Genomic DNA, 72,089 nt, shown 5'->3' on the forward strand with positions numbered 1-72,089 from the left:
ACACACACAGAGAATCGCACACATGAACACACAAGCAAATGCACACATTCTCTTGCAAAAAGTGGTCAATACACAACTTCATACTCCACCCTCAAACAGTCACTCAAAACCTATTTTTGGTTTTGTGTGGCTCTCTACTCCTCTCTGCTCTACTCTGATCTACTCCTCTCTGCTCTACTCTACTCCTCTCTGCTCTACTTATCTCTGCTCTATTCTGATCTACTCCTCTCTGCTCTACTCCTCTCTACTCTGCTCTACTCATCTCTACTCTACTCATCTCTGCTCTACTCTGCTCATCTCTGCTCTACTCCTCTCTGCTCTACTCTGCTCTACTCATCTCTGCTCTACTATGATCTACTCCTCTCTGCTCTACTCTGCTCATCTCTGCTCTACTCATCCCTGCTCTACTCTGCTCTACCCATCTCATCTCTGCTCTACTCATCTATACTCTACTCTACTCATCTCTACTCATCTCTACTCCGCTCTGCTCTACTCATCTCATCTCTGCTCTACTCCTCTCTGTTCTACTCATCTCTGCTCTACTGATCTCTACTCATCTCATCTATATTCATCTCTTCTCTACTCTGCTCTACTCATCTCATCTCTGCTCTACTTATCTCTACTCTACTCTGCTCTACTCATCTCATCTCTGCTCTACTCATCTCTGCTCTACCCATCTGTACTCTACTCATCTCTGCTCTACTCATCTCTACTCTACTCATCTCTACTCTGCTCTACTCAACTCTGCTCTACTCATCTCTACTCTGCTCTACTCATCTCTACTCTGCTCTACTCATCTCTACTCTACTCTTTCTGCTCTACTCTACTCATCTCTGCTCTACTCATCTCTGCTCTACTCTACTCATCTCTGCTCTTCTCATCTCATATCTGTTCTACTCATCTCTGCTCTACTGATCTCATCTCTACTCATCTCTTCTCTCATCTCTTCTCTACTCTGCTCACCCAAAACCTATTTTTGGTTTCGTGTGGCTCTCTACTCCTCTCTGCTCTACTCTGATCTACTCCTCTCTGCTTTACTCTACTCCTCTCTGCTCTACTTATCTCTGCTCTATTCTGATCTACTCCTCTCTGCTCTACTCCTCTCTACTCTGCTCTACTCATCTCTACTCTACTCCTCTCTGCTCTACTCATCTCATCTATATTCATCTCTTCTCTACTCTGCTCTACTCATCTCATCTCTGCTCTACTTATCTCTACTCTACTCTGCTCTACTCATCTCATCTCTGCTCTACTCATCTCTGCTCTACCCATCTGTACTCTACTCATCTCTGCTCTACTCATCTCTACTCTACTCATCTCTACTCTGCTCTACTCAACTCTGCTCTACTCATCTCTACTCTGCTCTACTCATCTCTACTCTGCTCTACTCATCTCTACTCTACTCTTTCTGCTCTACTCTACTCATCTCTGCTCTACTCATCTCTGCTCTACTCTACTCATCTCTGCTCTTCTCATCTCATATCTGTTCTACTCATCTCTGCTCTACTGATCTCATCTCTACTCATCTCTTCTCTCATCTCTTCTCTACTCTGCTCACCCAAAACCTATTTTTGGTTTCGTGTGGCTCTCTACTCCTCTCTGCTCTACTCTGATCTACTCCTCTCTGCTTTACTCTACTCCTCTCTGCTCTACTTATCTCTGCTCTATTCTGATCTACTCCTCTCTGCTCTACTCCTCTCTACTCTGCTCTACTCATCTCTACTCTACTCCTCTCTGCTCTACTCATCTCTGCTCTACTCCTCTCTGCTCTACTCATCTCTACTCCTCTCTGCTCTACTCTGATCTACTCCTCTCTGCTCTACTCTGCTCATCTCTGCTCTACTCATCCCTGCTCTACTCTGCTCTACCCATCTCATCTCTGCTCATCTCTGCTCTACTCATCTATACTCTACTCATCTCATCTCTACTCATCTCTACTCCGCTCTGCTCTACTCATCTCATCTCTGCTCTACTCCTCTCTGTTCTACTCATCTCTGCTCTACTGATCTCTACTCATCTCATCTCTATTCATCTCTGCTCTACTTATCTCTACTCTACTCTGCTCTACTCGTCTCTGCTCTACCCATCTATACTCTACTCATCTCTGCTCTACTCATCTCTACTCTACTCATCTCTACTCTGCTCTACTCAACTCTGCTCTACTCATCTCTACTCTGCTCTACTCATCTCTACTCTGCTCTACTCATCTCTACTCTACTCATCTCTGCTCTACTCTACTCATCTCTGCTCTTCTCATCTCATCTCTGTTCTACTCATCTCTGCTCTGCTGATCTCTACTCATCTAATCTCTACTCATCTCTTCTCTACTCTGCTCTACTCATCTCATCTCTGCTCTACTCATCTCTACTCATCTCTTCTCTACTCATCTCGACTCTACTCATCTCTACTCTACTCATCTCTACTCTTCTCTTCTCTACTCATCTCGACTCTACTCATCTCGACTAATTTCTACTCTGCTCTACTCAACTCATCTCTACTCTACTCATCTCTGCTCTACTCTACTCATCTCTGCTCTACTCCTATCTACTCATCTCTACTCTACTCATCTCTGCTCTACTCATCTCTACTCTGCTCTACTCATCTCTGCTCTACTCTACTCATCTCATCTCTGCTCTACTCTACTCATCTCTACTCGACTCTACTCATCTCGACTCTACTCATCTCGACTCTACTCATCTCTACTCTACTCATCTCTACTCTTCTCTTCTCTACTCATCTCGACTCTACTCATCTCGACTAATTTCTACTCTGCTCTACTCAACTCATCTCTACTCTACTCATCTCTGCTCTACTCTACTCATCTCTGCTCTACTCCTATCTACTCATCTCTACTCTACTCATCTCTGCTCTACTCATCTCTACTCTGCTCTACTCATCTCTGCTCTACTCTACTCATCTCATCTCTGCTCTACTCTACTCATCTCTGCTCTACTCATCTCATCTCTGCTCTACTCATCTCATCTCTGCTCTACTGATCTCTACTCATCTCATCTCTACTCATCTCTTCTCTACTCTGCTCTGCTCTACTCGACTCTACTCATCTCGACTCTACTCATCTCGACTCTACTCATCTCGACTCTACTCATCTCGACTCTACTCATCTCTACTCTACTCATCTCTGCTCTACTCATCTCGACTCTACTCATCTCGACTCTACTCTACTCATCTCTACTCTGCTCTACTCAACTCTGCTCTACTCATCTCTACTCTGCTCTACTCATCTCTACTCTGCTCTACTCATCTCTACTCTACTCTTTCTGCTCTACTCTACTCATCTCTGCTCTACTCATCTCTGCTCTACTCTACTCATCTCTGCTCTTCTCATCTCATATCTGTTCTACTCATCTCTGCTCTACTGATCTCATCTCTACTCATCTCTTCTCTCATCTCTTCTCTACTCTGCTCACCCAAAACCTATTTTTGGTTTCGTGTGGCTCTCTACTCCTCTCTGCTCTACTCTGATCTACTCCTCTCTGCTTTACTCTACTCCTCTCTACTCTACTTATCTCTGCTCTATTCTGATCTACTCCTCTCTGCTCTACTCCTCTCTACTCTGCTCTACTCATCTCTACTCTACTCCTCTCTGCTCTACTCATCTCTGCTCTACTCCTCTCTGCTCTACTCATCTCTACTCCTCTCTGCTCTACTCTGATCTACTCCTCTCTGCTCTACTCTGCTCATCTCTGCTCTACTCATCTATACTCTACTCATCTCATCTCTACTCATCTCTACTCCGCTCTGCTCTACTCATCTCATCTCTGCTCTACTCCTCTCTGTTCTACTCATCTCTGCTCTACTGATCTCTACTCATCTCATCTCTATTCATCTCTGCTCTACTTATCTCTACTCTACTCTGCTCTACTCGTCTCTGCTCTACCCATCTATACTCTACTCATCTCTGCTCTACTCATCTCTACTCTACTCATCTCTACTCTGCTCTACTCAACTCTGCTCTACTCATCTCTACTCTGCTCTACTCATCTCTACTCTGCTCTACTCATCTCTACTCTACTCATCTCTGCTCTACTCTACTCATCTCTGCTCTACTCTACTCATCTCTGCTCTTCTCATCTCATCTCTGTTCTACTCATCTCTGCTCTACTGATCTCTACTCATCTAATCTCTACTCATCTCTTCTCTACTCTGCTCTACTCATCTCATCTCTGCTCTACTCATCTCTACTCATCTCTTCTCTACTCATCTCGACTCTACTCATCTCTACTCTACTCATCTCTACTCTACTCATCTCTACTCATCTCGACTCTACTCATCTCGACTAATTTCTACTCTGCTCTACTCAACTCATCTCTACTCTACTCATCTCTGCTCTACTCTACTCATCTCTGCTCTACTCCTATCTACTCATCTCTACTCTACTCATCTCTGCTCTACTCATCTCTACTCTGCTCTACTCATCTCTGCTCTACTCTACTCATCTCATCTCTGCTCTACTCATCTCTGCTCTACTCATCTCATCTCTGCTCTACTCATCTCATCTCTGCTCTACTGATCTCTACTCATCTCATCTCTACTCATCTCTTCTCTACTCTGCTCTGCTCTACTCGACTCTACTCATCTCGACTCTACTCATCTCGACTCTACTCATCTCGACTCTACTCATCTCGACTCTACTCATCTCGACTCTGCTCTACTCAACTCTGCTCTACTCATCTCTACTCTACTCATCTCTGCTCTACTCCTATCTACTCATCTCTACTCTACTCATCTCTGCTCTACTCATCTCGACTCTACTCATCTCGACTCTACTCTACTCATCTCTACTCTGCTCTACTCAACTCTGCTCTACTCATCTCTACTCTACTCATCTCTACTCTGCTCTACTCATCTCTACTCATCTCTTCTCTACTCATCTCGACTACTCATCTCTGCTCTGCTCTACTCATCTCTGCTCTGCTCATCTCTGCTCTGCTCATCTCTGCTCTGCTCTACTCATCTCTGCTCTACCCATCTCTACTCTACTCATCTCGACTTAACTAATCTCTACTCTACTCATCTCTACTCTGCTCTACTCATCTCTGCTCTGCTCATCTCTGCTCTGCTCATCTCTGCTCTGCTCTACTCATCTCTGCTCTACCCATCTCTACTCTACTCATCTCGACTTAACTAATCTCTACTCTGCTCTACTCATCTCTGCTCTACTCCTATCTACTCATCTCTGCTCATCTCTACTCTGCTCTACTCATCTCTACTCTGCTCTACTCATCTCTACTCTACTCATCTCTGCTCTACTCTACTCATCTCTGCTCTACTCATCTCTGCTCTACTCATCTCATCTCTGTTCTACTCATCTCTGCTCTACTCATCTCATCGCTGTTCTACTCATCTCTGCTCTACTCATCTCTGCTCTACTCATCTCTGCTCTTCTCATCTCTACTCATCTTTGCTCTAATCATCTCGACTCTACTCATCTCTGCTCTACTCATCTCTGCTCTGCTCTACTCATCTCTACTCTGCTCTACTCATATCTACTCATCTCTTCTCTACTCATCTCTACTCTACTCATCTCTGCTCTACTCAACTCATCTCTGCTCTACTCATCTCTACTGACTCATCTCTACTCATCTTTGCTCTAATCATCTCGACTCTACTCATCTCTGCTCTACTCATCTCTGCTCTACTCATCTCTGCTCTGCTCTACTCATCTCTACTCATCTCAACTCTACTCATCTCAACTCTACTCATCTCAACTCTACTCATCTCAACTCTACTCATCTCGACTCATCTCGACTCTACTCATCTCGACTCATCTCGACTCTACTCATCTCTACTCTCTGCTCTACTCATCTCTACTCTGCTCTACTCATCTCTGCTCTACTCATCTCTGCTCTACTCATCTCTACTCATCTTTGCTCTAATCATCTTGACTCTACTCATCTCTGCTCTACTCATCTCTACTCCACTCATCTCTGCTCTACTCTGCTCTACTCATCTCTTCTCTACTCATCTCGACTCTACTCATCTCTGCTCTACTCATCTCTGCTCTGCTCTACTCATCTCTGCTCTACTCATCTCTACTCCTCTCTGTTCTACTTATCTCTACTCATCTCTATTCTGCTCTACTCATCTCTGCTCTACTCATCTCTACTCCTCTCTGTTCTACTCATCTCTATTCTGCTCTACTCATCTCTGCTCTACCCATCTCTCCTCTACTCATCTCAACTCATCTCTACTCTACTCTACTCTGCTCTACTCATCTCTACTCATCTCTACTCTACTCTTCTCATCTCGACTCTACTCATCTCTACTCTGCTCTACTCTACTCATCTCTGCTCTACTCATCTCTACTAATCTTTGCTCTAATCATCTCGACTCTACTCATCTCTGCTCTACTCATCTCTACTCTACTCATCTTTACTCTGCTCTACTCATGTCTACTCTGCTCTACTCATCTCTACTCTGCTCTACTCATCTCTACTCTGCTCTACTCTGCTCTACTCATCTCTACTCATCTCTGCTCTAATCATCTCTGCTCTACTCATCTCTGCTCTACTCATCTCGACTCTACTCATCTCGACTCTACTCATCTCGACTCTACTCATCTCTGCTCTACTCATCTTTGCTCTACTCATCTTTGCTCTAATCATCTCGACTCTACTCATCTCTGCTCTACTCATCTCTACTCTACTCATCTCAACTCTACTCATCTCATCTCTACTCATCTCGACTCTACTCATCTCGACTCTGCTCATCTCGACTATGCTCTACTCAACTCTGCTCTACTCATCTCTACTCTACTCATCTCTGCTCTACTCTTATCTAATCATCTCTACTCTACTCATCTCGACTCTACTCATCTCGACTCTACTCTACTAAACCTCTACTCTGCTCTACTCAACTCTGCTCTACTCATCTCTACTCTACTCATCTCTGCTCTACTCCTATCTACTCATCTCTACTCTACTCATCTCTGCTCTACTCATCTCTTCTCTACTCATCTCGACTACTCATCTCTGCTCTACTCATCTCTGCTCTACTCATCTCTGCTCTACTCATCTCTGCTCTGCTCATCTCTGCTCTGCTCTACTAATCTCTGCTCTACCCATCTCTACTCTACTCATCTCGACTTAACTAATCTCTACTCTGCTCTACTCATCTCTGCTCTACTCAAATCATATATGCTCTACTCATCTCTACTCATCTCTACTGTACTCATCTCTGCTCTACTCATCTCTGCTCTACTCATCTCTACTCATCTTTGCTCTAATCATCTTGACTCTACTCATCTCTGCTCTACTCTACTCATCTCTGCTCTACTCTGCTCTACTCATCTCTTCTCTACTCATCTCGACTCTACTCATCTCTGCTCTACTCATCTCTGCTCTACTCATCTCTGCTCTGCTCTACTCATCTCTGCTCTACTCATCTCTATTCTGCTCTACTCATCTCTGCTCTACTCATCTCTACTCCTCTCTGTTCTACTTATCTCTACTCATCTCTATTCTGCTCTACTCATCTCTGCTCTACCTATCTCTCCTCTACTCATCTCTACTCTACTCTACTCATCTCTACTCTGCTCTACTCATCTCTACTCTTCTCTTCTCTACTCTACTCATCTCTACTCTACTCTACTCTTCTCATCTCGACTCTACTCATCTCTACTCTGCTCTACTCTACTCATCTCTGCTCTACTCATCTCTAATCATCTCAACTCTACTCATCTCTGCTCTACTCATCTCTACTCTGCTCTACTCATCTCTACTCTGCTCTACTCATCTCTACTTTGCTCTACTCTGCTCTACTCATCTCTACTCATCTCTACTCTGCTCTACTCATCTCTACTCATCTCTACTCTGCTCTACTCTGCTCTACTCATCTCTGCTCTAATCATCTCTGCTCTACTCATCTCTGCTCTACTCATCTCTGCTCTACTCATCTTTGCTCTAATCATCTCGACTCTACTCATCTCTGCTCTACTCATCTCTACTCTACTCATCTCTGCTCTACTCATCTCTACTCTGCTCTACTCATCTCTACTCATCTCTTCTCTACTCATCTCAACTCTACTCATCTCAACTCTACTAATCTCGACTCATCTCGACTCATCTCGACTCTACTCATCTCGACTCTACTCATCTCTACTCCGCTCTACTCAACTCTGCTCTACTCATCTCTGCTCTACTCAAATCATCTATGCTCTACTCATCTCTACTCATCTCTACTGTACTCATCTCTGCTCTACTCATCTCTGCTCTACTCATCTCTACTCATCTTTGCTCTAATCATCTTGACTCTACTCATCTCTGCTCTACTCATCTCTACTCTACTCATCTCTGCTCTACTCATCTCTACTCTGCTCTACTCTGCTCTACTCATCTCTTCTCTACTCATCTCGACTCTACTCATCTCTGCTCTACTCATCTCTGCTCTACTCATCTCTGCTCTACTCCTCTCTGTTCTACTTATCTCTACTCATCTCTATTCTGCTCTACTCATCTCTGCTCTACTCATCTCTACTCCTCTCTGTTCTACTCATCTCTATTCTGCTCTACTCATCTCTGCTCTACCCATCTCTCCTCTACTCATCTCAACTCATCTCTACTCTACTCTACTCTACTCTACTCTGCTCTACTCATCTCTACTCTTCTCTTCTCTACTCTACTCATCTCTACTCTACTCTTCTCATCTCGACTCTACTCATCTCTGCTCTACTCATCTCTGCTCTGCTCTACTCATCTCTGCTCTACTCATCTCTACTCCTCTCTGTTCTACTTATCTCTACTCATCTCTATTCTGCTCTACTCATCTCTGCTCTACTCATCTCTACTCCTCTCTGTTCTACTTATCTCTACTCATCTCTATTCTGCTCTACTCATCTCTGCTCTACCTATCTCTCCTCTACTCATCTCTACTCTACTCTACTCATCTCTACTCTGCTCTACTCATCTCTACTCTTCTCTTCTCTACTCTACTCATCTCTACTCTACTCTTCTCATCTCGACTCTACTCTGCTCTACTCTACTCATCTCTGCTCTACTCATCTCTACTAATCTTTGCTCTAATCATCTCGACTCTACTCATCTCTGCTCTACTCATCTCTACTCTGCTCTACTCATCTCTACTCATCTCTACTCTGCTCTACTCTGCTCTACTCATCTCTACTCATCTCTGCTCTAATCATCTCTGCTCTACTCATCTCTGCTCTACTCATCTCTGCTCTACTCATCTCTGCTCTACTCATCTCTACTCTGCTCTACTCATCTCTACTCATCTCTTCTCTACTCATCTCGACTACTCATCTCTGCTCTACTCATCTCTGCTCTACTCATCTCTGCTCTACTCATCTCTGCTCTGCTCATCTCTGCTCTGCTCTACTCATCTCTGCTCTACCCATCTCTACTCTACTCATCTCGACTTAACTAATCTCTACTCTGCTCTACTCATCTCTGCTCTACTCAAATCATATATGCTCTACTCATCTCTACTGTACTCATCTCTGCTCTACTCATCTCTGCTCTACTCATCTCTACTCATCTTTGCTCTAATCATCTTGACTCTACTCATCTCTGCTCTACTCATCTCTACTCTACTCATCTCTGCTCTACTCTGCTCTACTCATCTCTTCTCTACTCATCTCGACTCTACTCATCTCTGCTCTACTCATCTCTGCTCTACTCATCTCTGCTCTGCTCTACTCATCTCTGCTCTACTCATCTCTACTCATCTCTATTCTGCTCTACTCATCTCTGCTCTACTCATCTCTACTCCTCTCTGTTCTACTTATCTCTACTCATCTCTATTCTGCTCTACTCATCTCTGCTCTACCTATCTCTCCTCTACTCATCTCTACTCTACTCTACTCATCTCTACTCTGCTCTACTCATCTCTACTCTTCTCTACTCTACTCTACTCATCTCTACTCTACTCTTCTCATCTCGACTCTACTCATCTCTACTCTGCTCTACTCTACTCATCTCTGCTCTACTCATCTCTACTAATCTTTGCTCTAATCATCTCGACTCTACTCATCTCTGCTCTACTCATCTCTACTCTGCTCTACTCATCTCTACTCTGCTCTACTCATCTCTACTTTGCTCTACTCTGCTCTACTCATCTCTACTCATCTCTACTCTGCTCTACTCATCTCTACTCATCTCTGCTCTAATCATCTCTGCTCTACTCATCTCTGCTCTACTCATCTCGACTCTACTCATCTCGACTCTACTCATCTCTGCTCTACTCATCTTTGCTCTAATCATCTCGACTCTACTCATCTCTGCTCTACTCATCTCTACTCTACTCATCTCTGCTCTACTCATCTCTACTCTGCTCTACTCATCTCTACTCATCTCTTCTCTACTCATCTCAACTCTACTCATCTCAACTCTACTAATCTCGACTCATCTCGACTCATCTCGACTCTACTCATCTCGACTCTACTCATCTCTACTCTGCTCTACTCAACTCTGCTCTACTCATCTCTGCTCTACTCAAATCATCTATGCTCTACTCATCTCTACTCATCTCTACTGTACTCATCTCTGCTCTACTCATCTCTGCTCTACTCATCTCTACTCATCTTTGCTCTAATCATCTTGACTCTACTCATCTCTTCTCTACTCATCTCGACTCTACTCATCTCTGCTCTACTCATCTCTGCTCTACTCATCTCTGCTCTACTCATCTCTGCTCTACTCATCTCTACTCCTCTCTGTTCTACTTATCTCTACTCATCTCTATTCTGCTCTACTTATCTCTGCTCTACTCATCTCTACTCCTCTCTGTTCTACTTATCTCTACTCATCTCTATTCTGCTCTACTCATCTCTACTCCTCTCTGTTCTACTTATCTCTACTCATCTCTATTCTGCTCTACTCATCTCTGCTCTATTCATCTCTCCTCTACTCATCTCTACTCATCTCTACTCTACTCATCTCTATTCTGCTCTACTCATCTCTGCTCTACTCATCTCTACTCCTCTCTGTTCTACTTATCTCTACTCATCTCTATTCTGCTCTACTCATCTCTGCTCTATTCATCTCGCCTCTACTCATCTCTACTCTACTCATCTCTACTCTGCTCTACTCATCTCTTCTCTTCTCTACTCATCTCTACTCTACTCTTCTCATCTCTACTCTGCTCTACTCATCTCTACTCTACTCATCTCTGCTCTACTCATCTCTACTAATCTTTGCTCTAATCATCTCGACTCTACTCATCTCTGCTCTACTCTTCTCTTCTCTACTCTACTCATCTCTACTCATCTCTACTCTGCTCTACTCATCTCTACTCTGCTCTAATTTGCTCTACTCTGCTCTACTCATCTCTACTCTGCTCTACTCTGCTCTACTCATCTCTGCTCTAATCATCTCTGCTCTACTCATCTCTGCTCTACTCATCTCTACTCATCTCTACTTTGCTCTACTCATCTCTACTCTGCTCTACTCATCTCTACTCTGCTCTACTTTGCTCTACTCTGCTCTACTCATCTCTACTCTGCTCTACTCTGCTCTACTCATCTCTACTCATCTCTGCTCTAATCATCTCTGCTCTACTCATCTCTGCTCTACTCATCTCTGCTCTACTCATCTCTGCTCTACTCATCTCTACTCTACTCATCTCTACTCAACTAATCTCTACTCAACTAATCTCTGTTCTACTCATCTCTGCTCTACTCATCTCTACTCATCTCTACTTTGCTCTACTCATCTCTACTCATCTCTACTCTGCTCTACTCTGCTCTACTCTGCTCTACTCGTCTCTACTCATCTCTACTCTGATCTACTCATCTCTACTCTACTCATCTCTGCTCTACTCATTTCTACTTATCTCTACTCATCTCTGCTCTACTCATCTCTACTCTACTAATCTCTACTCTGCTCTACTCATCTCTGCTCTACTCATCTCTACTCATCTCTACTCATCTCTACTCATTTCTACTCTACTCATCTCTGCTCTACTCATCTCTACTCTGCTCTACTCATCTCTACTCTATTCTGCTCTACTCTACTCATCTCTACTCATCTCTACTCATCTTTGCTCTAATCATCTCTACTCATCTCATCTCTACTCATCTCATCTCTACTCCTATCTACTCATCTCTACTCTACTCATCTCTGCTCTACTCTACTCATCTCTACTCATCTCGACTACTCATCTCTGCTCTACTCATCTCTGCTCTACTCATCTCTGCTCAACTCATCTCTGCTCTACTTTGCTCCTCTCTGCTCCTCTCTGTTCTGCTCTTACATTTTTTTTCATCCGGGCAATTCAGTTAAGAAGTAATTTTATTTACAATGATGGTCTTCACCGGCTAAACCCGAACGGCGCTGGGCCAATTTTGCGTCGCCCTATTGGACTCTTAATCACGACCGGTTGTGATACAGCCTGGATTTGAACCAGGGTGTCTGTAGTGGCGCACCTAGCACTGAGATGCAGCCAAGTTCTACTCTGCTCCTCTCTGTTCTACTCTGCTCCACTCTGTTCTACTCTGCTCCTCTCTGTTCTACTCTGCTCCTCTCTGTTCTACTCTGCTCCTCTCTGTTCTACTCTGCTCCACACTGTTCTACTCTGCTCCACACTGTTCTACTCTGCTCCACTCTGTTCTACTCTGCTCCTCTCTGTTCTACTCTGCTCCACACTGTTCTACTCTGCTCCACACTGTTCTACTCTGCTCCACACTGTTCTACTCTGCTCCTCTCTGTTCTACTCTGCTCCTCTCTGTTCTACTCTGCTCCTCTCTGTTCTACTCTGCTCCTCTCTGTTCTACTCTGCTCCTCTCTGCTCCTCTCTGTTCTACTCTGCTCCTCTCTGCTCCTCTCTGCTCCTCTCTGCTCCTCTCTGTTCCTCTCTGTTCAACTCTGCTCCTCTCTGTTCAACTCTGCTCATCTCTGCTCCTCTCTGTTCTACTCTGCTCCTCTCTGTTCTACTCTGCTCCTCTCTGTTCTACTCTGCTCCTCTCTGCTCCTCTCTGTTCTACTCTGCTCCTCTCTGCTCCTCTCTGTTCCTCTCTGCTCCTCTCTGTTCTACTCTGCTCCTCTCTACTCTGCTCCTCTCTGCTCCTCTCTGCTCCACTCTGCTCCTCTCTGCTCCTCTCTGCTCCACTCTGCTCCTCTCTGCTCCTCTCTGTTATACTCTGCTCCTCTCTGCTCCACTCTGCTCCTCTCTGTTCTACTCTGCTCCTCTCTGCTCCACTCTGCTCCTCTCTTCTCCTCTCTGCTCCTCTGCTTCTGTGACATGCAGGTTGTTAGGCTGTTATCTGACTCCTTGGCTGCAGGGTCCCTCTGTTTATTGTCTCCTCTCTTTTCCAGGAGAACTTCAAAGGACAATGCTGTTGGCATGCCATGCACACACACACACACACACACTCACTCGCACACGTGCACACACACACACACACAAACACACACACACACACTCACTCGCACACGTACACACACATTTCTGAACCACAGTTGCTAGATTAGGAAGGAAAGTTAACTACTGGTAAGACAACGTGGACACTATTGAGCCTTACCATATTATATAATATAACGTACTGAGTGTACAAAGGATTAGGAACACCCTCCTAATATTGAGTTGCAAACCCCCCTTTCCCTACAGAACAGCCTCAATTCGTCAGGGCATGGACTCTACAAGGTGTTGAAAGCGTTCCACAGGGACGTTGGCCCATGTTGACTCCAATGTTTCCCACAGTTGTGTCAAGTTGGCTGGATGTCCTTTGGGTGGTGGACCATTCTTGATACACAGGGGAAACTGTTGAGCGTGAACAACCCAGCAGTGTTGCAGTTCTTGACTCAAACCGGTGTGCCCGGCACCTACTACCTATACCCTGTTCAAAGACACTTCATTGTTTTGTCTTTCTTGCCCCATTCACCCTCTGAATGGCACACATACACAATCCATGTCTCAATTGTCTCAAGACTTAAACATCCTCATTTAACATGTCTCCTCCCCTTTCAGATACACTGATTGTAGTGGATTTAACAAGTGAATTAAATAAGGGATCCTAGCTTTCACCTGATCAGTCTATATCACGGAAAGAGCAGGTGTTCCTAATGTTTTGTCCACTCAGTGTATAAATATGTACTAAATCAATGAACACTTTCTTTGCATTCCTTTTCATTTAAATATCCTGCCTACAAGACACCAACCCAGACAGTGTCAAAATAAGTCTGTCAAAGATTGCAGAATAGCCTGTGTGACCTTTATCCAAGTTCCTCCATAACAACAAACCTCTTCCTCGTTATTATGGGGTCAACAAAGTCAGAGGAAGTCAGCCGGGCGGATTGGAGAGAAGAACATGAAACTGGAGTAAAAAAAAGCCCTGCTATGCGCCTGGTGCCTGGTGTGCTGGCCAGCGGCCCCCTTTCGTCTGCTGGCACTGTCGGGGTTAACTCCCCTAGTGCTGGGAGGCATCCTGGGGTCAGGGCTTAGTTGGAGAAGGGGGCGAGCAGGGAGCCGCATTCTTTCTGTGTGTGTGTGTGTGTGTGAGTGTGAGTGTGTAGAATGAGAGAGCGAGAGAGAGTCCGCGAGAGAGAGAGAGCGAGAGGGAGGGAGAGGGAGAGGGAGAGGGAGAGAGAGAAAGAGAGAGAGAGAGAGCGGGAGAGAGTGCGCGAGAGAGAGCGAGAGAGAGAGCGAGAGAGAGAGAGAAAGAGAGAGAGGAGAGAGAGAGAGAGCCCTCCAGTGTAGCTCCCTCTACAGCCCACTCTCTGCTCTTTGACTCCAATGGCCTTATAAGGCAATGAGTGCCATGGCAACCAGAGGGCTTGAGCACACAGACACATGCTCCAATACTCACTCACTGGGCGAAAGGAGGGAGGGAGAGAGAGAGAGGGAGAGAGAGGGAGAGGGAGAGAGAGAGAAGACCAGCAGAAGAGGCTGTTAAGACTGCGCTACACCTCAGCAGCTAGCTTTGGCTATCGTCTGTGACCCGTGTTTTTCCTCCGCTGGTTTGCCTAATTTATTCAAGCCGGGGCCGGAGGAGAGAAGGAAGAAGGAGATTGTGACTGTGCTTAAGGGAATGCAGAGAGACTTAGGCCTCAAGTCGTTACTACTGGATGGACAAGCACTGACAAGACAAGGGAGAGAAAGAGACAGAAAAAGAGAGAGAAGAGGGGAGACTTGCTAGGAGGAACTTGCATTCTGTTTAAGGGATAGTAGAGAGAGTATTTTCCTCCCTTTCTCAACTGTGTTTTCACTGCGTTTGCTCCTGGTGGTTTGAACTATTGAAGCCACAGATATATGGGAGCAAGAGAGGAACAAGAAACAGATGCTGCTTCACAACAGACAGAGCAAGGGGACATCACTGCACTTTGAACTTTCCCAGACTAGCAGGACCAGAAGGAGCTGTTTATCATTTATGTGTTTTAAATAGCAAGCCTATAGATTCAGTCTGCCTATAGAATCAGTCTGCGTTAGATTCAGTCTGTCTATAGATTCAGTCTGCCAATAGATTCAGTCTGCATTCGACTCAGTCTGCCTATAGATTCAGACTGTCTATAGATTTAGTCTGCCTATAGATTCAGTCTGCGTTAGATTCAGTCTGTCTATAGATTCAGTCTGCCTATAGATTCAGTCTGCATTAGATTCAGACTGTCTATAGATTCAGTCTGTCTATAGAGTCAGTCTGTCTATAGATTCAGTCTGCCTATAGATTCAGTCTGCATTAGATTTAGTCTGCATTAGATTCAGACTGTCTATAAATTTAGTCTGCCTATAGATTCAGTCTGCATTAGATTCAGACTGTCTATAGATTTAGTCTGCCTATAGATTCAGTCTGTCTATAGATTCAGTCTGCCTATAGATTCAGTTTGCGTTAGATTTAGTCTGCGTTAGATTCAGTCTGCCAATAGATTCAGTCTGCCTGTAGATTCAGTCTGCCTGTAGATTCAGCCTGCCTGTAGATTCAGTCTGTCTATAGATTCAGTCTGCATTAGATTTAGTCTGTATTAGATTCAGTCTGCCTGTAGATTCAGTCTGCCAATAGATTCAGTCTGCCTGTAGATTCAGCCTGCCTGTAGATTCAGTCTGCCTGTAGATTCAGTCTGTCTATAGATTCAGTCTGCGTTAGATTCAGTCTGCGTTAGATTCAGTCTGCCTGTAGATTCAGTCTGCCTGTTGATTCAGTCTGGTTGTTCTCTGTATTCATATATTGTCTTTGAGTATTGTCTGTCTGGGGAGATAGGATAGTTCTGCCAAGCTAGTGAAACCAAAAGTGCTGTTTATACAAGTTTGCGAGGGTGTGAGCATGTGTACACTGTGAACCAAACAAAGACAAAGTAAGTCAACCTTCTAATGGGGGTTGAATGACAGCAATCCATTTCTAGCATTCTCTGAATCTCTGCTTGTATCTGAAATTCTTGACAGAAATGAGTTCTGTGTTTTCTAACTGCTGAGCTAAAATTGTGCTTATGCCTGTTAGATAGATAGATGGCACTTTCTACACAGCCCAGAACTGGTCTGACTAGTTCGTAAGTAGTAAAGTAATCCTACGGAAGAGGTGTTTTTTTTTCCCTCTGGGAGGGACAGAGAGAGAGAGAGAGAGAGGGATAGAGAGAGAGAGAGAGAGGGATAGAGAGAGAGAGGGATAGAGAGAGAGAAAGAGAGGGATAGAGGGAGAGACAGAGAGAAAGAGAGACAGAGAGAAAGAGAGAGAGAGAGAGGGAGAGAGGGAGAGAGAGAGAAAGAGGGATAGAGGGAGAGACAGAGAGAAAGAGAGAAAGAGAGGGAGGGAGAGAGGGAGGGAGAGAGCCTAAGCCTCTAAGTGTAATGTATTGTTTTCTGTGAAAGGACAGGCTACACCCTTTTCCCCCTCCTGAACTCTGAACCGCTCGTTGTGTCAGAACTTTTAGGAGGAGTCATTGACTTGGGTCACAGGAAAGACAGGGGAGAGAAGGAGAAAAAAAGGAGAGCGACAGTAGAGAAGTAGAGCAGTGAGAGGGACCTCCGGGTCATTTCACAGAGACAGAAGGGGAAAGAGGTCAACTCTATTACTTTTCCTGGAAGTGAACTCAAAAACGTATTTAGTATGATTAGAAACTAAAGTGTTATAGCTGAAGATTTTCAGAGAAAAGAGGAGAGCACTCGGTGGGTGGACAGGCGTGTGTAAGAGGGAGTGTGTGTGTCGGCCGTTTAGCTCAGATATGGCCATGGTGAGCGGGGGATGGGGCAATCCTAACCGGGAGACCAACGGACTGGGTGGGGAGAAGGCTTACCTGCGTGGAGATGAGGAGGGCTCGCCCCAGGCCGGGAGTGATGTGGAAGTGGGAGACGAAGACAAGGCGTGCGTGGTGGACTGCGTGGTGTGTGGGGACAAGTCCAGTGGGAAACACTACGGGGTGTTCACCTGCGAGGGCTGTAAGAGCTTCTTCAAGAGGAGCATCAGAAGGAACCTCAACTACTCCTGCAGGTAGGCAGAGGTGGCACCACTGGATCAAAAGTGCTATGGCTAAATTTGTGCACGTCTTTTCTGGGGCCTGGAGTTTTTCTTGATCTCATGACCTGTTTGTGTAAAACTCTGGGTCCTATTCGTAGGCTATGACAGGGTTCAAACTTAACCCAACTGGGCCAGCTGGATAAAAATCTGCTAGCCCGAACAGAATTTCTACTGGTGGGGACATGGTGTATTTTTTAAACGGATTGGGGTCATGCAGGGCCTATAGATTGGCATGCTTCCTCTCTATATTCAGATATTAATAGGCTACATGTGGCTATTGTGATAAAAAGCTGATTCATATAATTTAGCAATGCAAGTCATTATTCTATTCTTTAGAATGTCATGGTATTAATTAATCACATTCATGTTTGTTTCTAAAGTATGCCTTTTCGAGACGTTTTTTGTTTTGTTTTACATTTTAAAATAGGATGCTGCCCCTTTAAGACAATGGCGTACCAAAAGAGATACTGACCTGTCAACAGTAGGCTTGTCAAGATCAACGCTACAGTGATTTTTATTTTGCTTTCAACAGTAGCCACCACATTGTTGGTATGTTCACTATTGAATGTTTACTTTTGTAAATCACTTTGCCTAAATGAAATAAATTCGGCGAGTAGATTGACGGGCACTTCTTTTTGCTAAGGACAGCTCACCTTTGCTGTGTAAACGTAGCTATCAATTTACGTAGCGTACTGCTCAGTGCTCGAGAAATTGTGATACGCAAGAGCGAAGTGGTGCTTGAATGAATAGCCAATCATATTGCTCAGCAGTGGCTGCTCGTCAGAGAAGGAAGAGGTGGACCATGCTACTCAGTGAATTTCATTATAATAAAAATAGTGAAACGTAAAAAAAGGTTTCCTTTTTAGATACAACTATACTAAATATATTCACGTCACCAAATAACTGATTAAAATACACTGTTTTTCAATGAAGGTCTACAGTAGTCTCAACAGCATTTTGTAGGGCAGCACCATGAGTGGAAAAAGTACCCAATTGTGATACTTGAGTAAAAGTATAGATACCATAATAAAGAAAGTGATTCAAGCTAAAGTTGAATTCACCCAGTAAAATACTACTTGAGTAAAAGAGTATTTGGTTCTAAGTATACTTCAATATCTAAAGTAAATAAATTGCAAAAAATATTCTTAAGTATTAAAAGTGAAAGTATAAATCATTTACCGATGGCACCATTTTATTGTTTTTAAAATGAATGGATAGCCAGGGACACACTCCGACACTCAGACATCATTTACAAATTAAGCATTTGTGTTTAGTGAGTCCGCCAAATCAGAGGCAGTAGGGATAACCAGGGATGTTCTCTGTTTAGTGAGTCCGCCATATCAGAGGCAGAAGGGATGACCACGTGTTCTCTTGATAAGTGTGTGAATTTGACAGCCTGCTTAACATTCCAAATGCAACCAGTACTTTTGGGTGTCAGGGAAAATGTAAGGAGTAAAAAGTACATTCTGTTCTTTAGGAATGTAGTGAAGTAAAAGTTTAAAAAAAATCCACAAAATAAATAGTAAAGTAGAGTACAGATACCGCAAAAAACGACTTAAGTAGTACTTTGAAGTATTTTACTTAAGTACTTTACACCACTGGGTAGCACAATGGTGTAGCCAGAGAACAGCTATTTTCCGTCCTCCTCTGGGTACATTGACTTCAATACAAAACCTAGGAGGCTCATGGTTCTCACCCCCTTCCATAGACTTATTGAGTAATTATGACATTTTCCAGAGGACGTCCTCCAACCTATCAGAACTCTTGCAGCATGAACTGACATGTTGTCCATCCAATCAGAGCATCAGAAAATGAATCTAATACTGAAAGCATAAGCTACAGCTAGCTAGCACTGCATTGTATAAAATGTGGTGAGTAGTTGACTCAAAGAGAGAGAAAAACAATAGTTGAACAGCTTTGAACAAATACATTTATTTACAAATGAAGGAGAAGCAGCAGAGAGAGAGAGAGAGAGCGAGAGATACACTACATGACCAAAAGTATGTGGACACCTGCTCGTGAAACATTTCATTCCAAAATCATGGACATTATTATGGAGGGGGTCCCACCCCCTTTGCTGCTATAACAGCCTCCACTCTTCTGGGAAGGCTTTCCACTAGATGTTGGAACATTGCTGCGGGAACTTGCTTCCATTCAGCCACAAGAGCATTAGTGAGGTCGGGTACTGGCGTTGGGCGATTAGGCCTGGCTCGCAGTCGGCGTTCCAATTCATCCCAAAGGTGTTCGATGGGGTTGAGGTCAGGGTTCTGTGCAGGCCAGTCAAGTTCTTGCACACCAATCTTGACAAACCATTTCTGTATGGATCTTGCTTTGTGCACGGGGGCATTATCATGCTGAAACAGGAAAGGGCAAAGTTGGAAGCATAGAATTGTCTAGAATGTCATTGTATGCTGTAGCGTTAAGATTTCCCTTCACTGGAACTAAGGGGCCTAGGCCGAACCATGAAAACAGCCCCAGACCATTATTCTTCCTCCACCAAATTTAACAATTGGCACTATGCATTTGGTCAGGTAGCATTCTCCTGGCATCCGCCAAACCCAGATTCGTCCGTCGGACTGCCAGATGGTAAAGAATGACTCATCACTCCAGAGAACGGATTTCCACTGCTCCAGAGTCCAGTGGCGGCGAGCTTTACACCACTCCAGCTGACGCTTGGCATTGCGCATGGTGATCTTAGGCTTGTGTGCGGCTGCTCGGCCATGGAAACCCATTTCATGAAGCTCCCGACGAACGGTTCATGTGTTGACGTTGCTTCCAGAGGCAGTTTGGAACATGTTGTATCCGAGCACCAGACAACATTTACGCTTCAGCACTCGGCGGGTCCGATCTATGAGCTTGTGTGACACATCCAAGTATATATGACCAAATTATTAATAGACAAAAATTGTACGTTTGAATTCCGTAAAGTGAGTCCGGAAGAGGTGAAAAAAAATATTGTTGTCTATCAACAATGACAAGCCAACAGGATCTGACAACTTGGATGGAAGATTACTGAGGATAATAGAGGACGATATTGCCTCTCCTATTTGCCATATCTCCAATTTAAGCGTACTAGAAAGTGTGTGCCCTCAGGCCTGGAGGAAAGCAGAAGTAATTCTGATACCTTAGAGTAGTAAAGCCTCCTTTACTGGCTCAAATAGCCGACCAATAAGCCTGTTACCAACCCGTAGTAAAGTTTTGGATACCAATGGATACCAATGCTATTTTACAGTAAACAAATTGACAACAGACTTTCAGCATGCTTCTAGAGAAGGACATTCAACAAGCACAGCACTTACACAAATGACTGATGATTGGCTGAGAGAAATGTATGATAAAAAGATTGTTGGAACTGTTTTGTTAGACTTCAGTGCCGCTTTAGACATTATCGATCATAGTCTGCTGCTGGAAAAAAACGATGTATTATGGCTTTACACCCCCTGCTATATTGTGGAAAAAGAGTTACCTGTCTAACAGAACACAGAGGGTGTTCTTTAATGGAGGCCTCTCCAACAGAATCCAGGTAGAATCAGGAATTCCACAAGGCAACTGTCTAGGCCCCTTACTTTCTTGAATGTTTACTAACGACATGCCACTGGCTTTGAGTAAATACAGTGTGTCTATGTATGCGGATAACTCAACACTAAACACATCAGCTACTACAGCAACTGAAATGACTGAAACACTTAACAAAGAGCTGCAGTTAGTTTCCGAATGGGTGGCAAGGAATAAGTTAGTCCTAAATATTTCCAAAACTAAAAGCATTGTATTTAAGATAAATCATTCACTAAACCCTAAACCTCAACGAAATATTGTAATAAATCATGTGGAAATTGAGCAAGTTGAGGTGACTAAACTGCTTGGAGTAACCCTGGATTGTAAACTGTCATGGTCAAAACATATTGATACAACAGTAGCTGAGATGGGGAGAAGTCTGTCCATAATAAAGAGCTACTCTACCTTCTAAACAGCACTGTCAACAAGGCAGGTCTTACAGGCTCTAGTTTTGTCGCACCTGGACTACTGTTCAGTCGTGTGGTCAGGTGCTACAAAGAGGGACTTAGGGAAATTGCAATTGGCTCAGAACAGGGCAGCATGGCTGGCCCTTGGATGTACACAGAGAGCAAACATTAATAATATGCATGTCCATCTCTCCTGGCTGAAAGTAGAGGAGAAATTGACTTCATCACTACTTGTATTTATGAGAGGTATTGACATGTTGAAAGCACTGAGCTGTCTGTTTAAACGACTAGCACACAGCTCAGACACCCGTGCATACCCTACAAGACATGTCCCCAGAGGTCTCTTCACAGTCCCCAAGTCCAGAACAGACTATGACTACATGGAACTCTATCCCACATCTGGTAACTGATGCAAACAGTAGAATGTGTTATTGGAGTAGGGGCCTGAGGGCACACAGTGTGTTGTGAAATATATTATGAATGTGTTGTAATGTTTTTAAAGTTGTATAACTATTTGAATGTTGCTGAACCCCAGGAAGAGTAGCTGCTGCCTTGGCAGGAACTAATGGGGATCCTTAATAAACACCAGGAAGAGTAGCTGCTGCCTTGGCAGGAACTAATGGGGATCCATAATAAACCCCAGGAAGAGTAGCTGCTGCCTTGGCAGGAACTAATGGGGATCCTTAATAAACCCCAGGAAGAGTAGCTGCTGCCTTTGCAGGAACTAATGGGGATCCATAATAAACCCCAGGAAGAGTAGCTGCTGCCTTGGCAGGAACTAATGGGGATCCATAATAAACCCCAGGAAGAGTAGCTGCTGCCTTGACAGGAACTAATGGGGATCCTTAATAAACCCCAGGAAGAGTAGCTGCTGCCTTGACAGGAACTAATGGGGATCCATAATGAATACAAATACAAGTAAGGCCATGCTCATATATTTTTTTTAATGGCGCCCAGTGCCACAATTTTTCTGCATTTTAGTCTTCAATTGTTTCAATGGTAGACTGCGACATGGCAGGTAAATGTAGAACTGTGAAAATGCGCTGAAAAGGGCTGCTGCTTTGAAAGTGGTGTGGTCAGATTGAAAAGTACTGGTGCAAATTCTGTCTCGCCACACGTTTTCCGACGTCTCTGCAGGTAGGTGCATCCACTCTGTATAATCACAAGAAAATATGTGCACGTGCAAAACAATAACATAATAATTACAAAAATAATGTTTAGAAAAAGTACAAGAAACACGTAAGTTAATGTCAAAAGTTACTGTGTACTTGGATCTCAAAAATTCATATTCTGTTCATGGTGTTCATTTAAGTGAAAATGCCCTCTAAGCTGGTGTTTGGAGGATATATTGGCACGGGTGCTGCAAACCGTACCAATATATCCTCCAAACACCGGCTATGAGGGCATTATCACCTTTATACAACGGGTTACCAACATATTCAAATAATGATTGACATATTTTCATTAAAAAATATATTTTTAGGATTTATTCATACTATTTCATCCTTCCACAAGATATAGTCCCGACACAAATCTAGGGTTGCTACCCAAGCCGGCTGGTCGTTGGTTAGAGATGCGACTCAGTTGTTCAGTATTTTTGTTCTGGATCTATGGACGCGACCAAGTCATTCGTTCTAAATGTTTACATTTCCTTACTGGCTGGCAACATTCTTATCTCTTGCTTGCTAGCTAGCCATCTACAGCTAATTTACAGTCACATAAAAAAAAGCAGCTAGAATAACAGCAAAGTAGCAACATTTGCATTTGTTTACGCTGTTTTCTAGTGACATTTATTTGGATACATCCATAGCAATGAGCTAATGAGGCGCAATTTCACCTGGCATAAAAATAAAAGTGCTTTCTCGTCAGGACACTGTTGTTCAGAGGAGCTGGCCAACAACACAGCTAACACAGTCACTTCAAACTGAAGCTGGAAAGACTGCAAACTAGCTGCACTTTTTTCCATTTACATTTCTTTGTATATATCCATAAAGATTATGCCAGCTGATTCATGATGTTGACTGGCGGAGAAACGTTGCATGCCTATCTGTCTCGTCCCGAGTCCCGACACGTTCATTACTATGGGGCAGCTGGAAATCGAATTTGAATATTGAAACAATGTTGCAAATATCGGAGAGACAGACAGCAAGGTTTACACTGTTGATAACTAAATGCTAGTCTAAATCATGTCTAGATGCTTTATATAGTGGACATCGAGTTTATAAATTGCCTGGCTGGGCTGAAGAGACAGTGGATTGCACAGTCAGATGGGACAGAGTAAATAGGCATTTTAACGTCATAGATTTAGCCTGTGGTAACTTGTGGAATAGACACTGGCTGGAATGTGGGTTTTAACCAATCAGCATTCAGGATTAGACACACCCTTTGTATAAATCATATGTACAGCATAAATATAGAACCTGTAACTTGTTAGATCATATTTCCCTTAGGGGATTCCACTCTGGGTTAGGCTGTGTTGCAGCTTTAACTCAGGTTTATGTTTTAGATTTTCAGGTATATAATATACACATGGCAATATACATATATTTTTTTAGCAGAACCATACAAATGTGCCTTTCCCACTCCCACCTAGTTTATAGTCAATAATATATTGACTGCACTACCACATCACACTCCTGAGGAATATGACCCTTTGTTTATTGTTTACTATCTAAGGGCTATATTAAATTAAAAAGCTGGCAAACAGGTTTCAGTGCTGTCAGGGATAAACAAATATTGGTCCTGTGATGTAAGAATGCATGTTTAGATTCATGGAGCTGGTGGTTGCAGTGTTGACACTATATTGACAGTGTTGACACTGTGTTGACACTGTTGACACTATATTGACAGTGTTGACACTGTGTTGACAGTGTTGACACTATGTTGACAGTGTTGACACTATGTTGACAGTGTTGACACTATGTTGACAGTGTTGACACTAGGTTGACAGTGTTTACACTATGTTGACACTATGTTGACACTGTGTTGACACTATGTTGACAGTGTTGACACTGTGTTGACAGTGTTGACACTATGTTGACAGTGTTGACACTATGTTGACAGTGTTGACACTATGTTGACAGTGTTGACACTAGGTTGACAGTGTTGACACTATGTTGACAGTGTTGACACTGTGTTGACACTATGTTGACACTGTGTTGACACTATGTTGACAGTGTTTACACTGTGTTGACACTGTGTTGACACTATGTTGACAGTGTTGACACTATGTTGACAGTGTTGACACTTTGTTGACAGTGTTGACACTATGTTGACAGTGTTGACACTATATTGACAGTGTTGACAGTGTTGACACTATATTGACAGTGTTGACACTGTGTTGACAGTGTTTACACTATGTTGACAGTGTTGACACTATGTTGACAGTGTTGACACTATGTTGACAGTGTTGACACTAGGTTGACAGTGTTTACACTATGTTTACAGTGTTGACACTATGTTGATAGTGTTTACACTATGTTTACACAATGTTGACAGTGTTGGCACTATGTTGACAGTGTTTACACTATGTTGACTGTGTTGACACTGTGTTGACAGCGTTTACACTATGTTCACTCTATGTTTACAGTGTTTACACAATGTGTACAGTTTTTACACTATGTTTACAGCGTTTACTCTGTTTACTCTATGTTTACTCTGTTTACAGTGTTTACACTATGTTTACAGCATTTACACTATGTTTACACTATGTTTACAGCATTTACACTATATTTACTCTATGTTTACTCTATGGTTACCGTGTTTACACTATGTTTATTCTGTTTCCAGTGTTTATGCTATGTTTACAGTGTTTACACAATGTTTACAGTGTTTACTATGTTTACAGTGTTTACACTATGTTTACAGCGTTTTCTTTATGTTTACTCTATGTTTACAGTGTTTACACTATGTTTACAGCATTTACACTATGTTTACTCTATGTTCACAGTGTTTACACTATGTTTACAGCATTTTCTCTATGTTTACTCTATGTTTACAGTGTTTACTCTAGGTTTACTTTATGTTTACAGCATTTACTCTATGTTTACAGTGTGAAGGGAAAATAAGCTCAACTGCACATTGTCTCAAAAATGCTGCGTGGGAAGATTTACGCTTACTTGTTATCCAGTTCTGATTGAATACCGCCATTTTACAAATGACACAAATGATAACGTTCCTATGGTTAACTTTCCCTTCTCTCTGTCCATTGACCTGTTACTGTACAGTTTACTACACAGTAGTTCAAATGATCTTAATCTGTTTCCTACATTTTGTATCATATAGGACATTCCCCCCCAGAAGTAAAATATGAAATGACAAACTTTCTCAAGAAAATTTTACTTCTGGGTAACCAAGATTATAGAGGCTATACGGCTATACAGGCCGAGACATCTATACAGGCTATATGGGTATACAGGCTATATGGCTATACAGGCCTACACATCTAGACATCTATACAGGCCTACACATCTAGACATCTATACAGACCTACACATCTATACAGGCCTACACATCTAGACATCTATACAGACCTACACATCTATACAGGCCTACACATCTAGACATCTATACAGGCCTACACATCTATACAGACCTACACATCTATACAGGCCTAGACATCTATACAGGCCTAGACATCTATACAGGCTTAGACATCTATACAGGCCTACACATCTAGACATCTATACAGACCTACACATCTATACAGGCCTAGACATCTATACAGACCTACACATCTATACAGGCCTACACATCTAGACATCTATACAGGCCTACACATCTAGACATCTATACAGACCTACACATCTATACAGGCCTACACATCTAGACATCTATACAGGCCTACACATCTATACAGACCTACACATCTATACAGGCCTAGACATGTATACAGGCCTAGACATCTATACAGGCCTAGACATCTATACAGACCTACACATCTATACAGGCCTAGACATCTATACAGACCTACACATCTATACAGGCCTACACATCTAGACATCTATACAGACCTACACATCTATACAGGCCTACACATCTAGACATCTATACAGACCTACACATCTATACAGGCCTAGACATGTATACAGGCCTAGACATCTATACAGGCCTAGACATCTATACAGGCCTACACATCTAGACATCTATACAGACCTACACATCTATACAGGCCTAGACATCTATACAGGCCTACACATCTAGACATCTATACTGGCCTACACATCCATACAGACCTACACATCTATACAGGCCTAGACATCTATACAGGCCTACACATCTAGACATCTATACAGGCCTACACATCTATACAGACCTAGACATCTATACAGGCCTAGACATATATATAGACCTAGACATCTATACAGGCCTACACATCTATACAGACCTAGACATCTATACAGGCCTAGACATATATACAGACCTAGACATCTATACAGGCCCACACAGCTATCAGACAGAGTGCCTAGACAGCTTTCAGACCCAGTGCCTAGACAGCTATCAGACCCAGTGCCTAGACAGCTATCAGACCCAGTGCCTACACAGCTATCAGACCCAGTTCCTAGACAGCTATCAGACCCAGTTCCTAGACAGCTATCAGACCCAGTTCCTAGACAGCTATCAGACCCAATGCCTAGACAGCTCTCCGTGCCAGGATAAAGTGAGTAACCGGGCAGTTGAAATCGGCGAGGGGGCACCATTTATTTAGGTTCTTGCGTTGGAATGATATTGAATTCTGCTTATATCACGCTATATGACAGTAAACCAAGAGACTTTTGAGGATACAGGTTGGCGCGAAACCTCCAGCCCATCTCCACTGCACTGTTTCAGCACAATGGTACAATGGTTTTACACGGCAAAGCAAGGCCATTTTGCCAATGAATATAGGCTATAATTCACCTATTACAAACAGCATATGTGAATGCAGCCGTACACAGCTGTCTTACCTAAATAATGCTAACTAAATAATGCTAACTAAATAATGCTACCTAAATAATGCTAACTAAATAATGCTAACTAAACAATGCTAACTAAATAATGCTAACTAAATAATGCTAACTAAATAATGCTAACTTAATAATGCTAACTAAATATTGCTAACTAAATGCTGAAAGTAGTAGCCTTGTTATTCAAGCATTCAAACAGTTTGGCTAACAATGCCGACACAACTGCAAATGCTAACGAATGAAAGCGAACGGAACAAACCAGTGGTACCAAGTAGTAAGTAAAGTAAATATCAGATCGATAATGACAATCTGTATTTAGGCTAGTTACAATAACAGTAGTCCAACTCAGTAAACAAAAGGTGAATGGAGATCAAAATAACCAAAACACAGCCTACAGCCTACTACAGTGAGATGCAGCCTACTACAGTGAGATGTAGCCTACTACAGTGAGATGTAGCCTACTACAGTGAGATGGAGCCTACTACAGTGAGATGGAGCCTACTTCAGTGAGATGCAGCCTACTACAGTGAGATGCAGCCTACTACAGTGAGATGTAGCCTACTACAGTGAGACGTAGCCTACTACAGTGAGACGCAGCCTACTACAGTGAGACGTAGCCTACTACAGTGAGACGCTGCCTACTACAGTGAGACGCAGCCTACTACAGTGAGACGCAGCCTACTACAGTGAGACGCAGCCTACTACAGTGAGATGCAGCCTACTACAGTGAGATGCAGCCTACTACAGTGAGATGCAGCCTACTACAGTGAGATGCAGTCTACAGTCTACTACAGTGAGACGCAGTCTACTACAGTGAGATGCAGCCTACTACAGTGAGATGCAGCCTACTACAGTGAGATGCAGCCTACTACAGTGATATGCAGCCTAATACAGTGATATGCAGCCTACTACAGTGAGATGCAGCCTACTACAGTGATATGCAGCCTTCTACAGTGAGATGCAGTCTACAGCCTACTACAGTGAGACGCAGTCTACAGCCTACTACAGTGAGACGCAGTCTACAGCCTACTACAGTGAGATGCAGTCTACAGTCTACTACAGTGAGACGCAGTCTACTACAGTGAGATGCAGCCTACTACAGTGATATGCAGCCTACTACAGTGATATGCAGCCTACTACAGTGAGATGCAGACTACTACAGTGAGATGCAGTCTACAGCCTACTACAGTGAGATGCAGACTACTACAGGGATATGCAGCCTACTACAGTGAGATGCAGTCTACAGTCTACTACAGTGAGATGCAGCCTACTACAGTGAGATGCAGTCTACAGTCTACTACAGTGAGATGCAGCCTACTACAGTGAGATGCAGCCTACTACAGTGAGATGCAGCCTACTACAGTGAGATGCAGCCTACTACAGTGAGATGCAGTCTACAGCCTACTACAGTGAGATGCAGTCTACAGCCTACTACAGTGAGATGCAGTCTACAGTCTACTACAGTGAGATGCAGTCTACTACAGTGAGATGCAGCCTACTACAGTGAGATGCAGCCTACTACAGTAAAATGCAGCCTACTACAGTGAGATGCAGCCTACAGCCTACTACAGTGAGATGCAGCCTACTACAGTGAGATGCAGCCTACAGCCTACTACAGTGAGATGCAGCCTACAGCCTACTACAGTGAGATGCAGCCTACAGCCTACTACAGTGAGATGCAGCCTACTACAGTGATATGCAGTCTACAGCCTACTACAGTGAGATGCAGTCTACAGCCTACTACAGTGAGATGCAGTCTACAGCCTACTACAGTGAGATGCAGTCTACAGCCTACTACAGTGAGATGCAGCCTACTGCAGTGAAATGCAGCCTACTACAGTGAGATGCAGTCTACAGCCTACTACAGTGAGATGCAGCCTACAGCCTACTACAGTGAGATGCAGCCTACTACAGTGATATGCAGTCTACAGCCTACTACAGTGAGATGCAGTCTACAGCCTACTACAGTGAGATGCAGTCTACAGCCTACTACAGTGAGATGCAGCCTACTGCAGTGAAATGCAGCCTACTACAGTGAGATGCAGTCTACAGCCTACTACAGTGAGATGCAGTCTACAGCCTACTACAGTGAGATGCAGTCTACAGCCTACTACAGTGAGATGCAGCCTACAGCCTACTACAGTGAGATGCAGTCTACAGCCTACTACAGTGAGATGCAGTCTACAGCCTACTACAGTGAGATGCAGTCTACTACAGTGAGATGCAGTCTACTACAGTGAGATGCAGCCATGCACAGCGGTCTTGCCAAGTAAATAGGCCTATAGGCTTCAGCAACATATTGGGATACGGCACACAGTTCCATTTACAACCATGAAAACAAATAGTGTACCAAGAATACCATAATAGAATGAATACTTAAAAAAATATATATTTTCATTTTACTCCCTTTTTCTCCCCAATTGCGATCTTGTCTCATCTCTGCAACTCCCTAACTCCTCTGGAAAGGCAAGTCATGCGTCCCCCAAAACATGACTCGCCAAACCGCACTCCTTAACACCTGACAGCTTAACCCGGAAGCCAGCAACACCATTGTGTCAGAGGAAATGCCGTACAACACAAGTCAGTGTGCACTGCGCCTGGCCCGCCACAAGGAGTCGCTAGAGCACAATGGGACAAGGACATCCCAGCCGGCCAAACCTGGATGATACTGGGACAATTGTGCACCACCTCATGGGTCTCCCGGTCGCGACACATCCTGGGATCGAACCCGGGTCTGTAGTGACGCCTCTAGCACTGCGATGCAGTTCCTTAGACCGCAGCGCCACTCGGGATGCCATAATTAATGTATTTCTATGATGAAACATAACGATGTGTAGCTACTGCCCAGGAGCGTCATTTAGGTTCTGGCATTTGAATTATATTGAATTCTGCTTATATCACGCTATAACACAATAAACATAAAAGTTCAAATGCTATTAACCAAGAAGTGACAGGTTCAATGGCGTGAAATCTCCCTGCGCTCTGTCAGCACCATGGACAGAATCATGCACGCTAAAAGCAAGATTGTGATCAAAAACCAACCAGCTAGATTGTTTCATACTTTTTTCAGAAGAGTTGCAGCGTCCTTGACAGAGCTAGCTGGAGCTCGGCAGCATTAGCGCTGCTAGGCTTGGCGGCGGCCTCGATGGTTGGACGTTCTCCTCCTTTTGGCTTTGTTTGGATACTTTGGCAAAGCCAATTTCTGATATCCATTGTGGCAGTTTAGCTGGTTCAAAGCTAGCTAAATAGGCTAAGGCTAATAACACTAATGTATTTTACGGCCAACTAAGAAGCTAACTAAACTCTGGAGTGGTGGGGCGTGAGGCAGAGTTGAGAGAAGCAGCTTCAACAGTAAACTTGACCCCCGCAGTTAGAAATCAAAATCATAATATTACAGGCGGAGTCGTACCTCGTTATTCACACAGCCTACCACAGATGAGAAGCGTTTTCCCCCCTGCCCCAGTGGCGTTCCATAGTCCCCTACACACATCGTGTCCATTGTGCTGACACTGCGCAGTGGAGATACAGATTTTGTGCCAACCTATCACTCAAATCAATTTGAACTTTTTAGTTATTTTTATAGAGCGACATAAAACTCAAACTGAGGAGGCACAAGTTTCAACTGAGCGGGCTAAGCACCCTTTTGCCTCCCTCGTGGAGTAATTTCATTGAAATGATGTGGAAACAATATTGATCCAACCAGTGTATGCCCAGTTGAATACAGCTATACTGGCCTACACAGCTAGAGAGAGAGAGAGAGAGAGAGAGATATATATATAACACGTTCTAAGTTCTATGTTTAATGTTCTGTTGTGCAGGTCGAATCGAGAATGCCAGATAGACCAGCATCACCGCAACCAGTGCCAATACTGCCGGCTGAAGAAATGCTTCCGTGTTGGCATGCGCAAAGAAGGTAACTATCCTATCTTACCTATTGCACAACATCTCCGCCAGTCAGACCATGCCTAAAGCAGAGGCCAATCCAAACGTTCCATATATCGTAACTGACTGCATCAAGATAGTTTGCCCCTGCCGTTATAAACAGAGCCGACATTTCACAACTCTTGTCAGGTGGCCAAAATATTTGCATATTTACACTGTAAACTACATCAAGCTCAATTTTAAAAGCCCTGACGCTATTTTAAGGTGTTAATGGGTGAGGAAAACTGTCTCACAGCCTCATATAAATGCAAACATGTTTTATACTTATTTCATGTGGCATAGTATTTGTAAACCAGTTTAGCTCTATCCTCTAACCAACACACTCTTGACCCCTAGTCTCTAAGTACCACTACGTGGTACGTATCATTCAGGGCTAGGTGCCAGAGGCATTTCCCAGGCAGTGTGAAGGTTGAATAACCCAGCCTGTATTCTGCTTTGATCTGACACCAGCCCAGAGCTATATTCAGCAGGGATATTCATTCAGGGGTCAGAGTCACCCAACGACAGCACTGACGAAGCCAGGCCACAGTGTTTCCACATTACCTGGAAATGCTTGGATCACCTTCGCCGGTTGGTGGGTCCAACTTGAGGTGTCATTAAAAAAAAAGACTTCCCCACCCCCACCCCTCCCCAACGTAAAAAATATTTTGACATGACCCTCCCCTTGTACTGAAAAAAAAATTGGACACCCTCCCTCACAATAGTGTTTACGGCCACAAATACACTATGACCAAAAGTATGTGGACACCTGCTCGTTGAACATCTTATTCCAAAATCATGGGCATTAATATGGAGTTGGTCCCCATTTGCTGCTGTAACAGCCTCCTCCACTCTTCTGGGAAGGCTTTCCACTAGCTGTTGGAACATTGCTGTGGGGACTTGCATTCAGCCACAAGAGCATTAGTGAGGTCGGGCACAGATGTTGGGCGATTAGGCCTGGCTCGCAGTCGGCGTTCCAATTCATTCCAAAGGTGTTCGATGGGGTTGAGGTCAGGGCCTAACCCGAACCATGAAAAACAGGCCCCAGACCATTATTCCTCCTCCACCAAACTTTACAGTTGGCTCTATGTATTTGGGCAGGTAGCGTTTACCTGGCATCCGCCAAACCAAGATTTGTCCATCAGACGGTGAAACGTGACTCATCACTCCTGAAATAGCCAATTCACTCATTTGAAGGAGTGTCTACATACTGTACTTTTGTATATACATAGTGTAACTGTAGCTACCCTGTGTTTATAAATGTGGATATCAACTTCGACACTTCAGCATCCTGGCTACGGGCCAGGAGGTTGAGGGTCCGCCGACCACCACAAGCTAACTCTCCTTGTATGTTTCATTAGACACTACATGTATCTTTATTTAACTAGGCAAGTCAGTTAAGAACAGATTCTTATTTTCAATGACGGCCTAGGAACAGTGGGTTAACTGCCTTGTTCAGAACGACAGATTTTTACCTCAATCTTGCAACCTTTCGGTTACTGTTCCAACACTCTAAACACTAGGCTACCTGCCACCCCACTACGATCAGAGCTGCAGACAATAATCAGCTGGGTCAGCGTTTCCCAAACTGGGTCCTGGGGACCCCAAGTGGTCCACATGTTGGTTTTTGCCCTAAAACTACACAGCTGATTTAAATGATCAAAGCTTGATGATTAGTTAATTATTTGAATCAGCTGTGTAGTGTTAGGGCAGAAGAAAACTAAACGTGCACGAGGGGGCCCCAGGACCCAGTTTGGGAAACCCTTGGGCTAGGCATCTACAGCTCTGTCAGCATATCTTTCGTCTTGCAAGAAAACCCTGAGGTGGAAATCCGATTTTCAAAATGTTGATGCTATATTTATATAAAATATATGCAACACATTTTCCACCAATGCACCACAACCAATAAGCAAAGCATACCGACTTGGGGGAGCTTCAACTTCATAGTTTGCGTTTTCAACACCACAATCTGCACAGTTTGGATGCTGGAATTTTATTTTGGACGATTCCTACAGGATAATTTTTAAATAGCCTAATCAGATTAAAACATTGAGACTGGTTGTGTTTATGCCACACCTCAAAGGTAATACATTTTGAAAGTGAAATGACAAATATTTTGGCTATATTGGAGGCAGAGAGAGCATGACTTTCCTGGGAACATTATGACAGCGCATCTCATTATGTCTCTCTAGACCTTATAAACTGTCCAGAGAAGACCCAGAGCTGATCCAAATTAAATTAATGGAATGAAATATTCAAATGACAGGGCTTTCGCTCCATTATTCAAATTACATTTTCAATGCAGTTTACAGCCTAGAGAGGAATGTTGTTCTCACTTGAAAACCATCATGCAGTTATTTGTTGCAAGGCTAGTCTAGGTAGGATATGTGAATTGTCCCTGAACATGATCATTAGGGAAGCGTTTTAAGCTGAGTGTCTCATGTCTTCACTGTTCTTTCATGCGCAATACCGCACCTGGCCTCTCCGCTTACATAAAACATTGGTGCAGCTTTGGATGATTTTATGTGTGGTTTGATGCTAGTTAGCATATTATAGATCTGGGCAAACAATCCACCTGTCACTATTGTCACTATGAATGGTGGATAGAGGACAGGTTAGACTGTTAGACTAGACTATACTTAACTGTGATTTAGTAAATGTTTTGGAAGCACCAAAACACCTTAATATAGGGGAGACTCATGCAATCAGATGAGAAAATGTGTCTAGGGTGGAAGAGATGTTATAGTGAAACCTGTAATGATTTAGTGAAACCTGTAATGATTTAGTAAAACCTGCAGAAGGGTCAATGTAAACCAGGGAAAAAAACACCATGCTCCTCTGTGCACAATAAAAAAAACACACTACCCTTCCCAATTCAAAATAAAAATTTAACAACCCTCCCCAACTCAAAAGAAAAAGTTTAACTTCCCTTCCCAAATCAAAAAAAAAGTTTAAAAAGTCCCCTATTTTACATCAGCCTCTATAACCTCTACAAAGCCCTTTCTCTCCCTCTCTTCCCCTCTCCTCCCTCTCTCTCTTCCCTCCAGCAGTCCAGCGTGGGCGTATCCCTCCATCCCACTCAGGCATCAGTCCCACTTCTTTGGTCGGCGGAGGTGGTGGTACTGGGGCTGGGCCAGTAGGGGGCGAATTCTTCAACGGCCATCCTGTGTCTGAGCTCATCTCCCAGCTGCTCCGTGCTGAACCGTACCCCAGCAGCCGCTATGGTCCCCAGTACGGCCAGCAGCAGCAGATGCAAGGTGCTGGAGGAGGCTCCGTCATGGGCATCGACAACATCTGTGAGCTGGCGGCACGCCTCCTCTTCAGCACCATCGAGTGGGCCAGGAACATCCCTTACTTCCCTGAGCTGCCCGTCTCTGAGCAGGTGGCTCTGCTGAGACTGAGCTGGAGCGAGCTGTTCATCCTGAACGCAGCCCAGTCCGCCCTGCCGCTGCACATGGCCCCACTGCTGGCCGCCGCCGGCTTCCACTCCTCGCCCATGTCAGCAGAGAGGGTGGTGTCCTTCATGGACCAGGTGAGGGTATTCCAGGACCAGGTGGACAAGCTGACCCGACTTCAGGTGGACTCGGCAGAGTACAGCTGCCTCAAGGCCATCGCCCTCTTGTCTCCAGGTCAGTGTATTGGTTGGTCGTCTCTCTAAGGCCACCGCCCTCTTGTCTCCAGGTCAGTGTATTGGTTGGTCGTCTCTCTAAGGCCACCGCCCTCTTGTCTCCAGGTCAGTGTACTGGTTGGTCGTCTCTCTAAGGCCACCGCCCTCTTGTCTCCAGGTCAGTGTACTGGTTGGTCGTCTCTCTAAGGCCCAAACCAAGACCCCTATACAGACACTGGGAGATGAATTCACCTTTTAGCAGGACAATAAGGCCACATCTACACTGAGTTGCTTACCAAGAAGACAGTGAAGAAGACAGTGAAGTTGAGTTTTGACTTTAATCTGCTTGAAAATCTATGGCAAGACCCAAGACCTGGAAATGGTTGTCTAGCAATGATCAAAAAACAATTTGACAGAGCTTGAAGAATATTGAAAAGAATAATGAGCAAATGTTGCCCAATCCAGGTGGGGAAAGCTCTTAGAGACTTACCCAGAAAGACACAGCTCTTAGAGACTTACCCAGAAACCCTCACAGCTCTTAGAGACTTACCCAGAAACCCTCACAGCTCTTAGAGACTTACCCATAATGACTCACAGCTCTTAGAGACTTACCCAGAAACCCTCACAGCTCTTAGAGACTTACCCAGAAACTCTCACAGCTCTTAAAGACTTACCCAGAAACCCTCACAGCTGTAATCTCTTCCGAAGGTGATTCTAACATGTATTGACGCAGGGGGTTGAATACTTATCTCATCAATATATATTAGTATTTTATTTGTCATGATTTTTTTGTGTGTAGATCGTTGACAAGAAATGACAATTAAATCAATTTTAATCCCACTTTGTAACAACTGTAACGGGATTCGTCCTCCTCTGACGGGAAGAGATCGGAACAATACGCAGCATGGTAAGTGTTCATGATATTTAATAGAACAGAACACTTAAATACAAAAACAACAAGAGAACGAAACAGTTCTGCTACCTAAGTATGGTTCTCAATCAGAGACAACGATTGACAGCTGCCTCTGATTGGGAACCATACCAGGCCAAAAGCAGAAATACAAAACATAGAACAAAAACATAGAATGCCCAACTGGACTCACGCCCTGACCAAACTAAAATAGAGACATAAAAAAGGAACTAAGGTCAGGACGTGACAGTACCCCCCCCCGCCAAAGGTGCGGACTCCGGCCGCAAAACCTAAACCCATAGGGGAGGGTCTGGGTGGGCATCTGTCTGCGGTGGCGGCTCTGGCGTGGGACGTGGACCCCACTCCACCTTAGTCTTTGCCCACTTATGTGGCGCCTCTGGAGTGGCGACCCTCGCCGCCGACCTCGGACTGGGGACCCTTACAGTGGGCCCCGAATAGACGGGAGACTCTGGCAGTGCCGGACAGGCGGGAGACTCTGGCAGCGCCGGACAGGCAGGAGACTCTGGCAGTGCCGGAGTGATGGGCGGCTCTGGCAGCTCCTGACTGACGGGCGACTCTGGCAGCTCCTGACTGACGGGCGACTCTGGCAGCTCCTGACTGACGGGCGACTCTGGCAGCTCCTGACTGACGGGCGACTCTGGCAGCTCCTGACTGACGGGCGACTCTGGCAGCTCCTGACTGACGGGCGACTCTGGCCGCTCCGGACAGGAGAGAGACTCTGGCAGCTCCGGACAGGAGAGAGACTCTGGCAGCTCCGGACAGGAGGGAGACTCTGACAGCTCCTGACTGACGGGCGACTCTGGCAGCTCCTGACTGACGGGCGACTCTGGCAGCTCCTGACTGACGGGCGACTCTGGCAGCTCCTGACTGACGGGCGACTCTGGCAGCTCCTGACTGACGGGCGACTCTGGCCGCTCCGGACAGGAGAGAGACTCTGGCAGCTCCGGACAGGAGAGAGACTCTGGCAGCTCCGGACAGGAGGGAGAGTCTGGCAGCTCCGGACAGGAGGGAGACTCTGGCAGCTCCGAACAGGAGGGAGACTCTGGCAGCTCCAGACAGGAAGGAGACTCTGGCAGCGCCGGACAGGAGGGAGACTCTGGCAGCGCCGGACAGGAGGGAGACTCTGGAAGCGCCGGACAGGCTGGAGAACCTGGAGGGAGGAGACGGAGAGACTGCCTGGTGCGTGGGGCTGCCACCGGAGGCCTGGTGCGTGGAGGAGGCACCGGATGGACCGGACCGTGGAGGCGCACTGGAGGTCTCGAGCACCGAGCCTGCACAACCTGTCCTGGCTGGATACTCCCCGTAGCCCGGCCAGCTGTGCTGGTGAACCAGGGACACCGTGCGTAGGGCTTGTGCCATATACCCCAGGCTGAGGAGACGCACTGGAGACCAGATGCGCTGAGCCTGCTTCATAGCACCTGGCTCGAAGTCCACTCTAGCCCGGCCGATACGAGGAGCTGCGATGTAGCGCACCGGGCTATGCCTGCGCACTGGGGACACCGTGCGCCTCACGGCATAACACGGTGCCTGTCCAGTCCACCTCTCTCCACGGTAAGCACGGGGAGTTGGCTCAGGTCTCCTACCTGACTTAGCCACACTCCCCGTGTGCCTCCCCCCAATAATTTTTTGGGGCTGCCTCTCGTCCCTGTTTCGCTGCCGTGCTAGCTCCTCATAATGCTGCCGCTCGGCTTTGGCTGCCTCCAGCTCTTCCCGGGGGTGGCGATATTCCCCAGCCTGTGCCCAGGGTCCCCTACCGTCCAAAATCTCCTCCCATGTCCAGGAGTCCAGAACCCTCTGCTCCTGGTTACCACGCTGCTTGGTCCGGTTGTGGTGGGTGATTCTGTAACGGGATTCGTCCTCCTCTGACGAGGAGTATGAGAGATCGGACCAATACGCAGCATGGTAAGTGTTCATGATATTTAATAGAACAGAACACTTAAATACAAAAACAACAAGAGAACGAAAAATGAAACCACCGAAACAGCTCCGTCAGGTGCAAAACACACTAAACAGAAAATAACTACCCACAAACACCAGGGAACAGGCTACCTAAGTATGGTTCTCAATCAGACACAACGATTAACAGCTGTCTCTGATTGGGAACCATACCAGGCCAAACACAGAAATACAAAACATAGAACAAAAATATAGAATGCCCAACTGGACTCACGCCCTGACCAAACTAAAATAGAGACATAAAAAAGGAACTAAGGTCAGGACGTGACAACAAAAAAAAAAATGTGTGAATACTTTCTGTCACTGTAACTCTTCCCTGCTCTCAGATTAGAAAGAGAGAATATGGGAGGAAGTGGGATACAAGCCCAGGCTCATAACTTTGGAATGAGTGTTCATTTTTACTCCCACTAGTATTTCAGTCGAGACAAAAGGAGTCATGCAGATTCTAAAGTCAGTCTGTAGGTCAGCATTTCTCATATGAACAGCATTATATCTCTGTCCAAATGAGAAATATGGACCTACAACTCTACAATAGTACATCTGCTCTTTCAGTCAGCATGTCTCATTGATCTCAGGCTGTGTGAGACATTATTTTCTCCTCCACTGTAGCTCTTGCCTGTGTTCTCCATTGTAGCACTAACCATTTCTGAACTTCTGATTGACTTTAAATCCATGCTTACGTCTGTCTGTGTGTCCTCTGTTGTCCTCTTCAGATGCGTGTGGTCTGACAGACCCCATCCACGTAGAGTCTCTGCAGGAGAAGGCCCAGGTGGCTCTGATGGAGTACGAGAGGATGCAGTACCCGGGTCAACCCCAGCGCTTCGGCCGTCTGCTCCTCCGCCTGCCTGCCCTCAGGGCCGTGCCCGCCAACCTCATCTCCCAGCTGTTCTTTATGCGCCTGGTGGGCAAGACGCCCATCGAGACCCTCATCAGGGACATGCAACTCTCTGGGAGCTCCATTAGCTGGCCTTACGTCCCTGGGCAGTGAGGACAGGAGCCTGGGACCCACAGGACCCTGGAGGAACCTGGAAACTGGAACCCAGAATAGGATGGAGAGGGATTAGCCACTGATGTCATTAATGTCTAAATTCTTGAGGATTTAGTAGGGGAGGACTATATTGCTACTCACTCACACAGAGTCAAACACTGAGCTTCCAGTGAATGGAGCTGGAATCAAACCATTGGTAGTTTAGCTGTCCGTGTATTCCAAGGAAATTATTAATTTGTCTTGGAGTATATTTCCTGATCTGTATCATGACCTCTCTGAATGACCTGTCTGAAACACAGAACAGGGTTCTAGAACACAGAACAGGACTCTGGAACACAGAACAGGGCTCTGAAACACAGAACAGGGCTCTGGAACACAGAACAGGGCTCTGAAACACAGAACATGGCTCTGAAACACAGAACAGGGCTCTGGAACACAGAACAGGACTCTGGAACACAGAACAGGGCTCTGAAACACAGAACAGGGCTCTGGAACACAGAACAGGGCTCTGAAACACAGAACCGGGCTCTGAAACACAGAACATGGCTCTGGAACACAGAACAGGGTTCTAGAATACAGAACAGGGCTCTGAAACACAGAACAGGGCTCTGGAACACAGAACAGGACTCTGGAACACAGAACAGGACTCTGGAACACAGAACAGGGCTCTGGAACACAGAACAGGGCTCTGAAACACAGAACAGGGCTCCGGAACACAGAACAGGGCTCCAAAACACAGAACAGGGCTCTGAAACAGAGAACAGGACTCTGGAACACAGAACAGGGCTCTGAAACACATAACAGGACTCTGGAACACAGAACAGGGCTCTGGAACACAGAACAGGGCTCCAAAACACGGAGCAGGGCTCTGAAACACAGAACAGGGTTCTGGAACACAGAACAGGGTTCTAGAATACAGAACAGGGCTCTGAAACACAGAACAGGGCTCTGGAACACAGAACAGGGTTCTAGAATACAGAACAGGGCTCTGAAACACAGAACAGGACTCTGGAACACAGAACAGGCCTCTGGAACACAGAACAGGGCTCTGAAACACATAACAGGACTCTGGAACACAGAACAGGGCTCTAAAACACAGAACAGGGCTCCGGAACACAGAACAGGGTTCGAGAATACAGAACAGGGCTCTGAAACACAGAACAGGACTCTGGAACACAGAACAGGCCTCTGAAACACAGAACAGGGCTCTGAAACACAGAACAGTGCTCTGAAACACAGAACAGGGCTCTGGAACACAGAACAGGGTTCGAGAATACAGAACAGGGCTCTGAAACACAGAACATGACTCTGGAATACAGAACAGGGCTCTGAAACACAGAACATGGCTCTGGAACACAGAACAGGCCTCTGAAACACAGAACAGGGCTCTGAAACACAGAACATGGCTCTGGAACACAGAACAGGCCTCTGAAACACAGAACAGGGCTCTGAAACACAGAACAGGGCTCTGAAACACAGACTGTAACTAAAGACCCAGTGCCACTACTACCTCCAACCCCATGGCGCCCCACGCGACTCTGACCCCAGGCTCTGTGTGGCTCTCTGGCTGCTGTGTTAGGCCCCTGGGTCTCATGTGGGACCCTATTCCCCTTAGCTACAGTGTATAGGGCTCTGGTACTCAAACGTAGTGCACTGTGAAGGGAATAGGGTGCCATTTGAGATTCAGAAACAGGGATTATGAAGCCACAGCCACAGCCACATACTGCCATTGTATTGTGTTTTGTCCTGAGCTCTCTATTCATGTAAATCGTTGAGTTTGATTTACACTCATGTTGAGCTTATAGTGTAAAATGTAATGTGTACATTATGCATATGTGGTCATGTTAAATCTCTGAATGTTATGCAAATAGCGGGCTCTCTCCATAGTATAAGCAATAGCATACATGCTACAGTACATGCTATGGTGCCATACACTTGCACAAGCTAGCAGAGGTGAATGTATATGATAGATAACCCCTCACACGCATCCTGAGTCACAACGAGTCACCCCTGTCTTATATGTTGTTACCTCAAGTTGTATACCAATGACAGAGATTGTATAGTGGATTACCTGATAATAGAACCCTTGCATTCTTAAACGGAACTAAGAACCCTCCATGATGTGATCGATGACAAACACAAAGGGATCAAAGCCTCGTACACACCAGCATTATGTCATTAGCCTGAAAGTAAACTAACTGTATGGTTGACCCTTGTCACAAGGCCTATCGGAAGGCTAGGTGGAGCCATGACCGTACTGCTTAGACCTGAAGGGTAGGGGGCTAGGGGAAGCGGTTGCTTTCAGATCAGACATTTCATGTGATCGTCATACAATGTAACTAAAGGTACAGACCCCTTTAAGGACTAAAGGGTATGCTGTGTATTAACAGTAAAACTATGGTACAGTGCACAAGGCTATGTGCATACTCTTAGTGATATTGGCCTGGACTGCAATTTCATGTGACCATGCTTCTTTTTATTTTTTTGCCAAATGACTTACTCAGAGTGGATGTATGAATAACTGAAATCAAATAATCTGTTTTACTCTGATGGGATTTTGACTAACGACTTCACTGTGTAGTTCTACATAAGAATCATGTTTTTATTGCGATGTCAAACCAAAATGTAAAGAAAATTGCTACCGCTGACCATGGCTATTTTTGCATTACTAAAAATAAAGTATAAGTACTCTTACTGTGGTTGATTTGAGAATGCTTTCGGTTAGCGACTGATAGACAGACTATCCACAAAGCAGGACAACGGGCATCATTAAAAAGGCATTACAGTATAGACATGGCTGTGTTAATAGTGGCATAAACTGCTTTAACACAAGGGGTTGGAACAGGTTCAGGGAACAGAATCAGAACATGGAATGGAAGTGTTTTCTTGAACAGAACGGTTATTTTAAAAGCATGGGAACCGGTTAACTTTTTACTGCTGTGGGCTAAATGAGGGTCACGCAGAGTGTTTCTGGGTAGTCTTAAACAAATGTACCTGGAAACAAAAGTATACACCTCACACACATGGTTAGGGCCTTAATACAAAGAAGACGCCTGTACCATGTCAGATACAGAGTTGAAATGTTTTACATTTTGAGTTTGCATCCCAATATTGCACTTTACATACATCACAGAAAACTGAAATATAACAAAACCGTTTGACATAGAAACACCGGATTTTAGGCCGTAAAATTGTTTTTTTTATTAATTATGAAGTTATTATATTTCACCCATTAGGCCACCAGGAAAAGGCTATTAATGTTATTTTATGTTCCGGTCATTTTTTTCCAGACCCACAAAAACGCCTATGCAAAGCCCTCACTATGTCTGCCAGCTGGACATCCTTGCCAGTGTGTGTGCATGAAATGTAGGCTACCTGCCCCTCCGAAGTGTTTCTGTAGCCCCTCCCCTCCAAAGCATAGTCTACTGTAGCCCCTCCCTTCCAAAGTATTTCTGTAGCCCCTCCCATCCGAAGCATAGTCTACTGCAGCCCCTCCCCTCCGAAGCATAGCTGTAGCCCCTCCCTTCCGAAGCATAGCTGTAGCCCCTCCCCTCCGAAGCATAGTCTACTGTAGCCCCCAGGTAGCCCCCAGGTTACAAATGTGATTCAGAAATTAGGAAGAGAGTTTTTATTTGAGAAGAATGGTTTGACTTGTTCAATGCTAGTTAAGGATACTATAGTTATTACGCTTCACATAGGATTTATGAACTACAAAAAGGTAAGACTTGTTTTATTTTAATTCTGGTGCCGCTATGCACACACAAGCTTGTTAGATAGCTATCTCTGGTCCAACGTTAAACTCTCTGAAGTTCATTTTGTTGTGTTACAGACTGAATTTAAAATGTATTACATGTAGATTTTATGTCACTTAACTACACACATTACCCCATAATGTCAAAGTGGAATTATGTTAAAAAAAAAATATATATATACAGTACCAGTCAAAAGTTTTGACATACCTACTCATTCAAGGGTTTTTCTTATTTTTTAAAATATTTTCTACATTGTAGAATACCTCATGAAGCTGGTTGAGAGAATGCCATGAGTGTGTAAAGCTGTCAACAAGACAAAGGGTGGCTACTTTGAAGAATCTCAAATATAAAATATATTTAGATTTGTGTAACACTTTTTTGGTTACTACATGATTCCATATGTGTTATTTCGTAGTTTTGATGTCTTCACTATTATTCTACAATGTAAAAAATAGTAAAGGTGTGTCCTAACCTTTGACTGGTACTGTACACACATACATATATATATATATATATATATATATATATATATATATATATATTCATTCTTTCCCACCTTAAACTTAGATGGAGATTGGTGACATGATTGAGATAAACAGGGGTACATACAACCACTGGGTTGTGGACATTGGAAATGGAGAGATCATTAATGTGGTAACTCCAGGTATGATGCTTTTCTGGAAATGTTTTTATGGTTCATTACAATGCCAGAACTGGGGGAGAATGTGAACATAATCCAAAGTTAAATCTTAACAGTATAGTTTTGGAAAGAACTGACTACTGAACAGCATAGTTAAACTGACTTCTGAACAGCATAGTTAAACTGACTTCTGAACAGCATAGTTAAACTGACTTCTGAACAGCATAGTTAAACTGACTTCTGAACAGCATAGTTAAACTGACTTCTGAACAGCATAGTTAAACTGACTTCTGAACAGCATAGTTAAACTGATTAAACTGACTTCTGAACAGCATAGTACAACTGACTTCTGAACCGCATAGTTAAACTGACTTCTGAACAGCATAGTTAAACTGATTAAACTGACTTCTGAACAGCATAGTACAACTGACTTCTGAACAGCATAGTTAAACTGACTTCTGAACAGCATAGTTAAACTGACTTCTGAACAGCATAGTTAAACTGACTTCTGAACAGCATAGTTAAACTGACTTCTGAACAGCATAGTTAAACTGACTTCTGAACAGCATAGTTAAACTGACTTCTGAACAGCATAGTTAAACTGATTAAACTGACTTCTGAACAGCATAGTACAACTGACTTCTGAACCGCATAGTTAAACTGACTTCTGAACAGCATAGTTAAACTGATTAAACTGACTTCTGAACAGCATAGTACAACTGACTTCTGAACAGCATAGTTAAACTGACTTCTGAACAGCATAGTTAAACTGACTTCTGAACAGCATAGTTAAACTGACTTCTGAACAGCATAGTTAAACTGACTTCTGAACAGCATAGTTAAACTGACTACTGAACAGCATAGTACAACTGACTTCTGAACAGCATAGTACAACTGACTTCTGAACAGCATAGTACAACTGACTTCTGAACAGCATAGTTAAACTGACTTCTGAACAGCATAGTTAAACTGACTTCTGAACAGCATAATAAAACTGACTACTGAACAGCATAGTTATACTGACTTCTGAACAGCATAATAAAACTGACTTCTGAACAGCATAGTACAACTGACTTCTGAACAGCATAGTACAACTGACTTCTGAACAGCATAGTTAAACTGACTTCTGAACAGCATAGTTAAACTGACTTCTGAACAGCATAATAAAACTGACTACTGAACAGCATAGTTATACTGACTTCTGAACAGCATAATAAAACTGACTTCTGAACAGCATAGTTAAACTGACTTCTGAACAGCATAGTTAAACTGACTTCTGAACAGCATAGTTCAACTGACTTCTGAACAGCATAGTTCAACTGACTACTGAACAGCATAGTTCAACTGACTACTGAACAGCATAGTTCAACTGACTACTGAACAGCATAGTTCAACTGACTACTGAACAGCATAGTTCAACTGACTACTGAACAGCATAGTTCAACTGACTACTGAACAGCATAGTTCAACTGACTACTGAACAGCATAGTTAAACTGACTACTGAACAGCATAGTTAAACTGACTACTGAACAGCATAGTTCAACTGACTACTGAACAGCATAGTTCAACTGACTACTGAACAGCATAGTTAAACTGACTTCTGAACAGCATAGTTAAACTGACTTCTGAACAGCATAGTTCAACTGACTACTGAACAGCATAGTTAAACTGACTACTGAACAGCATAGTTAAACTGACATCTGAACAGCATAGTTAAACTGACTTCTGAACAGCATAGTTAAACTGACTACTGAACAAGAATGTTCGAGTCAGAACTTTTTGAACTTATTTAATCAGCTTCAGCATTTGATTCTCTCTCTCTCTCTCTCTCTCTCTCTCTCTATCATCATCATCATCATCATCAAAACACACACACTCCTTTTTCCCTTCTGTTTGTAGACAGGCCTGCTTCTCCAACAGTAGCTCACCCAGCGGTTCCTGTAAAGGCACATTACAATAGAGAAGTTAGAGGATTAGGCAGGAAGGCATGTTTATAGGTGTCCTTGGTCCACTGGTTTCTGGAGCAGTGGTGATAGTATCAGTGGAAGTGGTGACAGTATCAGTGGAAGTGGTGTTAGTAGCAGTGGAAGTGGTGACAGTATCAGTGGAAGTGGTGTTAGTAGCAGTGGAAGTGGTGATAGTATCAGTGGAAGTGGTGATAGTATCAGTGGAAGTGGTGATAGTATCAGTGGAAGTGGTGATACTATCAGTGGAAGTGGTGATACTATCAGTGGAAGTGGTGATACTATCAGTGGAAGTGGTGATAGTATCAGTGGAAGTGGTGATAGTAGCAGTGGAAGTGGTGATAGTAGCAGTGGAAGTGGTGATAGTAGCAGTGGAAGTGGTGATAGTAGCAGTGGAAGTGGTGATAGTAGCAGTGGAAGTGGTGTTAGTAGCAGTGGAAGTGGTGATAGTATCAGTGGAAGTGGTGATAGTATCAGTGGAAGTGGTGATAGTATCAGTGGAAGTGGTGATAGTAGCAGTGGAAGTGGTGATAGTATCACTGGAAGTGGTGATAGTATCAGTGGAAGTGGTGATAGTATCAGTGGAAGTGGTGACAGTGTCAGTGAAAGTACTGATAGTAGCAGTGGAAGTGGTGACAGTGTCAGTGAAAGTGGTGATAGTATCAGTGGAAGTAGTGATAGTATCAGTGGAAGTGGTGATAGTATCAGTGGAAGTGGTGATAGTAGCAGTGGAAGTGGTGATAGTATCAGTGGAAGTGGTGATAGTAGCAGTGGAAGTGGTGATAGTATCAGTGGAAGTGGTGTTAGTAGCAGTGGAAGTGGTCATAGTATCAGTGGAAGTGGTGATAGTATCAGTGGAAGTGGTGATAGTGTCAGTGGAAGTGGTGACAGTATCAGTGGAAGTAATGATAGTATCAGTGGAAGTGGTGATAGTGTCAGTGGAAGTGGTGACAGTATCAGTGAAAGTACTGATAGTAGCAGTGGAAGTAGTGATAGTAGCAGTGGAAGTGGTGACAGTAGCAGTGGTGTTAGATAGTAGCAGTGGAAGTGGTGACAGTATCAGTGGAAGTGGTGATAGTAGCAGTGGAAGTGGTGACAGTGTCAGTGGAAGTGGTGACAGTATCAGTGGAAGTGGTGATAGTAGCAGTGGAAGTGGTGACAGTGTCAGTGGAAGTGGTGATAGTATCAGTGGAAGTGGTGATAGTATCAGTGGAAGTGGTGATAGTATCAGTGGAAGTGGTCATAGTATCAGTGGAAGTGTTCATAGTATCAGTGGAAGTGGTGATAGTAGCAGTGGAAGTGGTGATAGTAGCAGTGGAAGTGGTGACAGTGTCAGTGGAAGTGGTGACAGTATCAGTGGAATTGGTGATAGTAGCAGTGGAAGTGGTGATAGTATCAGTGGAAGTGGTGATAGTATCAGTGGAAATGGTGATAGTAGCAGTGGAAGTGGTGATAGTAGCAGTGGAAGTGGTGACAGTGTCAGTGGAAGTGGTGACAGTATCAGTGGAAGTGGTGATAGTATCAGTGGAAGTGGTGATAGTAGCAGTGGAAGTGGTGATAGTAGCAGTGGAAGTGGTGACAGTGTCAGTGGAAGTGGTGACAGTATCAGTGGAAGTGGTGATAGTAGCAGTGGAAGTGGTGATAGTAGCAGTGGAAGTGGTGATAGTAGCAGTGGAAGTGGTGATAGTAGCAGTGGAAGTGGTGATAGTAGCAGTGGAAGTGGTGATAGTATCAGTGGAAGTGGTGATAGTATCAGTGGAAGTGGTGATAGTAGCAGTGGAAGTGGTGACAGTGTCAGTGGAAGTGGTGACAGTATCAGTGGAAGTGGTGATAGTAGCAGTGGAAGTGGTGATAGTATCAGTGGGAGTGGTGATAGTAGTAGTGGAAGTGGTGATAGTATCAGTGGAAGTGGTGATAGTATCAGTGGAAGTGGTGATAGTAGCAGTGGAAGTGGTGATAGTATCAGTGGAAGTGGTCATAGTATCAGTGGAAGTGGTGATAGTAGCAGTGGAAGTGGTGATAGTATCAGTGGAAGTGGTGATAGTAGCAGTGGGAGTGGTGATAGTAGCAGTGGAAGTGGTGATAGTATCAGTGGAAGTGGTGATAGTATCAGTGGAAGTGGTCATAGTAGCAGTGGAAGTGGTGATAGTAGCAGTGGGAGTGGTGATAGTAGCAGTGGAAGTGGTGATAGTATCAGTGGAAGTGGTGATAGTATCAGTGGAAGTGGTGATAGTATCAGTGGAAGTGGTCATAGTATCAGTGGAAGTGGTGATAGTAGCAGTGGAAGTGGTGATAGTAGCAGTGGAAGTGGTGATAGTATCAGTGGGAGTGGTGATAGTAGCAGTGGAAGTGGTGATAGTATCAGTGGAAGTGGTGATAGTATCAGTGGAAGTGGTCATAGTATCAGTGGAATTGGTGACAGTATCAGTGGAATTGGTGATAGTAGCAGTGGAAGTGGTGATAGTATCAGTGGAAGTGGTGATAGTAGCAGTGGAAGTGGTGATAGTAGCAGTGGAAGTGGTGACAGTGTCAGTGGAAGTGGTGACAGTATCAGTGGAATTGGTGATAGTAGCAGTGGAAGTGGTGATAGTATCAGTGGAAGTGGTGATAGTATCAGTGGAAGTGGTGATAGTAGCAGTGGAAGTGGTGATAGTAGCAGTGGAAGTGGTGACAGTGTCAGTGGAAGTGGTGACAGTATCAGTGGAAGTGGTGATAGTATCAGTGGAAGTGGTGATAGTAGCAGTGGAAGTGGTGATAGTAGCAGTGGAAGTGGTGACAGTGTCAGTGGAAGTGGTGACAGTATCAGTGGAAGTGGTGATAGTAGCAGTGGAAGTGGTGATTGTATCAGTGGAAGTGGTGATAGTATCAGTGGAAGTGGTGATAGTAGCAGTGGAAGTGGTGATAGTATCAGTGGAAGTGGTGATAGTATCAGTGGAAGTGGTGATAGTATCAGTGGAAGTGGTGATAGTATCAGTGGAAGTGGTGACAGTGTCAGTGGAAGTGGTGACAGTATCAGTGGAATTGGTGATAGTAGCAGTGGAAGTGGTGATAGTATCAGTGGGAGTGGTGATAGTAGCAGTGGAAGTGGTGATAGTATCAGTGGGAGTGGTGATAGTAGCAGTGGAAGTGGTGATAGTATCAGTGGAAGTGGTGATAGTATCAGTGGAAGTGGTCATAGTATCAGTGGAAGTGGTGATAGTAGCAGTGGAAGTGGTGATAGTAGCAGTGGAAGTGGTGATAGTATCAGTGGGAGTAGTGATAGTATCAGTGGAAGTGGTGATAGTATCAGTGGAAGTGGTCATAGTATCAGTGGAAGTGGTGACAGTATCAGTGGAATTGGTGATAGTAGCAGTGGAAGTGGTGATAGTATCAGTGGGAGTGGTGATAGTAGTAGTGGAAGTGGTGATAGTATCAGTGGAAGTGGTGATAGTAGCAGTGGAAGTGGTGATAGTATCATTGGAAGTGGTGATAGTAGCAGTGGAAGTGGTGATAGTATCAGTGGAAGTGGTGATAGTAGCAGTGGAAGTGGTGTTTGTAGCCATGTTAGAAAATCGGGTTATTGGCTGTCCCATGAGTCCATGGAGAAAAGTCAGTAATGTCGGATGGTCTTCCATAGTTAAATTAATAAAATACAATATCAAAGGCCAACGTGGTTGTGTTGTCATTTTCCCCTCAAAGCAAACAGAAGTGTTTGAATAATTTATTTTTAGGTTACTGTCACGCCCTGGCCTTAGTTATCTTTGTTTTCTTTATTATTTTGGTTAGGCCAGGGTGTGACATGGGTGATTTATTGGGTTTCGTCTTGTCTAGGGGTTTGTTAGATTCATGGGGTTGTGTTCAGTTTAGTTGTCTAGGTAAGTCTATGGTTGCCTGGAGTGGTTCTCAATCAGAGGCAGGTGTTTATCGTTGACTCTGATTGGGAACCATATTTAGGCAGCCATATTCTTTGGGTATTTTGTGGGTGATTGTTTCCTGTGTCAGTGTTTGTGCCACACGGGAGGGACTGTTTCGGGTTTTCACGTTTCTTGTTTTGTAGTTGTGTTCATGTTGAGATTTTCTTATTAAAAGAACCATGGAAACTTACCATGCCGCATATTGGTCCTCCGATCCTTCTCGCCTCTCCTCTTCAGATGAAGAGGAGGAAAACCGTGACAGAATCACCCACCACAACAGGACCAAGCAGCGTGATGACAGGCAGCGCCAGCAGGAGCAGCGCAATCAGGACTTCTGGACGTGGGAGGAAATCCTCGTCGGGAGAGGACATAGCCCGGTGCGGTACATACCAGCTCCTCGCATCGGCCCGGCTAGAGTGGGCATCGAGCCAAGTGCCATGAAGCCGTCTCTACGTATCTAGTCTCCAGTGCGTCTCCTTGGGCCAGCATGCATGGCACCAGCCTTACGCATGGTGTCCCCGGTTCATCTGCACAGCCCAGTGCCGCACTGGCAGGGCGACCGGGAGCATTCAACCAGGTAAGGTTGGGCAGGCTCGGCGCTCAAGAGCTCCAGTGCGCCTGCACGGTCCGGTCTATCCAGTGTCACCTACATGCACCAGCCCTCTGGTGGCAGCCCCCCGCACCAGGCTTCCTGTGCGTGTCCAGAGCCCAGTACTCCCTGCGCCTCCTCCCCGCACTCGCCCTGAGGTGAGTGTCCTCGGCCCAGTACCACCAGCGCTGGCAGCAAGCACCAGGCCTACAGTGCGCCTCGTCTGTCCAGAGCCGCTACAGTCTCCTGTCTGTCCAGAGCCGCTAGAGTCTCCCGTCTGTCCAGAGCCGCTAGAGTCTCCCATCTGTCCAGAGCCGCTAGAGTCTCCCATCTGTCCAGAGCCGCTAGAGTCTCCCGTCTGTCCAGAGCCGCTAGAGTCTCCCGTCTGTCCAGAGCCGCTAGAGTCTCCCGTCTGTCCAGAGCCGCTAGAGTCTCCCGTCTGTCCAGAGCCGCTAGAGTCTCCCGTCTGTCCAGAGCCGCTAGAGTCTCCCGTCTGTCCAGAGCCGCTAGTCTCCCGTCTGTCCAGAGCCGCTAGAGTCTCCCGTCTGTCCAGAGCCGCTAGAGTCTCCCGTCTGTCCAGAGGCGCTAGAGTCTCCCGTCTGTCCAGAGCCGCTAGAGTCTCCCGTCTGTCCAGAGGCGCTAGAGTTTCCCGTCTGTCCAGAGCCGCTAGAGTCTCCCGTCTGTCCAGAGCCGCTAGAGTCTCCCGTCTGTCCAGAGCCGCTAGAGTCTCCCGTCTGTCCAGAGCCGCTAGAGTCTCCCGTCTGTCCAGAGCCGCTAGAGTCTCCCGTCTGTCCAGAGCCGCTAGAGTCTCCCGTCTGTCCAGAGCCGCTAGAGTCTCCCGTCTGTCCAGAGCCGCTAGAGTCTCCCGTCTGTCCAGAGGCGCTAGAGTTTCCCGTCTGTCCAGAGCCGCTAGAGTCTCCCGTCTGTCATGAGCCGCCAGAGCCGCCAGTCAGCCAGGATCCGCCAGAGCCGCCAGTCAGCCAGGATCCGCCAGTCAGCCGCCAGTCAGCCAGGATCCGCCAGAGCCGCCAGTCAGCCAGGATCCGCCAGGATCCGCCAGAGCCGTCAACCAGCCTGAGCTACCTCTCAGTCCTGAGCTACCTCAGTCCGGAGCTGTCCCTTAGTCCAGTGGGGCCATTTAGTAGGGTTGCCAATCCTAGGTCGGGGGCGAGGGTCGCCGTTCCTAGGATGCTACAAAAACGGACTAAGACTATGGTGGAGTGGGCGCCAGAGCCGCCACCGTGGACAGACGCCCACCCAGACCCTCCCCTATGGGTTTAGGTGTGCGGCCAGGAGTCCGCACCTTTGGGGGGGGGGGGGACGTGGCCTTAGTTATCTGTTTTCTTTATTATTTTGGTTAGGCCAGGGTGTTTCGTCTTGTCTAGGGGTTTATTAGATTAATGGGGTTGTGTTCAGTTTCGTTGTCTAGGTAAATCTATGGTTGCCTGGAGTGGTTCTCAATCAGAGGCAGGTGTTTATCGTTGACTCTGATTGGGAACCATATTTAGGCAGCCATATTCTTTGGGTATTTTGTGGGTGATTGTTTCCTGTGTCAGTGTTTGTGCCACACCGGAGGGACTGTTTCGGGTTTTCACATTTCTTGTTTTGTAGTTGTGTTCATGTTGAGATTTTCTTATTAAAAGAACCATGGACACTTACCACGCCGCATATTGGTCCTCCGATTCTTCTCGCCTCTCCTCTTCAGATGAAGAGGAGGAAAACTGTGACAGTTACTTTAAGTATAAAGGGTTTATGTATCAGGCTACTTTCTGTTCATTAGCTCTACATTGACTATTTTCATGTAAACTGTTACCAAATATTCTGTCAATGTAATAGGCCATTTTCACTTTTAGGGCTGGATTTTCTGACCCAGATTAAACCTACTCCTGGACTGAATAACAGGGTCAATGGGAAATATTTATTGAAAGCGATTCTTAGTCCAGATTTAGGCTTAATCTGGGTCTGTGAAAACCACCTGTAAATGTTCTGAACTTTGTTTCTTGCATACAGAAGCATAAAAGGTTTTTGATGACATCAATGTTGTTACGTTCCCCAGCAAGAAAAACAAATAATGTGGCTCCAACGGAAGGGGAGGACTAACAAAGAGTCACTGACCATCAACCAAAACTAAACAGGTGTGGTTTTAGGAGGGGTTCTGAAAGACACTCATGGGGGATGTCCACTGAAAGTTGCCTAGCAACAACAACTGAAACCTAACAGACACCTACTGTGAGAGCCCGCTCAATTCGCCCAAGAAGAGGCCAAACATTAGAAAAACCCACATCAAACTTAAAGACAGGAATCAAACCAAAAAGTTTAGCAAAACAAAATCAGGGAAGATCAGATAAAGGAATGTTGTTTCTAGAAATCAAATAGAGAGTGCCAACTGAAGGTGATGACTGTGCTGACTAACGAGGTGACGCACTACACGCTAAAATCCAACCTCAAAACATAAATGGAAAAAACGAACAAGATGAAGATCTTTATCTACAGTAAATAAAGATTACAAATGTTAAGGTCCCAAATCATGAGATATTCTGTTAAATGTTCTATACAACTGGTTTTCAGATGACCAACAGGGGGCTGGCTGTGTACGGTCATCAATGTGCCAGTGTGATTGAGAATAAATAGCTCCTGATTAGTGTTTTATGCATGTAGCCATGTTATATCTCTGAAAATGTTGAATATTACAAACCCCAAACAAGTCCTGAGAAGACTTGAGGACTGACTTGATGTTAGATCACTGACTGAACATGTACTGTCTACATGGCCCCCTCTATTGGCCATTTATATGAGGTACATTGTATTGTGATTAATAACTGCTTTAGTCAGAGACGAGATAAGTAGGGGTGCTGAGACTGCTGCAGCACAACCCAGTCTCTCATTCATTATGTACTATATGTACAAATTAGCACAGTGTTTTTATGTACTATTAGCACAAACTCGTGGTGCATTGAACTACATCAATACCAAGCCCCTTCTGAATCCCTTAACTCAATGCTCTCTGAGTTTGGGCTATTAGTACAAATAAACATAACAGCTTATTTTGGAGGTAGCTAGCTAGCTATTTTAAAGTGAAAGCGAAGTAAATTATTGAATAAGAAATTACCAATAATCTAGTAGTTTCTGTATTTCGGTCCGCATAATTCTAGACTATTATTTTATTTTAATGAGTTATGTGCAATTTCATAGTTTTGATATCTTCACTATTATTCTACAATGTAGAAAATAGTGAAAATGAATAAAAACCCTGGAATGAGTACTGTAGGTGTGTCCAAACATTTGGCTGGTACTGTACATTACAAATAAAACAGACTATAATAAACCACAAAATACACATTCAAAAAAGTCTCCAATCAATCATTTAAGGTACTAGAATATCTAAATGCAAGGAATTCTGTGTATTGTTCCACACATAACGGCCCAGAAAATAAATAACTCTGTGGCGACCAAAGAGATCTTCAGAGTTAAAATAAGATATTAAGCTTTAGTTTAGTAACATGAACAATTCTCAGGTCAATGAACTGCACAAATATGTATAGGGCATACATTCATTAGATGACAATAAAAGTCATACTTAATCGGTATGTTCCTGGTCAATTTTGACGTTTTGTTATAGTTTGTACCGCGGACACGATTTTATTTATACCTCTACACAAAAGTTTGGCAAATGACCGTTCTGTAACGTTGACCTCTGATGAACAGGTCCCATATTTTGGGGCAACAGCGACGTTTGCTAGTAATGTTCGCAATTGCTTGTATTATTATTATTACAATTAGAGGAAATAAATTGTACATTTTACAGGTTATGATCATAACAACAACTAAGTATCTGACATATAAAGAGGGAGAATGGTAAACATGCACTTCGAACAGACATCTATCTCTATGTACTGTTTGTGTTTTGAGTCACTGCTTGGTTGCTATGTTACCGTTACGTTGCGTCACATCACGTGACATTGATAGTTCTTTGTAGGAAGGGTATCATGTGATCCTGTCAGATTTGTTATATTCGTTTTTGATAGTATTCATCAATTATTGTAACTGCATCTGTCTTTAGTTTGAATCACGTTTTATTAAATCGTGTATGCAAAAATAAAGACATTTGCTTCCCTGAACCAGATAAATTGTGAACTACAAATATGGAAACATTTTGTAGTTTATTATTCTAACCCTATCCCTAATCGGATTCTTATCAATATATTCGGTAATATCATTATAATATGCCTGTAAATTGATATGGACCTTCATTAGAACCTACATAACGCTGTGCTGCATCAGCACATGCCAACTCAATGTTTCAATTGGTGCAGTTTTTAAAACGTGTTTTTCAGTCCTTAATGTTTCAATTTGAAATGTGGGAGCCTCATGACTTAACTAGAGCCCCTTAGTTAACTGGGGTGGCAGGTAGCCTAGTAGTTAGAGCGTTGGGACAGTAACCGAAAGGTTGCTAGATCAGATCTTCAAACATGTTTTTGCTGAATATCAATACAGGAAGGAAGCAAAGGGTGCAGTTTAGTTTCAGATCCTGATAAGAACGGCCAGTTGCTGTGGAACCTGTACAATGAGGGATGTGGAACTCAACTCAGGATTAGTCAACAGTGTGTGTTGAAGACAGAAGACATTGCTGGGTGGGGTGGGGGGGCATTGAAAGTCCCCTAGAACACAATGGCCTCCATCATTCTTAAATGGAAGAATTTTATGGTAGAGTGGCCGGACGGATGCCACTCCTCAGTAAAAGGCACGACAGCCCACTTGGAGTTTGCAAAAAGGCACCTAAAAAAGACTCTCAGACCATTAGAAACAAGATTATCTGGTCTAATGAAACCAAGACTGAACTGTTTGGACTGAATGCCAGGCGTCAAGTCTGGAGGAAACCTGGAAACATCCCTACGGTGAAGCATGGTGGTGGCAGCATCACGCTGTGGGGATGTTTTTCAGCGGCAGGGACTGGGAGACCAGTCAGGATCGAGGGAAAGATGAATGTAGCAAAGTACAGAGTGATCCTTGAAGAAAACCTGCTCCAGAGTGCTCAGGACCTCAGACTGGGGTGATAACCCTAAGCACACAGCCAAGACAACGCAGAAGTGGCTTCAGGACAAGTCTCTAAATGTCCTTGAGGTAGCCCAGCCGGAGCCCGGACTTGAAACGATCTAACATCCCTGGAGAGACCTAAAAATAGCTGTGCAGCGACACTCCCCATTCTACCTGACAGAGCTTTAGGGAATCTGCAGAGAAGAATGAGAGAAACTCCCTGAATACGGGTGTGGCAAGCCTGTAGCGTCATACCCATACATCCTTGTCTCATCGCACACCAGCGACTCCCGTGCACCTGGCAACCTTGGTTAGCGCACACTGTGCCCGGCCGCCACAGGAGTCACTGGTGCGCGATGAGACAAGGATATCCCTACCGGCCAAACCCTCCCTGACCCAGCCAATTGTGCGTCGCTCCACGGACCTCCCGGTTACGACAGAGCCTGGGCGCGAACCCAGAGTCTCTGGTGGCACAGAGATATGGGATAGGCCCTTAACCACTGCGCCACCCGGGAGGCCCCAATCAACTCATTTCTAAAGCATTTGTTGTCATGCGGTTATAACATTATTGCAGGGCATGCAGAGTTGTGGCTCACAAGGTAGTCTTTCATTTCTCAGTTTAATTAAATGTTTTACATTAGATCAATTACTAACATAGGTCATACCAACATTTGATCATAAACATGGTCTGATGTGTATGACTAATGTATTTTCTTTCATAATTCATTTGAACTGCTAGATTCATAATGTGTTAGAGGTCATATTGTTGTTGGGATTTACCTGTCAAACGGTAGAGGTAGTGTTTCCTCTGTTTCACACTAAGGTAAAGCCCATCAGCCTTCTTCTGGACATTTCCTGTCTGACTATCCTGAAGTCTGGTTGTCAAACATAGGGCAGGTTACAAACATGACTTCACTGACATCAATACAATTATGAAGTTGAGAAACAGCGAAACATTCACTTTTCTACCTGTTGAATTCTGGCTTGAAATATACTAATTCCTGTCATCATACTAGAACATATTGACTACTTTACATGTGTAAGACATGTAATATGTTAAGGGTCACTTAAGGGTGAATAGGAACTTTGTGCATGTAAAGTTACTGAGGGAGACAAGAGGAAGTGTAGAAAGTTTAAATTCTGTTCAAACATGTTTTTGCTGAATATGAATACAGGAAGGAGCCAAAGGGTGCAGTTTAGTTTCAGTTCCTGATAAGAACGGCCAGATGCTGTAGAACCTGTACAATGAGGGATGTGGAACTCAACTCAGGATTAGTCAACAGTGTGTGTTGAAGACAGAAGACATTGCTGGGTGGGGTGGGGGGGCATAGGGGCCCACCCCGAAGACCCTCTGACTACAGTCCTATCCCATACACACAAAACTTGGTTTGAGCTTTTTCTGGTTGTCTGACTTTTTGTTCTATTTGTTCAGATCTAACATACCTTCAGGCCACTGCTGGACCTCAGTTGCCACTCCTGAACCTAACATACCTTCAGGCCACTGCTGGACCTCAGCAACCCACTCCTGAAGCACAGCATCGTCGATATCCAGCTCTGCCTACTTATCTTCAAGGAAGCTGGTCTCCTCCTTCAGTCTTTTGACATTCTGAAAAAAATACAATTAAATTAAGGAACAACGTAGGTGAAGGTCTGGTGAATCACACTAAAAGGTTTGACTCTAACGTATACAGTCATTTTTAATGTTTTCCTACATCAAGATGACAAATAGAAATACTACAAAGCTGAGCCAGGATTGCAGACAGAAGATCTGACATGTATAAATAGATCAACAAGAATGAGAAAGCTGATACAAGATGCGATCCATGTTGGTGAACTTCCTCTTATTCCAACCCATTGCCAGTAGTGTGATAATGTCTGTTTGTACTGTAGGAAACTTCAGTACAGCTATTCTAATGCATTACTACAGTGCGTCTAACCAATCAACACAAAGACTGCAATTACAGTCATGTGTAAGATAAAAAAAACAACAATAAAATCATTAACATAGCATAACATAATATCATCATAGCATCATCAGTTAAGCTGTAACAGTAAATGTCCTTCACTGTCAGCTTCTCCCTTCGTTATTAACATGTGTCCAAGAAAATGTCCTGCTTTGTGGCAGTTTATTTGGTTTCTATTCATCAATGTCCTGAGCAAAAAGACAAATCACTATCCCACAATTTTTCTTCTTGGAAAATGACCTTCTAGTTGACAATTAATGTTCTTCTAAATATAAAACAAACTGCAACATAACATCACAAACGTATTGTCACACCCTGATCTTTTTTCACCTGTATCTGTGCTTGCCGCGACTCGGTGAAACATAAGATATTACAGTTTTTAATGTCCCGTTGGTAGGATATAGTTGATCGTAGTTTGTGTATTTAATTATGGATTGATTGTACGTTGGTTAATAGGACCGATGGTAAAGGTAGATTACCGTCACGGTGACGTGTCCTTACAAGGCAACAGTGTCTTCATCCTCAATACCTCCGTCTCTTTCTCCCGTGAATGACGGGGATGAGGGCCTTGTCGGGCGTCTGAAGTAAATCCTTCCCGTCCGACTCGGTGAAGAAATAGTCTTCCTCCAGTACAGGGTGAGTAATCGCTGTCCTGTTATCTAGAAGCTCTTTTCAGTCATAAGACACGGTGGCAGAAACATTATGTACAAAACACAAATAAAGCGAAAGAACATTTAAAAAAATGCTAAATTGGTTACGGGATCGTAAAACGTCAGCCATATCCTTCTGCGCCATTCTTTATTTTCTAAGCATAATACCCCGTAATGACCTTACTTACATAAGTATTCAGACCCTTTGCTATAAGACTTGAAATTTAGCTGAGGTGCATCCTGTTTCCATTGATCATCCTTGAGATGTTTCTAGAAACTTGATTGGAGTGGTCCCACAGTTGACAGTGCATGTCAGAGCAAAAACCAAGCCATGAGGTCGAAGGAATTGTCTGTAGAGCTCTGAGACAGGATTGTGTCGAGGCACAGGTATGGGGAAGGGTACCAAAACATTTCTGCAGCATTGAAAGTCCCCTAGAACACAATGGCCTCCATCATTCTTAAATGGAAGAAGTTTATGGTAGAGAAGAATGAGAGAAACTCCCTGAATACGGGTGTGGCAAGCCTGTAGCGTCATACCCAAGAAGTCTCAAGGCTGTAATCGCTGCCAAAGGTGCTTCAAGAAACTACTGAGTAAAGCGTCTGAATATTTATGTAAATGTGATATTTTAAGGTTTTTATTTGTAATAAAATTGCAAAAAATTATTTATAACATGTTTTTTGCTTTGTCATCATGGGGTTTTGTGTGGAGATTGATGAGGGGAAACAATTAATTCATTTTAGAATAAGGCTGTAATGTAAGAAAATGTGGAAAAAGTCAAGGGGTCTGAATACTTTCCCAATGCACTGTAAGTAGATCTTTCCCCATTAGCCAAGATAACAGCATATCTTGCGAAGGAATCCTACGGAGAGTCATACGAGAAATATAAGACATATTTTGCACAGGTCATACTACACATGGTTAATATGTTTCAGTCTGTTTTCTGACGTTACACGCCCAATGAACACAACCCACCTCTGCCCTGCCCTACGGTAGGACAGGTTGGAGGAGCTGCTGGGAGCTAGAGATGGAACTTGTGTGCTATGACTGGTGAGCACAATCACCCTCTATCTCTGTCTGAGGACTGAAGCTGGGTGGACAACATAACTAGAACCCTCCTGTTGCTTAAGTCAGAACTCACTGGCTGGGGGGAATCCCTCTAGGAATTGTTTCTCACTGAAGAAAAAACAACTGCTTGTGTCCAAAATTACACCATATTCCCTATATAGTGTACTAGTTTTGACTAGAGCCCTATGGGCCCTGAACAAAAGTAGTGCACTATAAAGGGAATGGGATTCAATTTAAAGACAAACACTCTGCACTTCTTTCTTGTTTACTTTTACAGAGCTCAAGTCGATAATTTAGCTCAAGTCGATAAGTCATCTTTTGGATGACTTTAGCTGGTCTATAGTATACAGTCTTGTAATGGTAGGATGACTTTAGCTGGTCTATAGTATACAGTCTTGTAATGGTAGGATGACTTTAGTTGATCTATAGTATACAGTCTTGTAATGGTAGGATGACTTTAGCTGGTCTACAGTATACAGTCTTGTAATGGTAGGATGACTTTAGCTGGTCTATAGTATACAGTCTTGTAATGGTAGGATGACTTTAGCTGATCTATAGTATACAGTCTGTAATGGTAGGATGACTTTAGCTGGTCTATAGTATACAGTCTTGTAATGGTAGGATGACTTTAGCTGGTCTATAGTATACAGTCTTGTAATGGTAGGATGACTTTAGCTGGTCTATAGTATACAGTCTTGTAATGGTAGGATGACTTTAGTTGATCTATAGTATACAGTCTTGTAATGGTAGGATGACTTTAGCTGGTCTATAGTATACAGTCTTGTAATGGTAGGATGACTTTAGCTGATCTACAGTATACAGTCTTGTAATGGTAGGATGACTTTAGCTGCTCTATAGTATACAGTCTTGTAATGGTAGGATGACTTTAGCTGGTCTATAGTATACAGTCTTGTAATGGTAGGATGAATTTAGCTGGTCTATAGTATACAGTCTTGTAATGGTAAGATGAATTTAGCTGGTCTATAGTATACAGTCTTGTAATGGTAGGATGACTTTAGCTGGTCTATAGTATACAGTCTTGTAATGGTAGGATGAATTTAGCTGGTCTATAGTATACAGTCTGTAATGGTAGGATGACTTTAGCTGGTCTATAGTATACAGTCTTGTAATAGTAGGATGAATTTAGCTGGTCTATTTGATCATATCTAAACAAATCTTTCGGCCGTAGCTACACACAGTCGTCAGGAGTATGGTTTTGTTGTTTGGGAGGATTGGTATTAGCTATTTGCGCTTTACGGATTGTGGTTGTTGTGGATGGCTGTTCACAAATCTAAATGTGTATTGGAACCCAATAATGGATGAATTCAATAAGTGTAAGCTGAGTGCAGCATTTCGCTTATCTATACTTCTATATTTCCAAGTCCTATTCATGAAGATCAAGTATGCTGCAGGGTGGTATGCTGCAGGATGGTATGCTGCAGGGTGGTATGCTGCAGGGTGGTATGCTTCAGGATGGTATGCTGCAAGGTGGTATGCTGCAGGATGGTATGCTGCAGGGTGGTATGCTGCAGGATGGTATGCTGCAAGATGGTATGCTGCAAGATGGTATGCTGCAAGGTGGTATGCTGCAGAATGGTATGCTGCAGGGTGGTATACTGCAGGGTGGTATGCTGCAGGATGGTATACTGAATAGTGCAGGGTGGTATGCTGCAGGGTGGTATGCTGCAGGATGGTATGCTGCAGGATGGTATGCTGCAAGGTGGTATGCTGCAGGATGGTATGCTGCAGGGTGGTATGCTGCAGGGTGGTATGCTGAAGGATGGTATGCTGCAGGATGATATGCTGCAAGGTGGTATGCTGCAGGATGGTATGCTGCAGGATGGTATGCTGCAAGATGGTATGCTGCAGGGTGGTATGCTGCAGGGTGGTATGCTGCAGGGTGGTATGCTGCAAGATGGTATGCTGCAGGGTGGTATGCTGCAGGGTGGTATACTGCAGGATGGTATGCTGCAGGGTGGTATGCTGCAAGGTGGTATGCTGCAGGAGGGTATGCTGCGCGAGGGTATGCTGCAGGAGGGTATGCTGCAGCAGGGTATTTTGCAAGCTGTTTAAATGCAGTCAACTTAGTGTATGTACAGTGCCTTGCGAAAGTATTCGGCCCCCTTGAACTTTGCGACCTTTTGCCACATTTCAGGCTTCAAACACAAAGATATAAAACTGTATTTTTTTGTGAAGAATCAACAACAAGTGGGACACAATCATGAAGTGGAACGACATTTATTGGATATTTCAAACTTTTTTAACAAAGCAAAAACTGAAAAATTGGGCGTGCAAAATTATTCAGCCCCCTTAAGTTAATACTTTGTAGCGCCACCTTTTGCTGCGATTACAGCTGTAAGTCGCTTGGGGTATGTCTCTATCAGTTTTGCACATCGAGAGACTGAAATGTTTTCCCATTCCTCCTTGCAAAACAGCTCGAGTTCAGTGAGGTTGGATGGAGAGCATTTGTGAACAGCAGTTTTCAGTTCTTTCCACAGATTCTCGATTGGATTCAGGTCTGGACTTTGACTTGGCCATTCTAACACCTGGATATGTTTATTTTTGAACCATTCCATTGTAGATTTTGCTTTATGTTTTGGATCATTGTCTTGTTGGAAGACAAATCTCCGTCCCAGTCTCAGGTCTTTTGCAGACTCCATCAGGTTTTCTTCCAGAATGGTCCTGTATTTGGCTCCATCCATCTTCCCATCAATTTTAACCATCTTCCCTGTCCCTGCTGAAGAAAAGCAGGCCCAAACCATGATGCTGCCACCACCATGTTTGACAGTGGTGATGGTGTGTTCAGGGTGATGAGCTGTGTTGCTTTTACGCCAAACATAACGTTTTGCATTGTTGCCAAAAAGTTCAATTTTGGTTTCATCTGACCAGAGCACCTTCTTCCACATGTTTGGTGTGTCTCCCAGGTGGCTTGTGGCAAACTTTAAACAACACTTTTTATGGATATCTTTAAGAAATGGCTTTCTTCTTGCCACTCTTCCATAAAGGCCAGATTTGTGCAATATACGACTGATTGTTGTCCTATGGACAGAGTCTCCCACCTCAGCTGTAGGTCTCCGCAGTTCATCCAGACTGATCATGGGCCTCTTGGCTGCATCTCTGATCAGTCTTCTCCTTGTATGAGCTGAAAGTTTAGAGGGACGGCCAGGTCTTGGTAGATTTGCAGTGGTCTGATACTCCTTCCATTTCAATATTATCGCTTGCACAGTGCTCCTTGGGATGTTTAAAGCTTGGGAAATCTTTTTGTATCCAAATCCGGCTTTAAACTTCTTCACAACAGTATCTCGGACCTGCCTGGTGTGTTCCTTGTTCTTCATGATGCTCTCTGCGCTTTTAACGGACCTCTGAGACTATCACAGTGCAGGTGCATTTATATGGAGACTTGATTACACACAGGTGGATTGTATTTATCATCATTAGTCATTTAGGTCAACATTGGATCATTCAGAGATCCTCACTGAACTTCTGGAGAGAGTTTGCTGCACTGAAAGTAAAGGGGCTGAAGAATTTTGCACGCCCAATTTTTCAGTTTTTGATTTGTTAAAAAATATTGAAATATCCAATAAATGTCGTTCCATTTCATGATTGTGTCCCACTTGTTGTTGATTCTTCACAAAAAAATACAGTTTTATATCTTTATGTTTGAAGCCTGAAATGTGGCAAAAGGTCGCAAAGTTCAAGGGGGCCGAATACTTTCGCAAGGCACTGTAAACTTCTGACGCACTGGAATTGTGATACAGTGATTTATAAGCGAAATAATCTGTCTGTAAACAATTGTTGGTAAAATTATGGCTTTCCAAATTGCCCAACACTGCTATTTGTAAGGTTCATTTCAAGTAAAATATTTTACCATTACCCCAGTAAACCAGGTATCCGCCCAGGTAGAACGCCAGGTGGCGTCTCTATAGGGGGGTACTGTCATGACCTGATCTGTTTCACCTGTCCTTGTGCTAGTCTCCACCCCCCTCCAGGTGTCGCCCATCTTCCCAATTATCCTGTGTATTTATACCTGTGTTCTCTGTCTGTTTGTTGCCAGTTCGTTCGTTTCCCTGTCAGCTCCTATTGTTTCCCAGCCTCTCTTTGCTCATCCTCCTGGTTTTTGACCTTTGCCTGTCCTTGTACCTCTCCGTCTGACCTCTCTGCCTGTCTCTGTACCTCTCCGCCTGACCTCTCTGCCTGTCCCTGTACCTCTCCGCCTGACCTCTCTGCCTGTCCCTGTACCTCTCCGCCTGACCTCTCTGCCTGTCCCTGTACCTCTCCGCCTGACCTCTCTGCCTGTCCCTGTACCTCTCCGCCTGACCTCTCTGCCTGTCCCTGTACCACTCCGCCTGACCTCTGCCTGTTCCTGAGCCTGCCTGCCGTCCTGTACCTTTACCTTACCCTGGATTATCGACCCCTGCCTGCGTTGACCTGTCTTTGCCTGCCCTGCTGTTACAATAAACCTTGTTACTTTGACTGTCTGCATCTGGGTCTTACCTTGATTCCTGATAAAGGTTTCATTTTATTTTTGGCATTGAAACGAGGCTACTCAGGTGAGAGAGAAAAAAACTCACCTCACCCAAATGTATAGCCCCGTTGCAAAATATAAATGGACTGTTTGAAAATGTGAAGTAAAAAAAATGTAATTTTTAGCTTACCTGCTCTAAGCTAAACAAACAGTATGTGCACAATAACTTAAAGCAACATTACATAGTTATTCCTTCTACTGCATTACTTGAATCCCCCTTTAATAATATCTTCCACTATATATTTCCTCCTGTTTCCAAGCTTTAACATTTTAACCTTTAATCATTACTTTAATAAATTCAAGGCCCTGCTCATTTTGTTCTTATTTTCGTTAAATCAATGTCAATTCTCTCTCAATGCTCATTATTTGTGCTCTGTATGTGTGTGTGAAAGTGAAACTTCTTCATGAGTATGGGCATGTGCAAACGTGTCTCTAAAAGAACTAGGCCTTAGCCTACTACTCTTGACAACAAGATGTAATCTCAGGGTGAGGTTTTCTTCACTACGCACAATCAACAGTGAGACATTCACATCTAAACCAGGAGTCCAACCACAGTAAGTACTGTTGCTGATCTTTGACTAATACTAATTACTATTAATCAACAGTTCCGTAAAGGTGTGTGTGTGGGGGGGGGGGGGGGGGGGGGGGGGGGCATGTTTAATCAGTGGTGGAAAAGGTACCAAATTGTCATACTTGAGTAAAAGTAGAGATATTTAAGTAGGAAATGACTCAAGTAAAAATGAAAGTCACCTAGTAAAATACTAACTGAGTAAAAGTCTAAAAGTATTTGGTTTTAATTATACTGAAGTATCAGAAGTATATGTATAAATCATTTCAAATTCTTTATATTAAGCAAAACATACGGCACCATTTTTCAAATTTTTACATTAACAGATAGTCAGGGGCACACTCCAACACTAAGATTTAATTAACAAATGAAGCATTTTGTGTTTAGTGAATCCTCCTGATCAAAGGCAGGGATCTCTTGATAAGTGTGTGAATTGGACCATTTTCCTGTACTGCTAAGCATTCAAAATGTACTTTTGGGTGTCAGGGAAAATGTATGGAGCAAAAGGTACATCATTTTCTTTAGGAATCTAGTGAAGTAAAAGCAGTCAAAAATAGAAATAGTAAAGAAAAGTACAGATACCCCCCAAAAACTACTAAAGTAGTAGTTGCAATAATTTTTACTTGGGTACTTTACACCACTGTGTTTCAGTATACTTGTGGGGACCAGAAGTTCCCACAACAATAGTAAACAACCAAATAATGGGCCAACTGGGAAAAAGGCTATTTCTAGGGGGTTTAGAGTTAGAATTAGGGTTAGGATTAGTGTTGGAGAAAATAGGTTAGTAAAACAGGACTGTGTGTGTGTGTGGGGGGGGGGGGGGGGGGGGGATTGGTGACATGATTGAGATAAACAGAGGTGCATTCAAACACTGGGCTCTGTACATTGGACATGGAAAGGTCATCCAGTTGATAACTCCAGGTATGATGTTTTTCTATAAATGTATTTGTTGTAGCCGATATTCCAATTCCAGAATTGGGGCAGGGTGTAAATATCATCTGAAGTCAAATTTTAACAGCAGAGTACTGGCCCAATGCTCTAACCACCAGGCTACCTGTTTCCCCTAACAGCAGAGTACTGGCCCAATGCTCTAACCACTAGGCTACCTGTTTCCCCTAACAGCAGAGTACTGGCCCAATGCTCTAACCACTTCTAACGGCTTTCTTGTGGTGAAGGAGAGGCGGACCAAAATGCAGCATGGTTTCTATTCATGGTTCTTTAATAAAGAAAATTATACATGAATAGACTAACAAAACAATAAACGTGAGAAAACCTAAACAGCCCTATCTTTAAAAAAAAAATGTTTTAATAATTTATTACATTCAATACCATTCATTCTTTACAACTCATAATTTTCATTCATACTTCAATAATGGTATTTTAATTTAACTAAACAAAAACCCCAAACAAAACCTCAGGGGAGCATCTTCCCTCCCCGTCATCCTACAAACTACCTTTCCCTATCTCCTCGTCCCTAATCTATCCCCTTACAAATCTAAATGACACCCAGCCCTAAACCCCCCTTCCACCTCTCCCGGGCAGCATGCTGCCCCCACTTCCTCTCCTCCCTCTTCATCCTCCCCCTCAAATCTCCTTCTACCCTCCTCACTATCCCTTCCACCCCCCAATCTCTCCCTGTCTTCACCATGTTCTGCCTGGCTTCCCACAGCCCCCATTTAAAGAGACTCATGAGAAGCCAGAGCAGAAACCTGTCCCTATCCGTCCCTCTCGCTCTCCCTACACCTCTCTCTAACCTGGCCCACGTCAATACAAAATCCCCCCTTACCAAACCTAACAACACCCGTGCCCTAGCCCATACTACTCCGGCAAAGGCACAGTCCCAAAATACATGGCGCACAGTCTCCTCCCTGCCACAAGAGGATCTTGGACAGGTGGGGGATTGCACCAAACTATACCGGTACATGATGGAACGTACCGGCAAGCACTTATGGAGGCTCAACCAATTCAGGTCCTTGAGCCTGTTGTCCAGACCCCGCGCCTGCACTCCCTCCCAGACCACTGCCGAGATGCCCACTACAGGCGGCGGACTCCCTGCCTGTCTGACCTCGTTGTACAGGTGCCTGTGATCTAAACCTACTCGGGCAACTTCAACCTCAGGGTGCGCATGCAGCCACTTAGCCTCATGACCAAAGTGCCACGGCAGCTGTTCCGCCCGAGGACCCGTGTTAGACCACACCATTACGCTTCTCGCCTGATACGAGAAGAACACCCGCAGGAGGTAACCGGACGGGTGTATCACTGGATGAGCAAGCTCCGTTAACAAGAAAGAAACAAAAATTGCGTCCAGCTTGAGGGGGAAATGTGGTAACCCCCTACCTCCCTCCCCGATGGGACAGAGCATGCGTGCTCTGGCGACCCACTCGCACCTGCCACTCCACATGAACTGAAACACAAGCCTCACTAGAGGCCTCCTCAGACAAGCCGGCAATGGGTAGATGTACGCCAAATACAAAAGAGACGGCAACACATCCACCTTTAGGACCAGGTCTTTGCCCATAAAAGACAAATACCTAGCCTTCCACATTGCTAGCTTCCTCTGTACCACTGCGATATGCATGTTCCAGTTTAGCGTCGCTGAGCCGGAGGTCTCAAAATGGACCCCGAGAATCCTCAGGGCCCCCTCACAGAGAGATAACCCCCCGGGCACATCCGTTCTACCGCGCCATCTTCCGAAAAACTTGACGGAAGACTTTGCATGGTTCAGAACCGCTCCCGACGCTCGGGTGAAATCCCCAAAGATGGCAAGGGACCTTGTCAGGCACGAGTCCTTGCACAGCAGCAAGGAAGTGTCGTCGGCGTACTGCGTCATCTTAACACGCAGCCCACCACTTCCAGGGATCAACAAGCCTTCCACCCCTGTGTCTGCCCTAATGGCAGCCCCCAGAGGCTCCATGTACAGAACGAAGAGGAGAGCCGAGATTGGGCACCCTTGCCTGACCCCAGACGAGAGGTCAAAAACATCACCCAAGTGACTATTTACACTAACTCGGCACCCCGCAACGACAAATAATGTACGAATCCATCCTATGAACTTCTCCCCAAATCCTAATCGACCTAACACTCTGAATAAAAAGGATCTATTTACGCGATCAAAGGCTTTCGCCTGATCTAGCTCTGCTACCATTAAAGGCAGTCCTCTATCTTCAACCCAAGCGATGGAGTTCCTGATTAACTGTAGGTTCCATCTAATAGAGCGGCCTTCTACCCCGCACGTCTGATCTTTATGGACGACGTAGGGAAGGGCTGTGCGCAACCGGTCTGCTAAAACCTTTGCAAGTAGCTTGTAATCTACACACAGCATGGGCAACGGCCGCCAGTTGCCAAGGTCTGTTACTTCCCCCTTCTTATGTAAAAGTGACAGCACACCAACAGCCATTGATCCCCCCGGGACTCCCGTCTCAAGGATGGCCTTCAAGACTTTGAGGACCACTGGTCCAAGTATACCCCAAAACTTGAGATAAAACTCAGCCGGCAGCCCATCCATCCCAGGCACCTTCCCTTTTCCCATCCTTCTAAGAGCGCTCTCAACCTCTTCTAGTGAGATCTGGGCCTCCATCACTTCTTCTCTAATGTCCTCCGGCATCCGCCTGGACAAGTGTTCTAAAAACACATTTCCCTGCTCTACATCTATTTCCCTTTCCTTAAATAAACCTTGGAAATGATCAGTTGTCACCCTGACCATATCCTCTGGTTCTCTAACTATACTACCATTTTCTTCCCTAACGCCACCTTCCTACTCTGTCTGGCCCTAACCGACTTAAAGAACATAGCAGAACAAGTCTCATTGTGTTCTAGAAAGCCACTATGCGCACGCTCCAGGAAAACTCGAGCCTTCCGCTCCTGCAACTCCCCGAGCTGCGCCTTTAGGGTTGCGGATCTCTCCCAGTCAAACGACCCGCCGAGGTTGCCTGCCTCGTACTCGAGTTCAATTAACCTTTGGATACGATCCACCTCCCTCCTCTCCTCCCTTTTTTCCCTCTTGCAATACCCTATTATAAAAGCCCTAATCCTCACCTTAACTAATTCCCACCACTCTAACACCCCCTCGCACATGGACCGGAGTCCTTCAAGCCTCCAAAAGAAACCAAAAAACCCGTCAACAAAAGCCTGCTCCTCCAGCACATCCCGATCTAACTTCCAGTACCCCCTACCAAAGAGGCAGACTGGCGACCCCACCTGCAGGAGCACCCCGTCGTGATCCGAAAAGAAAACAGGCAACAGCCGCCCAGACAACTTAACCAAAGACCTGGGTACAAAAATATAGTCGAGCCTCTGCGCAACCCCCCTGGAGTTGCGTCATGTAGGACCGGCCATTTTCGGAGTAGTGTGCAGGCCACCATCAGCCAGACCATGGCAAGCCATTAGCCCGGCGATGGCGCCTGCACTGCTATCCCCCCTATTCCTAAATCTGTATTAAAATCCCCCCCGATCACTAATTTCCTATTTGTGACACACAGGGGCGCCAGACAGTCCACCATCTCCCTCCTGTCTGCCACCACCTGTGGCCCATACACCACCACTAATCTAAATTTACAATCCCTTATCGTGACATCCACCCCTATAACCCTCCCCTGCATCACCACAAAAGAACCCTCCACTTTTACCTCCCTGTGCCCACACAAAATCCCTACCCCTGATGAGTGCACCCCCCCCCCCCCCCCCCCCCCAATACCCCAAACCGACTCCCCCTTGTCCCACTGCCTCTTAAACCTACTAACATCCCCTCCATCCCTCAGGTGAACCTCCTGTAAAAAAACTAAAATCAAACCCCACACCCTCCAAATAACTAAAAACCGCCCTCCTCTTAACAAAATCCCTTAAACCCCTTACATTTAAACTAACAAAAGTAAAATTAGACCCCATGAAAGAATAAAATAAAAACATGTAATACACTCAAATTCTAAACCCAGACAGAAAAAAGAAAAAAACAGGAGACTCACCCGATGCTCCCCTGCTCCATATCTACCGGTGATAACACCATCCGTGCTCCCGACGTTTCTTCCTCCATCTCGCCAACCCAGGATGCAGGAATAGTGTTTGGCTCCGGGGTGCCCTGCACCCTGGGTCTACTCCCACCCTCCTCCCCCTCCCCAGCGCTGCAGCTGGTTTGGAAAAAAATAGGGGAGGCTGAGTCCCCAAACAAAAAACTCCCCACCTCCTCCTGTACCCAGTCCTGGGTCTTGTTAGGTGTGTCCCCACCCAACAGAAGTTGACGGCCTGGAGAAACCAGCAGCAACCCAGAGGTTTCTCCCACCCCCATCGCTCTCTTGGCCATCCCCTCTCTCTCACTGTCGGCCAATCGCACCCTCCTCTTCACTCTCTTCTTCTTGGTGATGGCGGCAGTGGAGAGATACCACCCTCCCCACTCGCCAGCTCCTCCACCATACCCCTTATCTCTTCCACCAGGGCACTTTCCCCCCACTCCACTTGCTCTTCCACCGTCTACTTCTCCACCACCCCTCCCTCGCTTTCTTCTCTCTCATGCTCCTCCACTCGGTTACCTTCTTCCGCCGCTTTTCCTGGTTCTCCTACTCCCGTGCCTTCCGTTTCCTTCTCTCTTCCATCCGCCGCTTCTTGCTCCTCCTCCTTCCTTTCGGCCTTCCCCTCTGGACCTGTACTCTGGTCATGAGGCGTGCTTCCTTCCCCTCCTCTTCTTCCCCCATCCACCGCTCCTGCTCCCCCCCCAGCCGCAGACGCGTATGACCTCTGACGAGCCGGGCACCCCCACCACAGGTGTGCTGACGAGCCACACCCGTGGCACGCCTTAGGCTTGTCACAATCCTTCGCCTCGTGCTCCCCAGATCCACAATATCTGCATTTTCTTGTGCTGCACGAGGCAAAGATGTGGCCGTTGGCCATACAGCGCCTGCAAAATGGGGGCTGACGTGCATAACACAACGTCCCCCTGTCAGCCCCTAGGGAGAACATAGCAGGAGGATGGAGGTAGCCACCATGCCCCTTTGGGTCCTCCCTGAGGAGGGCCTGGAAGCCTCTCCTCCCATTCCAAAACCCAAGGGAGTCTTTAATGTGCCTTACTGAGGAGATGTTAACCATGTATCTCCCCAGAAAGGCCCTCACCTCTTCGTCCTTAACGTATGGGTTGTAAATGTTGACAGTTACAACCCTAAAGTTGTTCCTCGCCAGGCTTGTTATTTCATAGTAGCACATCGGCCTCTCACCTCCCACTGCTCTTGCCCTTCTCAGGATATCATCGTGTTTCTCCTCTGTATGTAGTGCCACGTCGTATGCTCCCTCCAACGAGTTGCCTCGGAAGCAAAACACGTCCTTCACCGTCAGCTTTAGAATCCCCATCAATATTATCCTTCCAAAGGTTTCCCGTCCTAAAGGCTCCAACTCCTTTTCCTTCCAAGCAAACCGAATCGTGTTGGCCAGCCCAATCCCAGGGACCGACCGCGTTGGTGGATTTTGCACCATCTCCGCAAGGAGAAAAGAAAATCCAAAGTGACTGAGCCTATCTGGTGCAACAAACACAGAGACAGGAACAATCACCCACAAAACCCAACACCAAACAGGCTACCTAAATATGGTTCCCAATCAGAGACAATGACTAACAACTGCCTCTGATTGAGAACCATATCAGGCCAAACATCGAACTAGACAAACTAGACATGTAACATAGAATGCCCACTCAGATCCCACCCTGACCAACCAAAACATAGAAACAAACAAAGCAAACTATGGTCAGGGTGTGACACCACTAGGCTACCTGCTTCCCCTAACATCAGAGTACTGGCCCAATGCTCTAACCACTAGGCTACCTGCTTCCCCTAACAGCAGAGTACTGGCCCAATGCTCTAACCACTAGGCTACCTGCTGCCCCTAACAGCAGAGTACTGGCCCAACGCTCTAACCACTAGGCTACCTGCCGCCCCTAACAGCAGAGTACTGGCCCAATGCTCTAACCACTAGGCTACCTGCTGCCCTAACACCACAGTAAAACTGATACCTGAACATGGTCGATAGTCAGAACTCTATGAACGTATTCAATCAGCTACAGCATCTGCTGTTCTCTCTGTCTCTTTATTTCTCTTATCATCAAAACACACCTTTTTATTTCCTCCTGTTTTGTAGATGGGCCTTCAAGAGTATCTTTCTGCAGTGTTAGCTCATTCAGCGGCAGTGTTTCCTGTAAAGGCATGATTACAATCGAGACATTAAAGGATGTGGCATCAAGGAATACTTACAAAATCAACAACTACTTGGATAACAAGTACAAACCAAGGCCGACTGACGTCATTATGGGGGAAGTGGACAAAATGAAAGGCCGCACAATAAAATATGACGTCCTTGGAAACAACTGCGAGCATTTTGTTACTTTCCTCCGTTACGGCCAATCAGAGTCCAAACAGGTAGCCATGACAGTATAATTGAGAGAATATTCTCATTAATGCTTTGCTTGATGAGATGCACTCCATATTCATTTGTTTTCTCTTTGTCTTTTTCCTTATAGGCAGATGACTTCATGAAGGATTTGTTAGCTGGTCAGCTAGGCCTGCTTGGTGTACTGGCTGTGTTTGCTGTTTCTACAGCTGCTGCAGCAAACACACTTAGTAAATAATTTATTGGTTCTCTCATGAGTCCATTGTGAATGTCAGTAATGCAAAATGTTGTTTATAACCTAATGAAGAATGGACCATCTCAAAGACCAATGTGGTTGTGTTGTCATTTTTCATTCAAAGCAAACAGAATATTAAATTAATACAGTTGCTCTTATATTACCAAAGCCATATTACCATGACCTTGATTAATATTGCAGTGGGATAAACCAGAGTGTTTCTGGGTAGTCTTAAACAAATCATCGTAGAAACAAAAGTATATACTTCACACACATGGTTAGGGGCTAAAAAAAAGAAGACACCTGTACCATGTCAGATACATAGTTGAAATGTTTTACATTTTGAGTTTGCATCCCAATATTAGACTTTATGTACACTACCGTTCAAAAGTTTGAGGTCACTTAGAAATGTCCTTGTTTTTGAAAGAAAAGCACATTTTTTGTCCTTTAAAATGTAATCAAATTTATCAGAAATACAGTGTAGACATTGTTTATGTTGTAAATTACTATTGTAGCTGGAAACGGTTGGTTTTGAATGGAATATCTACATAGGTGTACAGAGGCCCATTATCAGCTTCCATCACTCCTGTGTTCCGATGGCACGTTGTGTTAGCTAATCCAAGTTTTTCATTTTAAAAGGCTAATTGATCATTAGAAAACCCTTTTGCAATTATGTTAGCACGGCTGAAAACTGTTGTTCTGATTAAAGAAGCAATAGAACTGGCCTTCTTTAGACTAGTTGAGTATCTGGAGCATCAACATTTGTGGGTTCGATTACAGGCTCAAAATGGCCAGAAACAAAGACCTTTCTTCTGCAACTCATCAGTCTATTCTTGTTTTGAGAAATGAAGGTTATTCCATGCAAGAAATTGCCAAGAAACTAAAGATCTCGTACCATGCTGTGTACTACTCCCTTCACAGAACAGCGCAAACTGGCTCTGATCAGAGTAGAAAGAGGAGTGGGAGGCCCCGGTGCACAACTGAGCAAGAGGACAAGTACATTAGGGTTTCTATTCTGAGAAACAGACACCTCACAAGTCCTCAACTGGCAGCTTAATTAAAAAGTACCCGCAAAACACCAGTCTCAACGTCAACAGTGAAGAGGCGACTCCGGGATGCT

The 72,089-nt window shown here is 44.6% G+C and overlaps 2 protein-coding genes across 3 annotated transcripts; both read left to right on the forward strand.

Moving 5' to 3' along the window:
• Positions 1-16,625: 16,625 nt before the first annotated feature.
• Positions 16,626-39,497, forward strand: nr2f6b (nuclear receptor subfamily 2, group F, member 6b). 2 transcript variants are annotated; one of them, XM_021604718.2, is made up of 4 exons: positions 16,626-17,389; positions 31,142-31,236; positions 34,295-34,873; positions 38,452-39,497. In XM_021604718.2, exons 1-4 carry the CDS (start codon positions 17,124-17,126, stop codon positions 38,724-38,726), a joined length of 1,215 nt encoding a protein of 404 aa, XP_021460393.2. In that variant the 5' UTR covers positions 16,626-17,123; the 3' UTR covers positions 38,727-39,497. The 2 variants fall into 2 exon arrangements, with proteins under 2 accessions (XP_021460393.2, XP_021460391.2); XM_021604716.2 differs by having other exon boundaries at positions 16,628-17,389; positions 34,292-34,873.
• A 20,245-nt stretch (positions 39,498-59,742) lies between these two features.
• LOC110523039 (phospholipase A and acyltransferase 4-like) lies at positions 59,743-71,060 on the forward strand. The gene is made up of 4 exons (XM_036979082.1): positions 59,743-59,920; positions 64,204-64,293; positions 70,486-70,763; positions 70,865-71,060. Exons 1-4 carry the CDS (start codon positions 59,743-59,745, stop codon positions 70,970-70,972), a joined length of 654 nt encoding a protein of 217 aa, XP_036834977.1. The 3' UTR covers positions 70,973-71,060.
• The last annotated feature ends 1,029 nt before the right edge of the window (positions 71,061-72,089 follow it).

This window comes from Oncorhynchus mykiss, chromosome 5, assembly GCF_013265735.2.
Source record: "Oncorhynchus mykiss isolate Arlee chromosome 5, USDA_OmykA_1.1, whole genome shotgun sequence".
NCBI classification, from domain to species: Eukaryota; Metazoa; Chordata; class Actinopteri; order Salmoniformes; family Salmonidae; genus Oncorhynchus; species Oncorhynchus mykiss.

Coding starts and splice junctions, on each gene's coding strand:
- nr2f6b (XM_021604716.2), top strand. CDS start 17,124: ATGGCCATGGTGAGCGGGGGATGGGGCAATCCTAACCGGGAGACCAAC. Junction 31,237..34,291: donor TGTTGGCATGCGCAAAGAAG/GTAACTATCCTA, acceptor TCTTCCCTCCAG/CAGTCCAGCGTGGGCGTATC. Junction 34,874..38,451: donor CATCGCCCTCTTGTCTCCAG/GTCAGTGTATTG, acceptor TGTCCTCTTCAG/ATGCGTGTGGTCTGACAGAC.
- LOC110523039 (XM_036979082.1), top strand. CDS start 59,743: ATGCTTCAGGATGGTATGCTGCAAGGTGGTATGCTGCAGGATGGTATG. Junction 59,921..64,203: donor GGGTGGTATGCTGCAGGATG/GTATACTGAATA, acceptor GGGGGGGGGGGA/TTGGTGACATGATTGAGATA. Junction 64,294..70,485: donor CATCCAGTTGATAACTCCAG/GTATGATGTTTT, acceptor CCTGTTTTGTAG/ATGGGCCTTCAAGAGTATCT.